Genomic DNA, 72,089 nt, shown 5'->3' with positions numbered 1-72,089 from the left:
ACCAGTTGTGACCTGAGATTTCATCTACCCTTCACAGTTAGGCTCCTAATCTACACTCATTACCATTCCTTCCTGACCTCACGCCTCACTTCTCAACCCTTTACAATCTGGATTTTGACCTAAAAATCTTAGCTAAAATGGATTTTCTCCAAGGTTACCAACCATCACTCAATTGCTTGATCTGATGATCTCCTCTCAGTCTTCATTTTTCTACTTCTCTGTCCCTATCCCCCACCCAACTCTAACCCATACCACCATCCCTTGCTTTTCCTTCTTGGAATCTCTAGCTTCCTTCAAAACCCAGTTCATATGCTTCTTCCTGTATACAGCCTTTCCTGATCCCCTGAACTAGTTAATATTTCTGCCCTTCCACTCCCCTCCAAAAAACTTTATATTTATTTTTCAAAGATCCTATATACAGTTTTATGTGTATATTTTGTCTCCAGTGGAAGAATAGAATTCTTTGAGAGCAGAGATTATTTCCTATCTGTCTTTGTATCCCCACCAACCTGCTCAGTGCCTGGCACATAGCAGGTGCTTAATAAACTCTCACTGATTGTTTGACCTCTCTTCAGCTTTTAATATTATTAACCACTCTCTCCTCTTGAATGCATTTCCTTTTCTAGAAGTATCTTTTTATGACACTTTTTTTTTTCCTGGCTCTCCTACCTATTTCACCATTCCTTCTCAGACTCCTTTGCTGAACTGTCATTCCCATCTTCCTCCCTGTGCATATTCAATGATTCTGTCCTGACCCATCTTTTCTCTTCTCTCATTACACTTTCCCTTTTCATTATCTCATCAGTTTCCATGGGTTTGGGGATGATACAGGAATAATGAGACTCCAGAGTGTCAAACTGATCTTGAGTTCACCAACACCCACACAAACCTCACTCTCTAAAGTGAGTTTACATGGGGCTTATTTATACTTAAACCATAAAGATGGGAAAAGGCTTCGGGTGGAAAAAAAAATTGAGAGGGGATGTTGCAAGAGTTGGCTGATTAGATAAGATACCTTGGCCTGGAAGACTCAGCTGATTTCTGAAATCAAGGAACCTTTGAAATCTCCTTGAACAGATGTTATCACACAGGATGTTCTTGTAAACAGGTGAGGAACCTGGCAAAGAGGTCCTTTAATTGGTGAGCTTAATATAAGATGGAGAGAGTTGTGATCAGTTTGTGGCTGTGCCTCATTTTCCGTGACTGTAAAAATGGGGGGAGTGCTGGACTTACTGACCTATATTGTCCCTTCCATGCCTAATTTATAATGGTATGAGCCTTTTTCTCCAAGATCTCAAGATCTCATCCAGTCTTCATTTCTTTCCAGAACTCTACCACAACACCAATTGTTTGACAGACATCTCTACCTGGATGCTTTGTAGGCATCTCTATTTCAACATGCCCAAAACAGAACTCTTTCCCCTTTCCCCTCAACCAATCCCATCCTCCCATTTTCTCTATTTCTGTCAATGACAACACCATTCTTCCAGCCACTAAGAGTCACAGTCTTTAATTCATTTTTAAATCTTTACTTTCTTCATTTCTGCCTCATATTGTACTCTGTTGTCAAGTCTTGTCAATTTGACCTCCACAAGGCTTCCTGCATCCATCCCTTCTTCAATCGCATGGCCACTGATCCACATCATCTTTTACCTCTACTACTGTAAGAGCTTCCTGAGTGGTCTCCTTCTTTCAAGTCCCTCTAATCCCCAATGCATCATCTATACAACTGTCAAATTGATATTCCTCAACCACAGATTGGACCACCATTACTCTGCCACTCACAAAGCTTCACCACCTCTCTGTTACTTCTAGAACAAAACAAAGATTTCTCTGTCAGGTACTTAAAAATCTTTCCAATCTACCACCAGCTAATCTTTCCAGACTTTTTTCATATCACTTCCACACTGTGCTCTGTGCTCCAGCCCAACAGGCCTACATTCTATTCTCTATATCCAACTCCAACCTCCACAACCTTCATAGACTCTCTTTCTATGCCTCTGACTTCCTAAGGAGCCATTCCACTTTTAGACAGATCTAATTGCTATGGGGTTTTCCCTGAATAAAGCATCAATCTGCCACTTCTCCCCATTCCTTCTCCCTCTGCCCTCCAAAGTCCACACCATGGAGCTTAATGTACTTGAAGACTGCTAGTATATATGATCCTCCTGAGACTTCCCCTTTCTAGGTTATACGTTCTACATGCTGTCTGGCCAGAGATGTCACTATTCTCCTAGTGATTAGTACTTGGAGGGCAGATCATGGTGTTAATTTGGAAAAGTGGTCAGAAAAACCAAGTCTTTAATCAGGAAAGGGATAGATCCAATAATCAGCCACTACACAGAGCCCAGGGCCAGAAACTTCACAGGCCTATACTCTGGGGACTCTGGGAATGTATCACTGAGAGGAGCACTGCACTAGATTGATACTCTGAAGCACCATAGAATTTGAGGAATTTATATACCTCCTGGAGAGCTGGGAAGAGGGAAGAATGATTGATTGGCTTTACAAATGGTTACAAAGAAATAAAAGTCCAAGAGAGGATTATTAGAGAGAGACTGATGCTGTACAATGGATACAAAAGGGAAAGATCCAACCTAAGGGTTGAGCTACTGGGAAAAAGACTCTGATACAATGGGACAAAAGGATACTTAACATTAGATTAGGTAGACTAGCTCCACTAAACTGGGCTCATCAACTACTTTAACTGTCTAATAAAAACTAACAGTTTGAAACCCATGAGTCTGAGAACTCTCATGTGACAAGGGCAAAACTTGGGGTCTCCAGATTTCAAGTTGACAATAGCATAACATGGTTCCCAAAGAATAAAAATTGTAGATGACACAAAGGAAATAAATAGCTTACAAAGGCTGGAACATATTACCTATTATGAGCACAAGAGCTAATGTCCAAAAATGATATGAAACTTAAAAAGAGGAGCAACTAGGTTGGTCAGTGGATAGTGCCAGGTATGGAGACAGGACATCCAGGCTTCAAATTTGGCCTCAGACATTTCCTTGCTGTGTGACTCTGGGCAAGTCACTTAAGCCCAATTTGATTAGCCCTTAGTGCTTCTGTCTTGGAACAGAAGTTAAGGGTTAAAAGGTTAAAAGAAGTTAAGAGTTAAAAAAAAAAAACTCAAATAGAGAGCCACTAAACCACATATAAACATGCCTGCTGGTGGTATGTTGATTTAGAAAAGCATATTAATTAACAGCATCCATATTCGATTGTATTTTTATTTATTTCACAGTTTCCTTTTAAGCTGGTTTTGCTATACTCAAAGGTGTTGCAGTTCTCGTTTTGTCAGCACTTATACTAAAATGCAAATGGGGCAAGGCTGCAATGCATATGGAGGGAAGAAGAGAGAAGGTCACAGAGATAATGAAACCTCAGAGCAGCAGTTCTTAACTTGAAACAACTGAAACCCCATGGAGAGATTTCAGGGAATTTGTGAACTCTGATAGGAAAAAAAATTACATCTTTATTTCAGTATAATTGGTTTCATTTGAATGAATGAATGAATGAATGATTCATTAAGAACTTAGTACTGTATGGGCAAAGCACAGTGCTATGCTCTAGACACAAACAGAAAAAGCAACCTGCTCTTAAGGATCTCCCATTCTAATTCCTTCTGATTCGACTTGTTTTATTTTACACATTTAAAAACCTTTTCTGAGGAGGGGTCCCCAAGGTTCACCAGACTTTCAAGGGAGTCCATTACCAAACAAGGTTAAGAACCCCCTGACCTAGAGGGAGGCCCCCAATCTCATGAGTAGATCCTCTCTGGTCAAGGAGGATAGGAAGTTCTATATTTGGTTTTGTTGAACTGATACCCTACAGGTGCACACACATGCCTGCCCAGGCATATAGAATCTATATCTATATACATACATATAATGTCTATATAGTATGTATAAGTAATGTAGTTATAATATTATTTATCAATTGTGTGCCTCTGACTACCTATCTATAAATGAAAACGGGAAGAATCCACTGGTCATTTCCTGAAACACCAAAATTAAACACTGGGGAGTAACCAGTGGATTCTTGCTATTTTCATTGGTAGATAAGATAGACCGGCAGGCAGACAAACAAAATAGACAGATCGATTGATCCACAATTTAAATTATACAGTATTTGTTAAATCTACATCATGTTACAAAATATATGTATTTATGCACATATATGTGCATGCATGTACAATGTTACATCATACCGGTGGCATTATGCACATCTACGCTTTATTGTACCTTAATATATGTCATGTATAGGGCGCTTCAGCTCCCTAGTGCGGAAGCGCTTCTCCTACACCTCTTCCCGAGGAAAGAGCCGGGCGTGAGGCCCGGCGCGTCCCTCTTATCCCGCCCAATAGGAACCCGCGCTGCTCGGCTGAAGCCAATCCGCAGTAGATGCCGCGCCCCGCCCACCCAGTCTCGCGCCCGCGCTCCTTTTCACGACAGTCGGGCAGCGTCGCTTTGCGACAGCGGCTATTGGTTGGCTGTCCTTCTTGTGGTCACTAGTCACTCGTTGTTCATCGCCAGTAAAGGCGGCGGCTGCGAGCCGAGGGCCGAGCGGACGACACGCGGCCTCTAGGCTGGGATGAGCTGCGGCTTCGCAGACTCAGGGCAGCGCCGGCCGAGCCATGGTAAGCGGCCTCGGGGTCTAATTCGAACCCAAGCCCTCTGGGGCCGTGAGCTGGGGAGAATCTCTCGTCCCTGCTGTGGGGGAGGGGCGGACGTAGGGAAAAACTTGTCTGAAGTCCCGTGGGCCCGGAGGGGGATTGACATTCGAAGCCAACTCCCCCGTCTTCTAGGGGAGGACGTCCAGCTCGACCCTGAGTTTTACAGCCCCCTACTGGGGACCTAGATTGAAGCTCAGGCCGGCCTGAGTTCGAATACTGCTGCAGATCTTAGCAAGTGTTTGGCCTCAGGGTCTCTGAAAAACGGGATGACGACAGCCAAACCCTGAAGACGTTCGCTGCCCCATCCCTTCTCTCCCCCTCAGTTGTCCCATCTGTAAAATAGGCTTGGACCACTTCAGAGGAGTCAGGCCACCCAAATCGGATTAAAATGTATTCGGGAATCACTAGAAAAAATAAATGGTCCTGGGGACCATTTTCACCCCTGTAATCTACAGCCACCAGGACAAAGCTGTGACTATGACAGGACCAGGTGTTGTGTCTGGAAGATGCCTTGTTGCAACCTCTGCTTGAGGGATAGTATAGAGGCTTCATAGATGAGCCTCATTCCCCTTGTTCTAGATCTGCCTCATATGAATACAGTGTGTGCATAATCTCGTGGTGTGTGCATGTACACGCACACGTGTATCACACAGTTACATCGTCATTACACATGTGTCATCACACACTACACATGTGTGCATTGTTTATGTACATGCATATGTGTATGTCTTGCCTCTGTGTGCACATGGTATGTGTGTGTATATATATATATATATATATATATATATATATATATACATGTGTCTGTATGCATGTTTAACCAGTTTGGGCTCCAAATTAAGGAGGCCCTAATAGTTGCAGGTGGGAAGGGAAGGAAGGGTTGCTGTGCACTGGGGATCTTTGAGCCAAGGCTTGCTGACCACCCATCAGAATGTGGTCAAGGGAATTCTGCCTTGACTTCATGGCCTCTCCAGTTCCTTTCAGCTCTGGAATTCTCTGATTCTTCCTTAACTTAGGTATCTCAATTCTTTCCCCTCTGCCTGCATCTTTTTTTTTTAATGGTCACAAGTCCAGAGTCCTCACTGTGGCAAGAGTAGGAGGAGCTTGTGTAGATGGAAGCCTTTTGTGCTTTGGCCTTTCAGTTAAAAGGGATTTTTCCAATGGTAAATATAAGTCCTTATTGAAAAAGCCTAGGTACAGGCTCAGAGATGGAAGGTCCTTGCTTCAAATCTGGCCTCAGACACTTCCTGGCTGTGTGTGACCCTGGGCAAGTCACTTAATCCCAACTGTCTATCCCTTACTGTTGTTCTGCCTTGGAACCAATATATGGTATTAATTCTTAGATGGAAGGTAAGAGCTTAAAAATAGATAAAAGTCCAGGGAGTGGACAAACTTTGAAGTATTAAAGGACCAAAGATTTAAAGTTTGGAAAGTCATTAGGGCAATTTTAGATATGTTTATGGCATCATAAAGTTGGAAAGCATCATGTTTTTACCTTTTTTTAATTTTAATTAATTTTACCAGTGAAATGAAAACCAAAAATTATAAAGAAGGGGAGGAGGAAGGATGGAAGAAGTAACTCTTTTTTTTCCCTTCTCTAGGCCAGCACAGTGGTAGCAGTTGGACTGACAATTGCTGCTGCAGGATTTGCAGGTTTGTAGATGATGGAAAAGTGGAAAAGTAGAAGGAGCATGGGGAACCAGGGACTTTGTTTTTATGTAAAGTGCTGTTCACTTTTTTGTTTGGTTTAAGGCCGATATGTTATACAAGCAATGAAGCATATGGAACCTCAAGTAAAACAAGCTATTCGAAGTCTGCCAAAAACTGTAAGATTTATTTTATGCCTTTGCTGCTTTTTCATTAAATGATAATTGTTGGGGTGGGGGAACAGGTCCTAGATAATTGTTTGGCTCCTTTAGTTCACAACTTTAGCTTTTCTTCACCCCTACCAAGAGAGGGCCTAGGTTCCCAATGTGATCTCATGCCATCAGCTAGACCAGACAAGGTGATGTCAGTGCCAAACTACATGTACAGTACCTGAGTGCAGTTGAGCTAGAACTGGGGGGGGGTCTTTGAACTTTAATGGGGGTGGGTGGGAAATTACCTCCTCATTTCAACAGAATTGATTTCCTTTGTGATTCTGTGTATTTGATGCCTTTAAAAACATGATTCTGAGGGTTGAGTAGATTTCATCAGACTGCCAGAGGGGTCCAGGACCACATAAAAAGTTAATAACCCCTGATCTAGAAGGATACCTAAAAGGTAGGTAGACACCAGCTGAAAGGATGCCATTGGATTTTAATCTTAGCAGATTCTGTCATCTCTCTTTCCTTGCTTTCATCTCCAAAAAGTTTGGTAGCCCAAGCATAGGGAATTGGGGTCAGAGGAGATGGCCCAGAACTCTTGTGCTTCCAGCTGTCAGTTAAGTGGTCATTCTTTTACCTTTGGTCTATCTCCACCCCTCATGTGATTTAAACCATGTAAATCACGTGCAAATAAAGGTCCCTGGTTCTGAACTCTTAAATTCCAAAACACTGTCCATTGTAACACCATGGGTTACTGGCTTCAGAAAGGCAATTCTAACTGGAATATAAAGGTTCCTTTTCTTTCTAGAAATGGAAAGTGTCACTGTTTTTGTCTCTACAGAATCTGTCAGGACAGTAATATATTCCTGTGAGCGTATTTTACAAAGAACCTTTGGGATACAACTTTACTAGCTATCTCTGGACTCAGTTTTCCTCATCTGTAAAATGAGGAAGTTGAACTAGATGTCCTCTGAGGTCCATCTCAGTTCCACGTCTATCTTCTGTTATCCTTTCTGATGGAATCCATACTCCTCCCTCAGGAATCTGACCTATGTACAGAGTCAGCAGTGGGGAACATGCTTCACTACACATCTGCCTTCCAAAAGGCTTATCTTAGAAGGCATGTGCTCTAAGTTACCACCCCAGGACATCAAGAAAACATGGTACCTCCTTCTGTGGGATTCACCGTCATCCCCCAAATCTGACTTCCAGAGTTACAAGGGACACTTTTAGAGAAAAAGTCTAGACATAATCTCACCTGTAGAGTCCCCTCTGGTGTTTCTGAAAAGCGACCCTCTATCCTTCGAGGTATCTAATGACAGAGAATTCACTACTTCCTTGGGCCTTCATCAGTTCTCACCTCAACTCTTTTGTCAAGAATCTTCTTATAAGAGTAAACTTATAAAGGGACCAAGAGTTTTTTTACTTTTTCTCCCAGCCTTAGATCTCCCTGCTGTCCAAGCAACTCACCACTCAGATGCCAAAGTGATCCTAGTTAAGCCCCTATAGAAGTGTTAGCAGCTCCTGTCACCTCTGGGAAAATGCTTAGAGCGCTGCATCATTTGGCTGCAGCTTCTCTGCATCCCAGCCAGTCAGAGCTCCTTGCTCTTCCATTTTATACACATTGTCTATCCTTCCTTTGGGCTCAGAACTCTGACTCTACCTCTGCCACTTGACTCACCACCAGCTCCCTTCACAGCTCCAAGTACCAACCAGTTCACAAAGCTCTTTCTGAGGCCATCAGGAAGAGCCATCCCAAAATTATTCTTTACACTGTATCTGCCTGCTGGTGTGTAAGCTGCTTCCAGGTATCAGCTGTTGTCCGTCATGTAAGCCCATAAGGCTATAGACACTTAATAATGGTTGGTTGAGTTGGATTTCAATCTAAATGCAGGGCTTGACATTTTTCCTATGTAAATTTATCTTTGATTTGTCCCAGCATTCTAACCTGTTAAAACCTTCTCCGATCCCATTGTCTCAGATTCCATGACATCAAACATCAAGAAGTTGCTGATTTAAAATGCTGACCAAAACCTTGGAACACACTATTAGAGGCTTTCCTAAACCAGACTGATTATCAGCCAATTGTAAATGGTCATTGAGACATTTTCAAACCTGCCTATCTATCCCATATCTTGACTTCTTTCACAAGTTATCATCAGCCTTACTTGTTTGTAATGAATCCAGTGGCTACATTTACTGATGTCTTCACCGTCATTGATTTCATGTTTCTTCTATTCTACCAGGGATGGATGGTCCCCTGTATTAGTATATAAGTTTCAAAATCTACTCGAATTGTATTTTTTTGCCTGTTCCTAGCCCTGTGTTCTTCTCTGTAGTTGCCAAAAGATCAATGGTCAAGCAGTTATTCTTCGTTATTTAACAGCCCTGGGATGTCACGTGTCCAGGCCAGTTGACTTTACAGAATCTCAGAAAGAATTTGTAAAGTGAGTGTTAGACCGATACACCAGAAGCCACCCAATCCACCTGGTACCTGCATTAGGGAAATCTGTGGTCACCTCTGAAGGGCTCCTGTTCCCCTGGGTGTGAAGATACTCTTTTCAATAATAACAAAAAAATCTATAATTTTCATTGTTTAGTTATAGATCTGCTGCCTGGGCTAAGCAGAACAACCTTCTAAGTAATAACAACTAATGAGTCCCTCTCCCGCCCCACCCTCCCTAAGCCTCATTATCAGGCCACACATCACATGTCTTTATAGATGGTCCATATGGCATGACCTCCAGACCCTTCCCTGTGCTGGCTGCCCTGCTGTCGACACACTTGAGCTTGTCAAGGTCTTTTTGAAAGTGTAGCACATGGAAATGAATGTGCAGAAAACAGACTGAGCAGCTCTGAATGCAATGGATAAGTACATCTCTTGTTCCAGACACCAATCCTCTCTTAAGGCAGCTGATGGTTGCATTCATTTTAGGGCAGCCAGCCTTGCCACACTGTTTGGCAATCAGTTCATATTCCTTGAATTCTTAATTTGCACTTTAGTTCCCTCTCAAGTATTTTTGTTCCTTTACCACCTAAAGGTCATCTTTCTTGCGAGAGAAAATGGGAGTTAAGGAGTATTCCTTTCTGTTAAAATTAATGGATCAGCATGAAGCTGCAGTTCTACCACTTCCCAGTTCTTGCATTTGTGGAGTTTGTTGGGCTCAGCACATTTGAGTCTAGCATTCATGACACTCTTACAGGTCCCAGCAAATTTTGGATTCCTGCCCTTCTGCTTCCATTTTTGGAACATCTTTTTAAAGCCTTATTTCACTAGAATTTCTTCTTCAGTCATATTCCCAATTCAGTACATCTCCCTTTACTTCTTCCTTGGGATCCTTTATAATTCCAGCAGCAGCATTTCTTGTCTTACTAAGTAACACTTAAAGGAATCCCACTTAAATTCATGTTTCTATGAAACAAGAATAAGGTGCTTAAATGAAATCTTTGCTAACTATTCTTTTTTGAAGATTCATTTGAAGACTTTCTACAAAGTTATTCTCCCCTCTTTATAGACCATTAATTTTTCTTATTAATGCCTTTCCCATTTCAGGCCTTCAGTGGAGGCTATTACAGAGGTGGGTTTGAACCCAAAATGACAAAACGAGAAGCAGCTTTAATACTAGGAATAAGGTAAGTTATATAATTGTCTCTCTTAAAAGTTGCTGTGGTGCGCTGGGTACATAAATGAATGGAACTTCCACCATTAAGAAGGAGATATAGGAGTGTGTCCCACATGATTGCTGTAACTTGTATAGCTTGGGAAAGTCAGGTCCATCTCTCTACTAAGATGTGGTTATCACCACCCTGACCTTTGTATCCATATGGTTCCTTCCTTTATACATCTTTAAAATAAGTACCGCCCCTGCCAAGGGGCAGAATGGGAGGGAATATTTGTTTGGAAGTCAGTGAGTCCCATATTTACATAGCTGCTTCCAGATTCTCAGAACAGAATGGGTCCAGAGAATATAGGAAGCAACATAATTCAAACAACTTTTGTCAGTGAACTCAGGATATTTGAGCCCTAGATTAGCCTTCTTTATTAACAACTTTGCAATAAAGTTTAGTACAATCTTGGGATAAATGTTTTTAAAACCTAAAATACTTTTTTTTTGGTGGGGGAGGGGAGGTGTCATTCTCCATAACTAACAATATCTTGATAATGAATGAAGGGCTGAAAGTGTCAGACGCAGGCTTTGGAAAGCATTATGGCATGGTAGACAGAATGCTGCATTTAGTGTAGAGGACCTGGTCAAATCCCAGCTATCATTTAGAATCCGTTTCTTTGGCCAATCTTTTTACATCACTGGAACTTGGTTTTCTCATCTGTAAGGTGGGGTGGGGTGGGGTAGGAGGGATCCTTCACATCTCTAAATCTTTGATCCTGTGATCTATCTATATCTTGATGTTTTCCATCTTAACATGTTTACATGTGGTCCCAGGCCTATGACAAATTAGTAATTCTGATGTGACTTTTCCTAAAAGGATTGGAACATAGTTAATAGACTTTTTTTGAAATACAATTAGATTACATCTATGACAATCCCGCGGATTCACTTGTTATTCTTATATCATAAAGAAGTTGCTTGAGTTGCAAAATTAAACAATGTCGATAACTAAAATTTAGAATAATGGGGTAGAACATTTTCATTTTGAGCAAATCTTAATGTCAGTGGAACTATTTTAAGTATTTCCCATTCTTTGTCTTGATGAAAATTTTCCCGAAAGGCATTTTTAAAGTCTTTATAAAATAGAAAAATGCCCTTTTTTCACATCAGTGAAGTGATCTTGGTCTTGGCAGATATCAGTTGAATGACATAACTAAGAACTTTGCCTTTTTTAGAATTCATTTGTTTTAAATAGTTCTCCTTTGTGTTCACTAGCCAATTTCTTTATTAGGAAGTTTTCTACTGTGCCAACTTCCTTTCACTTCCAGCTATTGAAATATTAAGCAATTTTTATGATAACATAAATAATGCCAAAACACTTCACTTGTTTTTTGTTTTTGTTTTTAAATCCTTACCTTCCGTCTTAGAATCAATACTGTGTATTGGCTCCAAGGCAGAAAAATGGTAAGGGCTAGAGAATAGGGGTTAAGTGACTTGCCCAGGGTCACACAGCTAGGAAATGTCTGAGGCCAGATTTGAACCCAGGACCTCCCATCTCTGGACCTGGCTCTCAATCCACTGAACCACTTGGCTGCCCCCTCCACTTGTTTTTAACAGTGAAGCGACATCACTTTTCTGACTAAGGAATTATTTATTTTCCATATTCAAAAGACTCCTTTTGTTTGTTGACTTTGAAATAAATGAATATTTTGCTTGATTAACTTGAAGTTTTACTCATATTTTAGTGAATCCTAGCAATGCAACTTACAAAGGACCTTATACTATTCAGTGACACACTGCAGACTCTCAGTATCTTGGTCATTTCTGTAAATATAGTATTTGTTGTGGCATGTATTCATCAGGATTTCTTAAGAGACTGCCCCAAATTTGGGCCAATAGTTTTGCGCAAAGTCAATGATTTTTCTTTATTAGCCCTACAGCCAATAGAGGGAAAATTAGGGATGCTCATCGACGAATCATGCTTTTAAACCACCCAGACAAGGGTAAGTAATCATTATACTCCTTAATATAAACCTTACTGTTACTGGTTATCTTTAAACTAGAAAATAGAACAGCAGAATTCACTCTCTAGTCTTGGTTTTTCCAAGAGAAGAAACTTTAAGTTAGTTATATGTTTCAGGTAAAATGCCATGTGTTCAGTAATAATTTTTTTTTCAAAGTACTTAAGGAAAATGTCTGATCAGAATTGAAAATGCCCCCAACTAAGCATTTCTTAAAAATTGGTAAATGACTATCAGTGAGAGGCTTCATTGATGTTTTAAAAAGTAGTGTCAGTCAGTTTACTATCATTCAACCTCACCATTAAGACTTGAAAAAGGAGCCAGTGTCCTTTTTTTTTTTTTAAGTGGCCCCTTTGTACCTCTTTGGCCACATCCAACACTTTGTGCTGCCTGCTTGCCTGTCTCATGCTTTCTGAGTGCTCTCAGGTGGATGTAGGTAGATGTCCAGGGACCTCACTTCTCAGGTTTTCTGGGTTGTTTGGTCATTTTCCCTATTTCAGGGAATAGTTTTATCCCTGGAATATCTACCTTCTTAGGTTGCAACACTACAGAAGCATATGCACAAAAATTCCTTCCCTTTCTTCTCAGGCTTTTGGTTGTTCAAAATGATCCTTGGGGAAAATTAGACTTGTGAAAAATGAACTCCTTGATGGTCCTAAGCATCACTTGATGCTCTGGGCTCTAATATCAGGCATCCGAGGTTGTTAGTTGTTCCAATTCATCTGTGACAGAAATAGACCCACCACCCAGGACCCTTGACTATGAGCACTCGACCTTGGTATTCATTTTACTGTACCCAAGGAAGCAGCTCGTTTGTGGACTAGTTATTGTAGGCATTATTTTTAAATAGTTCCATAAAATGTAAATGTAAATATAAATATATATATATATATATATTTGTTTACTGCCTCAGGGAAGGAAAGGAGAAAGAATTTGAAACTCAAAAGGAATATTAAGAATTCTTTTTACATGTAATTGGAGAAAAATAAAATTGTATTTTAAAAAATGGTTACAATTTTGATGACAAGAAAATATTCCAATGTATGATAATTCAATAGGTAGATTCAAAAGGAAAAATTTGTTATGTCAAATGTGACTTTCAAATAATTTTTTTATAAGTAAAGGAACATAACTAGAATATTAAAGTGAATGAAATGTTCATGGGTTTTGTTACATGTATCTGATATAATAATACCTCACTTATCCATCTGCCTCAGCTGTTTGAAACACAGCTAAGAATATGCTAGTAGCATGCAAGGATCACAAAGAGGCATCTCATCCCTGGGAGAGACTCTCAGAAGGATTCCTTACTTTTCTTTTTGGCTGATCACTTTAGGCACAGTACTAACCACTGGTTATCTAGTTTCCTAAAGCACAGCACATTCAGAGCCCCAAGAGTAAGCATTGACTCTTAAGAGATAGAGGATAACGTAAAAAGCAGACCCAGGTACTCAGAAAGTCAAGGAGTCTGAGACCTTTCTGTGTGGAGGCAAGAAGCTGCCCAGATCAATTGCTCATTACAGCAATCATGTTTACAGCATCTAATAGTTGTTAATGTTTGTAATGATGACCAAGTCATTGAGAAAACCTTTAAATTATGTTCCACAGATTACATTTTCCACAACACATTTGTAATATTTTAGAAAGCTTTCCATCCAACTTGTTCAAGTATACGTGTTCGAGTTTAAAGGGGCAAAAGTTCTTTTATCTTGAACATTCACTTCTATGGAAAGTCTTATTCTTTGGTAATGCCAGCTAAAAGGAATGTTATTTATAATTTTTTAAATAATTATTTCATGTTGCCTATGTTACTTGGTAGCAAAAGAAAAAAAATATGTTCGCTAGTCAAGTAGGACATTTCTTCTCCCAACCTCCATTACTATTCCTTTTCTTTTTTCTTATAGGAGGATCTCCTTATATAGCAGCCAAAATCAATGAAGCTAAAGATTTATTAGAAAGTCAAACTAAGAAATAAGATTAACACACTGATCATTTCAAATTTATATATATATATGCACATATATATATATATATCAATTACTTTATGTATAGGAATCCTAATGTTTTATAATAAATAACTTCATAAAAGTTTTATAATAAATAATTTCTTTACTGGTTGCTGTAGTTGGTATTATTATTATTATTTTTTCCTTTTCATTAATTTTGATGCTATTTTGTAATTATTAGATTACAAGTGTTATTGTCTTACAAATTATGAATATTTTTCCTAATGGGAATTGATTAAAACCTGAAACATGATTCTTTAGTTAGAATACCTATATTTAGAATCCAACAGAAACAAGTCATTACTCCTGTGACCTAACAAATGGGTGTACTCTTGTCTGTAGTATTTTTATACCATATTGACTCCACCAAGATTCAAATAATTTTACAGTCTTATAAAATAGATAATGCTCATAGATGAAAAAAATAACAATTTAACAAATTATTTAAGAGAAAGGTATCAATAGAGATCTTGTCTTACTGTGGCATTTTTTTTTCATTAAGTACACTGCCATAACTTTATAAACTTTTGTCTTTGGAGTTTTTAAAACAGTTTCTGTAACATGCTTTTATCTTTTTTTTAAAAAATAGGTCTTATTTCATATATTTGTTTAGTCATATAAAGTTCATTCGTGTGTCAAATTTACAAGTTTTCCAGTGATCCATAAGAGCTTAAACCATAGGGAGGAGAAAACAAAAACAAAATTCAGGCCTTTGGAGCCATAAAATCTGTCAGTATTTCCTACTGGGACTTGTGAGTTCTAATGCTTCTGATCTCATCATTATAAAGATTCCCTCCAGTGATCAAGACCCCAACATGTCCATGGCTGCCCATCCTGTGCAGCTCTGACATGTAGTTCAGCAGATATTGCTAATGTGTGAAAAGCTCCTGGCGAACCATAAGATGCCCCACCGATTCTAATTATTGTATCTGTTTACTATGTGCTTTCTGCTCCCTGTGCGAGGTTGTCAACAAAACAAGCTCTTGACAAGCTGTCTCAGTCTGTTAGCATTCTAGCCTCCAGAAACCAGTGCTTTTCATGCATTTGGACATAGACTTGGGCAAATCCATTCAAGTTTCAATAGCAACATGTTTTCTGGTATATATCTGTTCAGGAGCTTAAATACAGTAGTTGTCTTTGACTTTTTAACATTTAAGCTTGATTGGGAGAAGAGTTTATTAAAGCAGATTGTATAGTATGAAGAGGAACAATACTTGTAGAAAATCCAGGCGGTAGCTAGGTGGCTCAGTGGCCTGAGAGCCAGGCCTAGAGATGGGAAATCCTGGATTCAGATGTGGCCTCAAATACTTCGCAGCTGTGTGACCCCAGGCAAGTCATTTAGCTCATATTTCCTAGCCTTATTACTCTTCTTTGTTAGAATTAATACACAATATTCTAAGATGGAAGGTAAAGTTTAAAAAATCCAGAAAAGGCCATTCTTGTTTGCCCATTTTGAATTATGGGTGTGTCTGATCTGAGAACTCATAATACTTTAAATGAAGACAATTTAGGAAGATGAGGAAACCTCTAGGCTTTCTGCCTTGCTTTTATGTTCAATTTGTACTCTGAATTAGTTTGGAGGAGTGTTACCCTAAAATCATCCTTAATGTTGGGGAAAACCAAAAAGTTGTCTTTGTTTCTACCTTTTCTTCAGGTCTAGACTGACAATAACTGATGTTGTTTCTGTGAACAAGCAACTGGATATCAGGTGAAAATACCCAAACTGGAATTTTAAGATTTGCAGAGCAACTATGTAGCACAGTAGATAGAGCACCAGATCTGGAATTGAGAGAAATTGGATTCAAATCTGGTCAGTGACATTTCCTAGCTATATAATCTTGGGCAAGTCACTTAACCCCAATTGCCTAGCCCTTTCTGCTCTTCTGTCTTAAAATTGATATTAAGGCAGAATGTAAAGATTTTTTAAAAAGATTAAGAAAGGCCAAAAGCAAAATTCAGAAAATCCACAATAGATCCAAATTAAGGACTGTACCCAGATCTTTCACTTTACAGTTCATACAGGCATGTCTGCTTCTTAACAGAAGCAGAAGCAAGCTTAAGATAAAGATAAAGGCCAAGGATTTCTTTAGTACATGTTAAAGTCTCTTCTAAACCTTCATCTTCTGCAAGCAACCTTTATCTTCTGAGACTAGAGAGCCTGCATCTATCCACTGAGAGTAGTAAAATTAGGAGAAGCCCTCAATTCCAGGCCCTGCTCCACAGTACCACCTAAGTGATCTTGAGCATATTTCCTCATTGTAAAAGATGGGGGTTGGACTAGATAAACTCTTAAGGTCCATTCCATTCAACAAAGATGTGGGGTGGGGGTGGGGGGAGACCTGAGCCAGAAACAGAAACATAAATTACCTGCCATTTAATAGGACTGTTGCCCAAAACAGTTTCTGACTTTAGTGAATCAGCAGTCATTGAGCATCTCTACCTTCAGATATGTTGCCATCAGAGACTTAAATACAGTAATGCAGTTACTCAGCAAATCCTTCTGAGGAGTAGGGAAATAAGGGGAAGAGGGTGGTGACCTCAGCCATTGAGAAGGTTCTTGGAAGTAGGTGAAAAGCAAGAAGAGCTTCTCCAAAACCTACTGTCAGGTGCCCAATAGAAAATGAACATTACCGAGGATCCAAACTTCATTGTCTGACTTTTACTGACAGCAGATTCTAGCTGCCGCTAGCAGACTAACAAGCGACTACTCAGCTAGGAAGGGACAACTGTCTGGGGGCCCTCTGTGCTTACCTGCCCCCTCGGTAACCAGTGAAGCCATTTGAAGCTGTCTTACAACACAACAGAAACTGGTTGATGCTCACCTTGACCACAGGTTATTAAGAAAAAGCTACATTCTGGGCAGTATCTATTGACATCTCCAGAGAAAGCCCACTCTGTTTCAGTGTCTCATTGTGGCCTGGAGGTGACCCAGAGCTCATAAAAGACTATGTCAGCAGCCATAAGCTCTGACAAGAACTATCAATGAACAAGCACTTTAAAAAAGCCTACTATAAGCTGAATACGGGAACGAAAATGAAAGTGCTCTCATTGAGGTTGCATTGGGGGGTTGGGAGGATGAATGGATAGAAAGAAAGAATATGAATAAAAATATATAAGATGAAATATGGAAAAGGCACCAGCAAAGGGGTGATCAACAAAGTCTAATGTAGAAGACGCTGGTGTTTGAGCCAAGCTCTGAAAGGCACTAAAGCATCCAAGGCTTGGAGAGGGAGTGTGTTGCAGACAAGCAGGTACAATGGCCCAGAGATGCATCGGGAAACAGCAAGAAAGGACTATCATGCCTGAAGCCAAGTCATGTACAGGATTGGAAAATTGGGACTATGTTGTAAAGGGCTTTAGACCAAACAGGATTTTGTATTTGGCCTTACAGATTATAGGGAGCTAATGGAGTTATTGAGTAGGGGAGTGACATAGTCAAACTTTGCTTTAGAAAAATCACTTAGCAGCTATGTGGAGAACCAGTTTGCCTGCTGTTTGGCAAGACCCCATTTGAGAATTGCTGAGACTTTGCACTAGGGTGGTGGCCATTTGAGTGAGGAGAAGGGGCAGATGACAGAGATACGTAGGCAGAATAGACAGAGCTGGAAGCCTAGAGGTGGAGTGTATCTCTGTTTTATACAAGCAGCAGTTCAGCCAAGTTGGAGATGCCAGTTCAAAATGAATTTGGCCACAAAGGGATGGATTTTTCAGCCGTCACAAATAATGAAGATCAGAGCCTAAGTAAGGCACCCCAAGTTTGTGATCTCTACTGGTTGAGAACTTTTTAAAGGGTTAATAAACCTTTTGTACTGTTGATACTACAAAGGGCACAGCTTAAATTATTTGAAAGAAAAGGAATCTTAAGAGCTGACCCATGTTTGATGTGTACTTTTAAACAGCAGGAAACATGATATATTTCACTAGCCACAGTAACAGAATTTTTCTCTAGTTTGTCCATGAACCTGTAATCTTAACATTGCCCTTTCTGGTTCTGAAAGCTGTGGTGTTCAGATGAAATTATCTGATACACATTAATAATAAAATTTCAAGGTAAAATCCAGAATGTGAGGATATAGAAAGAATGGAGCTTTTTACAAGGGGGAAGAGGGGGCAGGGAATGAAGGAGTGAGATCTGGCCAAAAGAGAATCTATAAATTCAGGGTAAGCAAAACAAAAATACCTAATGGATGCTATAGTAGGTTCTTGGTTACCCAAGGAATCCTAGGCTGAGGGTAACCTTGGATACCAGGAACTTCAGATAACCTGAGCCCAGTTGTCCCTGCCTCTTGTTGCCAGGGCTACAGAATCCAGGCTGGCTGGGGAGTGCTGTGCACCTGCCTAGGGTCGGTTACCCTAGCAACAGGACATAGGAAACCAGGACTGGAGGCTCACATTATCCATTAGTCCTAACCCCAGGGCTTGAGCCCTAGTGTGTGAAGGGCTATAGGGAACATGTTAACAATTTGGCCCCTGCTGCCCCCATAGCCTTCACTCTAGATTCAATGATAAGGAACCCTAATGTATCTAGTGGCCATGACATCTGCCTTAAAATTTCCAAATATCTCTTAAACTGCATCTCAGTGGTGAGTTATTTGGAGAACTAAAGCACAATGTTCAAACAATCCCCTTCTAAGGATTTCAGTAGCCGACATTAGAGCACTTTGCATATGTCGTCTCCTCTGACGAGCCTAGCAGTTGAGCTATTAAAGGTACTATTTAGTGAAGACAATAGGTGTTTTTTTAATTGAACATAGAACTCCCAGTGAATCCGCTCCCTCTACCAATGCAGAACAGCATTTGTTCTGTGATTTCTAGTCCTACAGAGTTGCTTGGGAAACTGAAAGGTTAATGATAGGATACAAATTACTAAGTCCAATGATAGCCACGTGTGCAACAAGGCTATTTCTGATGTAGGTAGAAGGGAAAAAGCAGATTTTTGCAAACAATAATCTGTAGCAGACCACATAAAAAGGATAGGAAATACAGGAGCTTACTACACTTACTGTTTGTGAACCACTAAAAAAAAGCATTTGATTACAAAATGCCAACTTAAAGGTTTTCCTCCAACATAGTGTCTTTCATTGTTCCTTGAAAGATGTAAAAGAGAGAACTTTATCTCCCCCTGATTATTGTCAAGCAAGTAAGAAAATGGAGATATGGGCTCATCAAACATAATTACTGCCATTACAGAGGGTGTCTAGCCCAGAGACCAAATGGAAAAGGCATTCCCTAGCTGATGAAATCCTCCAGATGTTCTTCTTTGTCAGTGACATTGTACTGATTGCATTAAGCCCTGGAACACTGTAGAGCCTCCTAAATGAGTACCAGAATTACTAGAAAGAGTTTGGCCTAACTCTCAATATAGGAAAAACCGAGTGAATGAAAAAAGCCAGTCACTGTCCAGACTGCACCAGACAATTCATGAAAACCTTCCAACTATACATACATATATACATACACGTATGTATATATATGTATATATAATATGCACATATACATTTATATCTATATGTGTTGTAGGTAGATAGATGGAGGAGAGGGAGGGAGAGAGAGTCATCTCATGTAAAATAGTGACTTCGGCATAGAATTGAACAGGTCAGGCTGGTTTGCCATTGGGGCATTGGGCTGTGTTTTTAATGAGCCAATTCCCTGAAAAAGCTTTTTTTTTTTTTTTTAAATATCGTTATTCTTCTGGTGATACAATACAGCCATGCATCACAGTTCCCTGAAACCATAGAAATGAAATTGCGAGTTATTTGAAGAAAACATAAGCATGAGCAGGCTGCACATATTAAAAATGAGGAATTGTATAAAAGAAGGAGCATAAATGATGGAATTAGATGTTTGGGGTAAAGGAGAAGAGATGAACTGAGTATGTAGCCAGAGTGATGAATAATCTTATGATTTAGAGGCTGAGAGGAAGGCTTGAGCACAATGGTTGGACCCTCATGAGAGTCCTATGGGAAGAAAAGGCTGTCATCTGCACCTTAGGAGGTGGTACCCACATTGCTGACAGTCAGTATTGTGGTTGCTAGGTGGCACAGTGGATCAAGTGCCAGGCCTAAAGCCAGAAACACTCATCTTTTTTTTTTTTTTTAAACCCTTAACTTCTGTGTATTGACTTATAGGTGGAAGATTGGTAAGGGTAGGCAATGGGGGTCAAGTGACTTGCCCAGGGTCACACAGCTGGGAAGTGTCTGAGGCCGGATTTGAACCTAGGACCTCCTGTCTCTAGGCCTGGCTCTCAATCCACTGAGCTACCCAGCTGCCCCCAGAAACACTCATCTTCCTGAGTTCAAATCTGATCTGAGACACTTACAAATTGTGTGACCCTGGGCAAGTCACTTAACCCCATTTGTCTCATTTATAAAGTGAGCTGGAGAAGGAAATGGCAAAATACATCAGTATCTTTGCCAAGAAAACCTCAAATGGGGTCACAAAGAGTCAGACATGACTGATGTGACTGAATAGCAACCAATCAATCAAAAGTAAATTTTGATTCACTTCCCAAACCACAGAAAAGCCTTGATTACCGTCCCTCAACACACACACACACACACACACACACACACACACACAGAGTGAGCAAAACAGCAGTGATTGTAACCTCCACAGTGAAACCTCACACTTCCACTATTATGTTTGTTTTTTAAAAACAGATGTTTTAACTTTAATAAGTAAGTCCAATTGGTTTTTTATCTCTTTTCCTGCTACTTAGAATTTTGTTGATTTACAGGTTAGTCAATGTAGGCATGGAGGAATTAAATAGCTCGCTCATGTAGCAAATCCAATAAGTGTTGGAAATGGGATTCAAACTCAGATGCTTCCTGACTCTAGGTCCAATCCTCTTGTCTATACTTTGCCAGCTCTTGAATGGGATGGTTTATAAAGAACCTCAGAATAAGAAATTCAGTCCTATTTTATGCAAAGTATTGTGCCAGGTACAGAAAACAGGAAACTTACTGTTCAAAAAATGAAAAATGATTAAAAAATTCATGAATAAGGATTGATGCAAGGCTTTTTTATTTCAAGATAAAAAGGTAGGAGTCCAGAAAACAAAAGATCCTGAAGGGCCTTATTATCAAAAAGGAAAAGTGACTCTCATTTTGATAAAATGGCTATGGCAAGAGCATTTACTCATATCAATTGATACTATCAAATAAATTGGTATTTTACTACCATCAATTGTGGTTGAACTCATGAAAAAGGTACAGCCAATTGTTAAATTCTCAGTGTGTGTACTTATACCTCAGAAATCAGAAAACGTATATGTATATATATATATTTAAGAGAGTCAATGTTAAGCATTTACCAGCACCCTACTGGATATAGAAAAGCTTTGTATACATGGCTTTTTGTTTTTGTTTTTGTTTTTGTTTTAATAGCGGAGTTCTTCATAGTAATACAACTGAGAGGTAGAAAAAATGTAAGACTGCATGGTCTCTATTATTTGGTGATTACAAAAAACACTTGATTTGCAAATCATGTTTTCCCTAAAGAAGTGTCTCCCTTCTTTGTTTGAAGCATGTGAAGATTATACAAGATTGCAAGACAGATCCAATCCATGAAAAAAGTGTTCAATGATCTACTGAGTCACACCATCAAGGTATACCATAAAGGTACACTCTAAAATAATGAGACCCAGGATCCCTAAAACTGCTTGCCACTGTAACAGAGCAACTCTTATAGCCAATCCAAATATTAAAAGGATTCTTTGTAGAATCACTTAGAGGTACTACAGATGCACTCATTGGTATTGATTGCATCGAAACCTGGAATCATACAAGGCCTCTTAAAGGAAATTCATAGCCACTCAAAGGATAGAGGCAGCTGGGTGGTCCAGTGGATAGAGAACCAGGTTTAGAGTCAAGATGATCTGGGTGCAAATCTGGCCTCAAACACTTTCTAGCTGTGTGACTCTGAGCCTAGCCCTTACTGCTCTTCTGCCTTAGAACCAATACACAATATTGATTCTAAAACAGAAGGTAAAGGTTTAAGAGAAAAAAAGAGATCATGGGAAACTTTAGAGAGAGCAAGATTAGTTGAATGTTTTGTAACTCTATCCTTGCAATACTTTCCTAGTCAATATCCTTCCATAAAAGCTAAAAGCTGACCAAACAAAAAACTCTCACTGATCCCACACTTTACCTTTTCCAAAGAGGCAGAGTCAGTATATCTCTTGATGCTGCCATATTGGTGTGAAACATAAAAGGCCATCAATCAGAAGTGTCTCTAAGGAAAGATGTCTGATGTATGTTAAGAGGCTGCAGGTAGATTAACAAGGTTGATTTGCTTCAGAAAACTGATATAAAATGTCAAAGACATGTTGGGACAAAAAAGGAGGGTCTTAATAGAGGCAGAACTAAAATCATGGTCCAGGTTCTTTTTGCTATATTCTACAGCTGCCTAATTTATTGAAAGAAGTTGAAAACAACTATGTACAAACAAGATAGAGATGAGATCAACTGGGAATAATCTCAGAGGGAAAATACTGAGATGAAGGAGGAATAGGTGGAACTTCAAGGAAGTCAACAATTGGTGGTGAAGGAGAGATTGAGTGCTTTGTTTGAGGAACAGCTAGGAGGCTGGTGTCACTGAATCTCAGAGAATGTGGAGAGGAGTAAGGTGTAAGAATGCAAAGGTAGGAAGGGGCCAGGTTAGAAAGGGCAGCATTTTGTATTTGATTCTGGAAACAAAAGGGAGTCATTTTTTAATTACTAGGGGGTGATAATGGTCAGATCTACACTTTAGGAATATTGGCTGACCATTTTTTGTTGATTGTTTTGTGAGAGTATATTTTTTATTCACTGTTTTAATGCCTATATATTAGGTAAAGGTATTTCATTTTATCAATTACAGGTAATAAATTTCCACATAAGTTTTCTGAATAGTTATATGATCCAAATTGTCTTCCTACTTTTCATCCCTCCCCCCTCCCAGACCTGGCAAGCAATTCAATCTGTATTATGTATTATCATGCAAGACATATTTGCATATTTTTAATTTTTAAAAGAGAATAATCATATAAAACTAAAACCTCAGAATAAAAACCCAAATAAACTACAGTGAAAAACTATGCTTTGATCTGTATTCCCACTCCAATAGTTCTTTCTCTGGAGGTGGATAGCATTCTTTGTCATAAGTCGCTCAAATTTGTCCTAGATCATTATATTACTGAGAGTAGCTAAGATTTTCACAGTTGATCATTCCACAATATTGCTGTTACAATTTACAATCAGTGCTCTTTTGGTTCTGCTTATTTCACTCTGCATCAGTTCATGAAGGTCTTTCCAGCTCATTCTGAAATCATTCTGTTCATTCCTTACAGCACAATAGTATTCCATCACCATCAAATACCATAATTTGTTCAGCTATTCCCCAATTGATGAACATCCCTTTAATTTCTAATTCTTTGACACCACAAAAAGAGTTTATGTCTATCTATTGGGGAGAATTATTGTGTATTCCTATGTCTGGGATCTGGATTAGAGATACCATCTAGTCTGCTGCTTTTTGCATTTTCTTTGTCCTTTGGGAATCCCAAGGAATATCTTCATTTTTAAAAGAATTTGGTTACTAAATAAAGGGGAGAAGGGTTCTTTTCTTGTGTATATGACCTGCCCACCTGTGAGATTGGGGAGGGATGGATAGGCTGATGGACCACCTTCTAATTTAGCTGTCATCAATTAAAAATGTCTTGGGATGGTCAAGAGAGAGGCTGAATCATGAGCTCCTGAAAATCTACTTATTAAACTGTCGGACCCAGCTCAGGTCAACCCTGGTTGCGAGACAGCCATGGTGACCTGTGTCACTTTATTGTTATGATGCTGACCTAGCCGATAAACAAGTTTATTGATTATATTCTTATCCAATAATCAATCTTTCAATATAATTTTAATCATGACAATTCAGTTAGTACATAAAGATGATGCAGAGGTTTACATCCATCTTTCTAAGCATGGCTACCTGTTTGTGGAGGTTTCTCTGAACTCGTGCTGTCACATACTTTGAAACTTATTTTTTGGAAACAAAATGTATAGTCTCAACTTCTCTCTCTGTCACTGAGCTTTTGGTCACAAAGATAGAGGGTAAAATTTGCCCCTAGATAAAACTGCGATCTTCTAAATTCATCATTCCACATTTAGAAAATAAAGCATGACATTGTAGAGTAGGGGTTCAATGTACTCCAAGTGCTACCTAGAAACCAACTGAGGGGGACACCCTTGTGGGCTCAGCATTCTTATTGCTTGACATAGGTCAGAGCTGACATGACAAAGATCAGTTTTCTCGAAGCCAGCTAGCTCCTGGCTGGATCTCCAGCCCGTTTCACCTTTCATTTCTGCCAGCAGTTCAGCAAAGCCACGTACACTCATGCCTGTAAGTCCTATCCAGTGCTGTTCTGTTGTCATCTTCCTTAAGTAGAATCCCAGGATCCTCATGTTGGAGATCATGGCCCATATATAGGTTCTGACACTACTAATCATGTATCCCTTGGGAAAAGGAATCAGTTCCTTCAAATGAACGGGAATGATGAATTTCAGTGAGATCTGAAATCCTACTTTCCAGAACCTGTGACTTCATGTGCCTGGGCAGCTCTTCTGTAAGAAACTTCTCTTCATCTCTCATTGTTATGCATACCTATGGCCAGTGACATTGGCTTCCTTGCTTTTCCTCCAACAAGACACTTCCTTGCCTAACTCCAGGCATCTTCCCATTCTGTCCCCCATGCCAGGAATTCTCTCCTCCTAATCTCATGCTTCTGGCTTATCTGGCTTATCTTCAGATCTTGGCTAAAGTCTGCTCGCTCTCTCTCTCTCTCTCTCTCTCTCTCTCTCTCTCTCTCTCTCTCTCNCTAAAGTCTGCTCTCTCTCTCTCTCTCTCTCTCTCTCTCTCTCTCTCTCTCTCTCTCTCAAAAGCCTTTTCTTCCTGCTTTGAGATTATCTCCAATTTTTCTTGTATGTATCTTGTTTGTAGCTAGTTGTTTGCATGTTTCCATTAGACTGTAGGCTCCTTGAGAACAGGAGGGCAGAGCTTTTTTTGTTTTGCTTTTTTGCCTTGTAGTACCTGGCACTGAACCTGATGTTTAATACAATTTTGAAGAACGTTAAATGTAGGAAAGAGACAATAAGTATTTTTTTTTTTTTTGCCTTTCTTTGTATAGCCAGCTTTTAGTCCAGTGCCTGGCACATAGCACATATTTGATAAATATTAAATTAACTTGATTAAGAAGTAAACAGTCTTCAAGAGTTGTTGTCCATGGCCAAAAAATCCATGCCTTTGTAGCCATTTCTCTGAATTGGTCAATGGGTCAATAAACATTGTGCCAGTGAAGGCTCTCCTTAATGAAGGGCCTTTCCTTGGATGATAAACAAAGTCTGTCATTGACGGAGTTTATCATACTCAAGTATTCTTCAGCTTGGTTGTATTTGCCAGAGATTAAGCTAACAGGCATGGCCAAGCACCCAGGGCCACCTCTAGGGTGAGGATTTGGGACAAAAGTTGATTGGAAGCAGAAATTCTTACGAGGAAATAAAATAATTGTGTTCTCATAGGGGAAAGAACCCTGGGTAATGAAGAAAGAACATTTTCACCTCTCATCCACTTTCCTTGACCTCTGCCTCACATTGTTCACTCTTGGCGAGCCTCACTTCTCTGCCTGTTGAAATCCTACTTCCGCTGGGCAATGCCTTCTAGCCATCTTAGCCCCATGGGACCTTTTCCCTCCTCATATCTCCTTCCCACCTCTGCATCTGCATCTGCAGATCAGTCAGACCTAACTCTGCCTCTTATGTACTAAACTCAAACCAACAAATATTTAAGCATTAGCCATGGCTAGACCCCCAACAGATGGCCACCTTAGATGTCTCATTATTGTGTGGTGACCCTAAGCTCTAAAAGCCATATTATAGTGGACTAGGAACCTTGGCACAATCTACACCCAAAATGGAAAGGTTCAGGCCTATTCATCGATAGCAAGACATCACCAGGTTGCTTGGTCTGAAGGTTGGGGATTTTTTTGTTTTACCTCAACTCTTCAATCTAATCAATTATGGAGCATAATCAAGTCACTGAATTATCTGAGGTATGTTGTTTGGGAATTTCCAGGGACTCCTAGCTTCTGGATCAAATGAATACAAACTCCTGTTTGACATTTGTAAGCCTTCACAGACTGGCTCCAGCCTATCATTGCACATTTAATGAACATTACCCTTCACAGTGTGTGGTCCAGCCAAACTAGCCTCTTGCTGTTTTGGTAAACAATGTTCCATTTCCTACCCAGTGTCTTGAACAGGTCCTACCCCCAGCCTTGTCTGAATCGCATTGTTCTTTTGCCTCCATCTCGTAGAATCTCTAACTTTCAGAATAATTTTCTTCCCATACTCCTTTGCAGCTATTTGTAGGAATCTTATATTTATTCATTTGTATATATGTTGGTTTTTCCAGAAGAGTATAAGCATCTTGAGGGCAGAGCTTTTTTTGTTTTGCTTTTTTGCCTTGTAGTACCTGGCACTGAAGCTGATGTTTAATACAATTTTGAAGAACGTTAAATGTAGGAAAGAGACAATGAGTCCTCCACCTTAAGTATTTTCTGGAGACAACTTACACAAATAGCCCAAAGAGCTCTTTGCCTGAAAATGATTTTCCTTTAAATTTTCCTAGAGGGGTCAGCTGGGTGGTTCAGTGGATTGAGTCAGGCCTAGAGACAGGAGGTCCTAATTTCAAATCTGACCTCTGACACTTCCTAGCTGGGTGACCCTGAGCAAGTCACTTGACTCCCATTGCCTAGCCCTTACTGCTCTTCTGCCTTGGAGCCAATACACTGTACTGATTCTAAGATGGAAGGGAAGGGTTTAAATTTTTTTTCCCTAGAGCACTTTGGCTCATTTCTCTGAAATCATCAAATAATGAACCTTATTTCTGTACTTCACATCCCTATTGGAACTCCAGGGTCACAGAGGATAGGGACTGATGGGTGTGTATTCCCGCCGTCAGACCCCATAGGAGAGGTGTAGAAGACAGAGAAGTCTTACTTTACTGGCTAGGAATGGGTTGTGGTGGAAGGCTCAGAAATAACCCCATGAAAGAAATGGCTTTTCAGATGGATGTAAAAATATGGGTAAAGACTGTGGTGGGATGGAACATTCCAGGAGAGATCAAAGCATGATTGAATGCACAGAACTAGAAAAACAGAGTATGTTGGGAGAATGTCAAGTGTTGGGTTTGGTTGGAGCACAGGGCAGAAGAGATACAGCTATAAAGAAGGGCTGCTGGGGAAGACCTTCCAAGAGCTCCGGAGGACAAGGAGTGTTTTGTTTTTGTCTTCGGTTCCTCGGCTCTCAGCACGGTACCTGGTGCTTAATAAATGCTTGACCACTGCAAGAGTCACAACTGCACTTTAAAATGCTCCAAATCACAACAATTCTGAGGTTTCACTTCACACTTTGCAAATTGACCAAAAAAAAAAAAAAAAAAAGACAACGGCCCATGTTGGAGAGGTTATGGGAAGATAAGCTCACGAATACATCGTTGCATATTTATGCAAATTAAGTGCCCCAAATGTCCATCCTCCTTGAACCAGACTCCATGACTGGGCTCAGCAAGGTGGATGTCCCCATCTACTCCAAAATATTGATAGCCTTATTTTTGGGGTGGCCAACTGGAAACAAAGTGCCTATCAATTGGGGCGCATGAATGTTGGAGAGAAGCAGCAAGAGATTAATATGAATGAGACAGTGAAGTAAGCAGAGGCCCCAAACCCCCCAAACTATACTATGAATAGTGTAATGTAAATGGAAAGAATGTTACCAAAAAATCAAAAGTAGATGTAACAAAATTATAAAGATGAAGCGGGACCTGAATAAAGAGGCATGAGACGCCCCCAACCTACTCCTTAGTGGAGGCGAGAGATGCACAAGTGCTACATATTGCCCAGGTTTTCACTTTTATTTTAAAATAATCTTTAAAGACTTTACTTTGTCTTAGTAAGAATCGGTTCTAAGGCAGGAGAGGGGTAAGGGCTGAGCATTTGTGGTTAAGTGACTTGCCCAGGGTCACACAGCTAAATGGAAGCCAGATCTGATCTCAGGACACCCATCTCCAAGTCTGGCTCTCAAGCCACCGGGCCACCTAGCTGTCCCCATTCATGAATGTTCAATGGTTGTTCCCCATGCCTGGAATGCTCTTAATCTGCACCTTAGCCTCCTGGCTTCCAGGATTCCAAGACTTAGCTTAAATCCCACATTCTGCCAGAGGCTTCTCTGGATCTCCATATCTCACCTCCCTCACTCCCCAGTCTCTTCTGTCTGAGATAATAGCTAGAATTTATACAGTGCATTAAAGTGTGGCAAAGTGCTTTACAAATCTCATTTTATCCTCCCAACTCAGAGGTGTCTGGGATGCAGAAAGTGCCTAATTAATGCTTCACTCAGGAGGCAATGGGGAGCCATCCACAGCTTTTGAGGGGACAGGATGGACAGCACATTCAGGATGGCGGAGTCCTGGGTACTTCAAGACTGAAATGGATGTGATGTGAGCGAGTCCAACACACTCCCCAACAGGCATCCCCAGTGTTGCCTGGGATATAGTAGTCACTTTGTTCTTTGGCTGGACAAGAGCTCAAATTTTGCTTAAAGCCCTCCCAATAGTAGTCGTGTTGGTGCTCTCCAGTCATCTTGTCCAACTCCCCCGGAAGGAATACGCTCCTGTAGTACCCATTAGGCCCCAAGACCTCGAGTGAGGAGGAGCCCAGCACCTGTGATGCAGTCCATCCCACCTGGGTCCCTGGGTTCATGGGTAGATTTTCCTTCCAAGGAACCCAAGAGTTCCTCCATGTAACTCCCCAAACTCCTCTGTATCTCCTAGTTCTACCCCCCCCCCCCCGAAGTCTTCTCTTTTCCAGGTCAAACCTATGCGGTTTGATGTGGTCTTCAGTTCCTTCCAAGTCACAATTCCAAAACCATGCCCAGGTGTGGCGTGACCAGGGAATGCTTTAGGAACGAGAGATGCTGTGCGGGTCTGAGGACCTACGATTATAATGGGAAAGGAAAGGTGGCAGCAGTCATATCGCAGTTGGGTCCTACAGGATGAGAACTATTTTGCTGGAAGCCTAGCAAGATCCCACACCTGGGTGAGATAATAGTGTCAGCTGAGGAGGAGAGGATGGGGTTGTGGAGCTAGAACAAAAAGCTGTTTTCCAGAGCACGCATTTTTTTTGAGGAATATTGAGTTTTGAGGTTTCAGGGGAGAATGGTAAATTGGCAATACCAAAAGCTAAAGCTGGCTTTGCAAGCATGAGTATTGGAAATGATGGTTACAGAGAAGCAGGAAAAGAATTGGATGATTGAGCAAGTCAAGACAAAAATATACACAATGGATAGAATAACAATTACCAAACCCCTGAACACTTAAGTGTTGCAAAAATCGCCAAGAACAAGGAAAAGACATGAAAAAATACCTCCCCTTGCTCCTGTGCAGAGACTGATGAGTGATCCAGAGATAAGGAACACTGCTTATGTGGTCACATTTTACGATGTCCTGTTTTGATGTTGTTTTGACTTTTTTCCTTTAAAAAAGTTCCACTGTATGAAAAGAACACTTGGAAGTATGGGAATGGTCGAGAATCCCCGAGAGCACTGGTGAGGTATCAGGAATATCTACTTTGGGGTGTGACAGACCAGAAAATCTCTTCTGGGAAATAGGGAGAAGAGAATTTCAGAGTCAGTTTCAAGGATGACAAGTCCTATGAAAAAGATTCAAAATTAAAAAAAAAAAAAAAAAAACAGATTTGGGTAATTTATCCAAACAATCTTAGCGGTGGTGAGTGGAGAAGCCACAATAATGCATGGGTGTAAGGAACGAGGAATTGGAGGTAAACTTAAGAGTAAGCTTATTAACATGATCAACAGAGAGAAATATGGCAAAACAGAACTCGACTTCACCATGAGTGGAGCAGAAACAAGAAAACTAGAGAAAATGACAATCTAGGAGGAAGCAGCACCAGCAGCAAACCAATTGAAGTTGTCTGCTGCAGAAATTAAATTATGACCAAGCTTAGTCCCCAAGAATGCAGAAGTGGTAGTACTATGTACAGCTAACTGTGTGCATGTAAGCCTTTTCTAATACTTTTTTTCAAAAAAAATATTTACTAAAAAGGGGTGGCTTTCAGTGAGGGAAAGACAACAGCATTATACCAAGAAATGCGAAATTTATTTTCATAGTTTGGCAGTGAATCAGATGCTAAATGAATGCCAAATAAATCATTTACACTAAACACTGTGTTCCTGTAACTGTGTCATAATTCAAAATTTTCTATTTATATATTATTCCTACTTGTCCTATATATAACTTATCCTTTGCATGTGTTTGCATTTTATCACCTCCATTAGATTATAGGGCAGGGACTTTCCTTCTTTCAGTACCTACACCCCTTATCTGTGCCTGGCACTTATCTTTTGATTTTTAGGACTTGGGAAACCTCATACAGTTCTAGGTGGAGGACAATTAGAGAAAAAAAACAAGATAAAAAATGAGGCAAACTCCAGAATGCTATGAAGATATGAACTCAAGATGCTAGTGTCTTGGCAGACATCTTTTCTACAATCAAGGAAAAGGAAATGTGAAGACAGATTTTGAGAGGGCATAGTTAATGTCGTGACCTAGAAAGTGGGATAGGTTCCCCATTCTCTAAGGGGCTGGGAGGTCAAGAATGGGACCAAGGGACTTGGGAAAGTTAGTGTCAAACAAAAAGAATGATCAAGAAGCACCAGATGAAAATAATTGTCTCAATAACAACACTCCTATTCTCCAAAACAAGAGAACACATGGGAGTTGCACAGTGAGGGGGTAACACAAGGTGAGTAGTAGTAGGTGAAAGCCAAGAAAGGCCACAAAGATAAGTTGATTTTGCTGATGAAGGGTTCTAGCTGGTATGGCTTATAGTCATTCAGTGATTATCAGGATTAAATGCATCCCCCTAGGTTTCCAGGACCTGTATAGGAACCTAATCCAATAGACCAGAGAGGTTGTAGAATCAGTAAGTTTCAAGCAGCAAAACTAGAATTTGAACTTAAATTTTCCAAAACCAATGCCCTTTTGCTTTGAAACAAATTTTACAGGAGTGAATGGGAGAAATGGAAACTACTGACCCTCCTAAATATTTTATAGGTGTTGACAGCTTCCCAAGAAGCAGCATGGAGTTGAGACAACTCCCAGGGATCCAGTCCCACCTCTTAATACCTTGGCTTTGTGACCAGGGAAGGCAATTATATTTTCAACGCCTCAGGCACTTTACCATGTAGATGTCTTCTGACAAAATGAAAGCTCAGGACAAAAAGCACAAAACCCACTTAAGGCAGACTCCCCCCATTCCCCAGGACTCTCCATCTCTATGTATTTTCATTGGAGGGCCCTCTTCCAGAAACTTTCCTTCCCTCTGCCTCCTGGCAAGAAGCCCTTCCCAGCATGCTAATCTAACTTAGAGGCATCTCCAATTTATCATGTGTGTTGTTTACATGGCGTCTCTCCCATTGAGCAAGGGGATGTTTGTATGTCTTTCGGGGGAGGTGGCTGCATCAATAACTGAAGTGTGAATGCCTTGGTGATCTCAAAAATAGCAACAGATACTTGGTTGATGTAGAAATTGTCCAAGTCCCACCACCTATGGTTGATAATTAACAAATCCTGCCATTTGCTCCACAGGGAGCCACTGCAGCAAGGACCATTATTTATGTCCTAAGCACATTTTTTTTAGTACCCAACCAAACTGAAGTGTGGATGATAGATGTCCAGATTGATTCTAGTTTAGGGGTTGTAAATAACCAACCACTGGAGCAAAGACAGTGTGTCCCCTTATTTGCTAGAAACAAGGGATATGGGTGACATTTGATGTAGTATATGAAGGCCCTAGTTCGGTTACTAGTCAACACCAAAACCTGAATTATTCCATTTCAGAACAAGTGAAAAGCTGGGTCAAGAACTTGTACAAAGGAGTGGTAGCCAACCCACTGCCTCCCCACACCCATAATGCTTTTAAATGACCACTCTCTCCAAAATATGAAACCAAGGAAATGCAGTCCCTTTTTGCACCATAACAATTTTCATTAGTTTGACTTTCAAAGTTCAGTATTTTAGCTTTGATTTTACTGAGTGCTACTTCAAAGCTTATCAAGCTTTTTTTCAGACTGCTATCTGTAGACGAAACATTTCTTTAGATCTAAAGTTTGACCAACCTAGTTAATTTTTCATAAATTAATAGATTTTAAAGCCTTCTTATAATTTCCTACATTTGAATTTTCATGTTAGATACAACCTCCCGGCCCCCCCACATTTATTCCTAGGCCTGATACCCAGTCAATAGGATAGAAGTAACCTTGGGTAACTCCATTTTAAACCAAAGGGAAGTTTAATACAGGTTTATGAATCTTCCTGTCCCCCCCGTATATGGTAACATTTCAGAGTTTACTTAGTTTTCTGTATGTATTTCATATTGCATATTTTAAAACATTCTTTGAAGATTCACTTTATCAAACTGACAGAAGTGCTCCATGATTTAAAAAAAAAGTCTGAGAACATATTGGGGCACAGAAGGTGAAGCTTCCTGTGTAATGAGGTAACACAGGCAGTGTGAGTTAAACTAAGTTCTGAAGACTCCCGATCCAGTCAGTATGCTTTGCCTGTAAACCATGCTGACTAACATCATTGAGAACTAGGGATGCTTTAGTAATTATTTCTTTCTATACCTACAACTCATTTTAATAGATGACTTATAACTGGGGGTGGGTAGGGAGTGGTGGAGGAGGGAGGCAAGGAAAATGACAAAAGTAAAATGCAATTTTGTTCCTTTTCCCACTTTGCCATTTGGTGGGAAAACCTAAAAGATGGTTTCGTTTTATCCACAACAGTGAATAATCTTCCCTCCCCTTTATCAACCCCACAAAACCACATGTAGTTAATACTGGATGGTAATAAAGGGTCTTGCAATGGTAGTGCAAATTTACTCAAATCTTTTAACTGTAGACAAATTTTACCTTTTTTTTTTTAACCCTTCAGTAGTTTTGGCTTTACATATGTAATTGAAGCTTCTAAAGCCCAGTTTTAAGTGTTAACTGATAAGGTATTTTTTAAACTTTTTTTCAAACAATGACCAAAAAAAAAAAAAAAAAAAAAAGGTGCAAAAACCACATACTATATAGATGGTAGGAGATCCCAGAGGCCTGTATTTTATAAGGTGAGCCTTGAGCAGTTCACAATAAACAGCAAAGCCCTGTCAAATCCTTTTGTTTCTACCTTTGCAGCAGCTAGGTTCAGTGGGCACCCCTTAAATACACCAGGACTGGCCACACACCTCAGCCAATTCCAAGACAGAGAAGGCCCACCCCATAAAAGGGTAATCTGACAAGGTTTTAGAAAAGACAGATGCCAAAGTGATTAAGTGGCTGAAGGGCCAGGAAGATTTCATTCCTTTAGACTAATCTAATATAAAAATATTTGGAAACTGAAACACTAGTCAAATTTCTTTTTCACAATCATTAAAGTACATAGCAGTTAGGTAGAGAGAGAACCTAAAACATTTAAGTTCCTAAGATGGTCCAAGTTTGATTAGCTAAGAATATTTCTTACTTAAAGATAACTAATTCAAATATCTATGTGAAGAGATCATTGATTAAAGCATTCAGATGTCTACTGGTCTAACTGGTTATCTCCATAATAGAGGATGATGAAGAAAAAAGTTACTGATTTACAGACAGGTAACTTCCCAGTGGCCTCAAGAATATCTGCTTTGCTTGGTATATCAAGTACAAACTTACTTAAAAGTGAGATCTTTATCCCCTATTAGGAGCCCTGGGGTGGGGGTTGGGGGGAGGGCAAATGCCCCAAATCAGAACAAGCCCAACAAAAATTATTAGTTTTCCAACTTAACCTAAAGGAAATGAAAACAGAATTTCTTCCATTAGGTCTGCAAAATGAGTCTGCTGGATTGCAATGCTACTCCCAACATATAACTTATTTTCAGGAGATTGGAAAAGAATATGAGGGAAAAGAAAGTCACAATTGCAAAAGAAACAGAAGGTCTTTATGGTTATGTCATACTCAAATCTTCAGATTTGCTCTTAGGAATAAAATTTTCAAATCAACTGTTCATACTATACACTATCTTAAGGGTATTTATCATTTTTAAATTCAAGAGAGAAAAATCTCATTTATCAATCATATCCATAATCATCCTAAAAGGTATTATATTTTAAATATTTTAAATCATATTTATAAATTAGATTTTATGATTAGCAAAGGGAAGCTTCTCTAGACCTATCAGTATCTTTTAACTTTGAACAACTGGGGTAGAAAGTAAAAGTTAAAATCCAGCAAATGGAAGATCAAAGTTTATTTTTTACTACCTGCATACAAAAACATATTGCACATCAAACAACCAAAACAAAAATAAAAATACTCTACTAAGGACTAACATATGTAGTTTATACAGAATAAACCTTCTGGAAATTGATCTTTTCAGTAGTTCAGGTTATGTCTGAATGGACATGACTAATTCAGCTTAGTGTTTTAACTAAAGCTATGTTTGATTTTTAAATACTGTACAGTTTAATAAATAAACCAAACAAAGCCTCAATGTAGAACAGTCACTGCCAATATCACCCAGTGTCCCTGCAGTTTGAGAATTTAACAAATGTATTCCAGTGGTCTGCAGCTTTTTTTCCTCTACATACAGCATTTAAAAAACATGTATTAAAACAGACCAGTTTCCAGACTAAACTAATGGAGAAATTACAATTCAGTGCAAAATATTTTAGACTGCATTTCGTTCTAGTTTTCCTCAGGTGAAGAAGTGGTTGCATATTATTAAAAATGTAACAAAAGCAGCTAATGCTTTCATAAAGAATATTACGTTAGGGATCCCCCCTCCCCCCATCTCTGCCATATTTCGAAAACAAAATAACATTTCCTATAGCCAGCAATTCTTTTTAATGTTACATATACTATCTCAAGGCACATCTGATGATATATTTATAACACAGTAGGTGTCAAAGAATGTTTTAACATATGATTTCTTCAGGATCCCTCCCCTTTCTGTATTCCAAATGGAGGAACTGAAAGTGCGGTGTCAAGACTGGCGATCCATATCCTATCTTTGGCAAGCTGTACGAGCACTATTGTAAAATGTAATGTAAAAGAACTGTAAACTAGCAACTCCCGTTTATGACACGCCATTGAGCACAGCAGCTTCCTCAGGAGAATTCTCTTCTTCTTTCAAGATGCCAGATTTCTCTTCTTCGGGGCCATGCTGCAGTTTGGGCGTGTCGTCGCCAGACGCACTTGTGGGGCCATTGACGGCCTTTTCTGAAGGCGCATGCTCTTCAATCACGTCTTTTGCCTGCCAAAGGGAGACAACTTTTTCAACTTCATTATAAATGTAATTTAGGGCTGAGGAGAAAAAGGGCTAGTGAAAATGTTCTAGTGACTAGGAAAAGCATGGAAGAACTTCACTTCCCTCTCCCAAATGGCATCAAGCTTAACGATGAAAACCAAAAGACACTTCTATACCTCTCACTGTTCAGACACTGTGCTCCTCAAGTGCCTGGTACTCACTTCCTCATATCCCATTTTACTTAAAAGACATTGAAGGTCTCATCATTCAGGAGACCTGGGCGCAAGGACCCCTTTCTGCCCAACTCAGGCCACCCCACCCCAGCCTGACCCCTACTGGGGCAGACACATCTGTTGAAACCCTGAACAGTCCAAGGAGACCTCAATGCAGCACGGGTGTGAAGGCATTTTACTCTTTCAGGAGATAAGAAGTCAAGCGTCCATAACTCATATCCATAGAACATCCTTCAAGGCCCCATTTCTCTTATGACTAAGAAGAATTATATCACAATGTATATACAGTAAGGAACTCACTGTTAAAAGGAATCACCTTTTGTTAAGTGGATAATCTTCCTCTCATTCATCTGTTTTGTAAATCCAAATTGTGTTCAAATTTGCTTAATGCAGGGTACACATGTATTTAAGATCTGAAACCTAAGATTTCAAGATTCCTAAGATTCATTATTTGAGAATGAGTTACATGGAAATAATTTGAAGCATAGATCATTAGAGCTGGAAGGGAATTTAGAGATCACCTAGTCCAATGCCCTCACAAGTGAGGAAACTGAGGCCCAGAGAGATCAAGTCACTTGTCCCAAGTAACACCATTAATCAGTGATGCAACTGCCCCATGAGGCTCATGCTCCTGAATACCATCAGTTCAGTGCCAGACTCCAATATGTTGCCTCCCCTTCTCATATAACTTATTTCCCAAATTCAGGTGGGATGATTTATTCCCAAGAATTTTTTTTGTAACTTTGAAGTTGACAAATAATAAAGAAAATCAAGTTTGAACTTGATGACAAACACAGTGCTTCAATGTAATTTTTTGCACTTCCTTTAATGCACACCTAATAAATCATAGTTACCTGGTATCAAGCACATTAGCAAAGAATCCTTTCTCAAAGGAAAGGAATTTCTATATGCTTAAATTATTAATGTAAGTAAGCTCCACGAGGGCACAGAATGTGTCTGTCACACTTGGATTTGTAATCTCAGTGCCCAGCACCCAGTAGATGCTGAATCAATGCCTACTGTTTGTAAGTATCACACAATGCGAATTACAGAGGAAAGGGGGGGCTACAGATTTAATTCTGCTTACCATTTCTTTCTTGTTTTTAGTCAAAGTTTCCCTTGGCAAGTTTCTTTGTCTGCTCTGAGACTCAGCTCGGGATATATAATCTGCAACTGTGACTGTTAGAGATGAGAGAGAAAAATTACAGGTACTGAAATATAACAGAACATTCCAAAATGTTCTGGATTTAAAGGGCAGTTCCACTACTGAAGGAAGACTAGTAACAGGTTTCCCATTTTTCTATGACTTAAGTATAATGGATAGTATGCCAAAATTAATGAAGTGTGAATTTGTTATCTGTTAGAGCTTATGGCTGGTGAGTGGAAGAGAACGTGGGCAAGTCATTCTTTGCCAAGCACTCAGCCATGGTTTTCTAGCTACTGATGGCAGATAAGCGAAGTGTTGAGGAATAAGGATTGTGGTATAAAACTGACCCCCACACCCCCAGATCCTACAGTGAAGAAGGAAAAATAGTTGACATAAGCAATGTAAAAGAAGTAGAAACTGCCAACCTTTCTTTGGACACCCCAATCTCCCAACTAATTTCACCTGCTGAGCAGAATTTTAAAATTAATAAGCTACTAATTCACCTCCTACACCCTACAGCAAAATCAAAAAACAAAGTCCTAGGAATACTAAATTGATGAATTTTTTAAAAGAGACATTTTTAAAAGCTGAGAAACTCGATTCAAGTTTAAGGAATAAATTACACAGCTAAATCCTGCACAATGTGTTTGCAAATTTACACTTGTCAAAAATAGTGATGCAGGAACAATATTCTTATAAGTGGAGATATTTAATCAGAAAACTCAAATTATAACAGATATGCAAGTTTGTTTTTTTAAAAGGCTTTTTAAAAAGCACAAACAACATTTGCATATTTTACCACTCAGTGCCAACATATTGCATCCAAATCAGGGAATATAGGTACACCAATAAAAAGCATCACAAGGAATTACGCAATAAGCAGTTGCAGGGCAACATGCTAATAAATGGGCCAACACTGGCCTATGGACACATCCCTGAAGACAGAGGAGAGTACAAAAGGGAATCCTGGAATCACTCTCCTGGCCCTGCCACCTGAGGCTGGCTTGGGGATGATGAGACTAAAAAGTGCCAGCAACATACAACACACTTCAACCCCAAGAGGAGCAAACCTGAACATCTGAGGAGGTCCTGTGGCCAGAGAAAAACCTAGAATAATACCATGATGCTCTGATATGTTCAAAATAACTGAAACAACTCCACGGGCAATTGTTTACTACCTATGATTGTTGACATCAGGGTGTAACACTGTTATTCAAGAGGAAGTGTGGATAAACTTCTGTGTATGTGTAGGAAACTAGAAACCAAAGTAGAAAGAATTATATGTATGGGGGCTGTTGACTACAACGACAAGTAACGTTGCATAAAAATTATGAGATAATCCTCTTGAAAGCTACAAAATAGGGGACATTTGTCGATCTCAGGTAACAGACATCTGTCCCTAGTGATACTGTTTTAAGGAGATTGAGTGGGAATCTTAGAACTACTGATTTCAGAGAAAAGCAACTTGCCCAGTCACGGAGCTAGGATGTGTTCAAAGTAAAACCCTTAAATCTTATGATATATCAGCTTCCTCTATAAATTATACCACAATGCCTATTTAAAAACACTAATTGAAAAAGCTTCCCAATTGCAAGGAAAACTCCAAATAGTTATTTCATTTTCACAAAATCTAAATGTGACTGCTTCAATGTAAATACTAACTTTAATCCAATAATTTCAAGTATTCCCCTCCCCATTATGAGTTAGTTACATTATTTGGTTCCAAGCTCTGAAATAGTAATGTACAAATTAAAGGTCCAGTAATTGGTTTACTATTTCAGACCCCAGAATTTTTCCTCACAAATACTTGCAAAATAAAGATTTCCATTTGAAAGCACCTCCTGCTTTTTACATTGCAAATGTGCCGACCCTCAGCACAACTAAAAAGGAGAATCAAGTGTCTTACAATATGTATTTATTGCCTTTTCAGTTAAAATAAAATGCTTTGTATTCCTTGGAAGGCTCTGTGCGTATGTGTGTATGTGTACTCTCTCACACGCATCCCTTTACAACTGGCACCATCAATTTCAAAATGGTCCTCAGCATTACTTTGCCATGTTTCTGGGTAAAACTAATCAGCTTTCTGGAGTTTTCATACTGACTTAATTCTCATGAGAGTAAAAGAGCAGCTACTCTGATTTTACTACGCCGAACAGGAAGTTTTAGGAGTTGTTTTTTTCTACAAATGTTGGACAGGGCATAGATTAAGTTCAGATATTAGAATTAGAGAAAGAGCCAGGTACTTTTTCTATTCACCATTCAAGGCAGGTAGGAGGCAAGCAGTTTGTCTAAGAAGCTCAATATATTGGATTGGGTCTATTCAAAAACAGCTAAAGTCTAGTTTTCCATAGCCTAAGAACCAGCCATTAGTATTTCCTTAAAACAATCTAACTGCTTGGTCAATTTTAATTTCAAAAATGAGCCTGAAGCACAATTTGGAGAGACCTTCAGAATAGGACTTATTCCTTTGTCCAATCTTTTGCCTAATTTAAAATCCATGCTGAAGGATGATGAAATAGGGAATGAGTGAGGGGGTGGAATATACAAAACGGTTGCATTTTGTTGTAAAAAATGTATACAAATTGCAACGGTCTTATTTTTTAATTGGACCTGTGATTTCATGAATGACAGAAGCTACAGAGGGGGAACTCACAGTACCTTCTTTAAAATGTCAGACTCCTAAGAGGACTATCTGAGTCACAGTCAATATACCTTGGAGGCAGGATTAGAACCCAATTTTCCCAGGCTGATTCAATTTCATTAAACCAAGTTGGCTCTTGTAAAATATATCTTAGAATATTTAAAATATGTGTTAGAAAGTCAAATGCCAATAGATGTGTTCTGATTTACTGTTATTGTACCAGCAAGAAATGCTTTTCTTCCAATGCTGGCCCCTGTGCCTAGAATCCAAGGCCCTATGTTCCCCTTCCTTTCATTTTGCCTTCACTTGTAGGTGCCTGAGAACAAGGTAGGGCCCAGAAGTAAGGGCAGGCCCTGAAGAGTGTGGAAAGAGGCAAGCTGGACCAAAGGGGCAAAGCGGATAACAAAGTACCTAGATCAATGATCACAGACTTGAAACAAAGTGAGGGTGGAAATATGTCTTTCCAAATTTGGGAGCCACTATAGAAGAATGGAGGACCTTGGAATACCCTGTGATTGATAAAATGGATTTGCTGTAGGAGTGTAGTGTCCAATTCCCTTTCAAAACCCAATGCATCACAAAATTAAAGCTATCAAAAGGACCATACTACACATAAAACTTTTGACTTCATGAAATGCATAGGTCCTTTTTTGATTTTTCAACTAGTTTTAAAAGCTTTACCAGTTGTGCCATGGATTTTTATGCCCACAATATTTAGATTAAATACTAAGGGTATTGGCATATTCAGGATTTATTTGGTTGGGGAGAACCACGAAAAGCTGTGTTATGAAAAAAATTCAAAAATTGCTCAATTTAAAAGGGTTTATTTCTGGCTTACACAATTTCTTCACTGGAACTATACATGTGATTTCTCTGAACATAAGAAATAGAAATGTGCTCAAAACAACAGACAGAGCAAATAATTTCCTTTAAAGTACAAATCATGATCATTTCTTTTAAAATAAGTTAGCATTCTTTAAATTAGGTTAAGTATTATTAATTTTAAAAAGGTTAGTAAGTATAAAGGGAATCACACACACCATAATAACATAACATGCATTTGCCTTGTTAGAAAAAAGGGACACTTCATATTTGTTTGTTTGTTTTAAAAATCATTGTAATGGCCCATAAAAATGAGGTGTTGGATCCAGGTCCAATAATCAGGCACCACCATGCAAGCTGCCCACACGTCAGTCCATCTCAATCACAATCTAGAACACACTCCAGGGGACCAGAGCAGACTTCCTTCCATGTCAAATGTGAAGAGTCTGACAATTATGCCAAAATTGGAGGAGGGAAAGGGAAATGGAGTGGGGAGGGTGAGATATTCTTCTTATAAAATTTATTTGTATAGGGCTGGGACATGGAGGAGAACAAGACAAAATATTAGTTCAATTAGACAGGTTATTAAACACTTATTGTGTCTTATTAGTCGAGTCAACAATTTATGCAATGCAAATCTTCAATGTATATGCACACACATGTGTACAGTTAAGTAGAAAATAGATATTTTTTAAAAGCAGACATGACATTTTTTCATGCTTGTGACCTGATGTTATCAACAGGTCCACACTCAAGTTACCTGGCTGTCTATCTTCTGCCTGACCCCTGAAGCGACGCCTGCGGCTACGATTGCGTCGCTGGGGTTTTTTTTCACTATCATCTGCAATTGCAAAGTTTACCATGAACTATTCTGACAATAAAAAGTCTTTCCTTCAAAGATTTAAGGGGGAAAGAGAAATTGTTTAAACACACACCAATGATAAACAACATACAGTACTTTCATGAAATACACTGCTATACCTTAAACACTCTACAAAGAGATGATAAGTTGAATATAATCTACAGATTAGGGGATGTACAACATTAAAGAATCACATACATTCCTCAAAACTACTGAGGAGGTATAAGGCCATGTCATCTAGGGGATTATGGGCAGGGACAGTTTCTATAATTCTGACATTTTAGCCTGCTCTTACAAGCACACATGTAAATATGGACAGAGATCTATACACCTCCACCAGTGAGGCATTGAGAGAAATATGAGCTCATGTTCCAATTCTGACATTTTGCTCTCTAATTTGGGATGGTGTCTGGGGAAGGCATCTTATCAGGGCAATGAGGGCTGGGGGTGCCTTATATTGCTTTAATACTTCATTGATTTAACAGCAGCCCTGATAGGCACTCAAGTCATCCCACCCACATTGACAGAGCCAGGGGATTTGGCTATAAAACACTTACCAATACTGCTTACAATGTGTTCTCAACTACAATTCAACTAGTAAGTCACATTTAAAACTTCACAGATGATCTATGTACCTAAGTGTTTTACATACCTAGACCATTTTCATTAACAGAAGCAGTGTCTGACTCTGTCATTCCGTCCATGAGGACAGCATCATCATCAGTCCTCCGTCTACGAGACCGCCGGCGGCGGTTAGTGCTGTGATGGGACTCACTGGCATCGGTGTCTGCAGTCTGATCGGATTCTGTGTTATCAAGCAGGCTGTATGGATTGCTGTCTGGGTCCTTAAGCACTACATTTTTGGGGGGGGAAAAATGCCCCAGTTAGGACTTTTATCTTCTATGCCACAAATTTCACTAAAGACCAAATATTTGAAAATAAAAGATAAAGTTTATGCTATCAAGTGTTTTTCCAGGTCCAGAATCTGAAACATGTCAATTCCATTGTTTTCTCTAGAGTTCAAGTAATACCACTGTATGACTCAAAGAAAGTTTCCCTTTGACAATTACAGGTAGATGGCTGCTTCTTCACCCTGTTTTTAACAGTCAAATCCTGGGTAATCAGGAACAACTTACTCCATATTTGATGACCATGGTTGACATTACTCTCAAAAGAAAGCAACTGCAACAACTCCACGAAGAAACAAAACAAAGTCTGACGTTTTAGTAGACTTATTCACTAAAGATTAGATAGTCTGGGAAAAATTTATTGCTGTTTTAATTTTTAAGCTATAGCATATAAACTACAAAGTTGATTCAAACAATCACTATAACTATAGTGAAGAAAACTGATAAAATAATTGGACTTTCTACGGCCTTTTAAAGTTTTTAAAGCTACTTACATACAATTAAGGATTGCCTCACAGCAACCCTGCAAAGTCGTTACTTTAGGTATTATTTATATTTCTTTTTTAGAGATGAGAAAAAGGAGAAGCTCGATTAAAGTGACTTGGTTATTCGGTTTTGTCTTGAGGATGAGATTCAAATTTAGGTATTTCCTAATTCCATGTACAACATTCATGTGATGCTGTCACTTCAGTGAACTAAATAACACACGAAGTAGATTATAAGACATTCAGCATACGCATGTGCACACAAAAAACACCACATTTTCTTATAGGAACTACGGAGCATACCAACATAACACTGAGTGACCAAAGAATTCTGCTAAGGACATTCATGGAGGGTAACAAAGATATAATGGGGGGTTGGGGGGTGCGGGGGCATGGCGCACACATGCATGCACCACAGGTGATGCTTAATAGTTCTGAATTATTATCTTTTTAAATAAACTTCAAAGTGGTATCTATGACCTTTCCTTGTGATAAGAGCATATAATAGAATGAAAAAATTTCAAGTGAGGCCTTTTGGCCTAAGTTGAAATGAGACATGTAAGAGTGGACTATAGTGTTAAATGGAAAATTATGACCTGACTTATTCATTCAGTATGTAAATAATTAAATCTTGGGCTCATATCATTCATTTCAACATAAAAGTTGTGAGTCTCACACACCCATTAATTAACTTAGTGTATACACTAGTCTGCTAAATGGAGATCTTTCTTAGGCACACTGTGAACATCCCCTGTGTCTGCTGAACATATCCCTTGTGTAGCCCTCACCTTTTATTTATAACAGAAGCAGTAGTTAATATACCTAGAGGTTTGTGCCAGCTCTCAGTTTTCAAAAGAAATGGCCCCAACATGGCCGAGCATATTACCAGAACTAATTGACGACTTTCCACCGCGTGGTCCCCCACGCCCACGACCCCCTGAAACGCTTCGGCCTCTCCCTCCAGGGCGTCTCCGGCTGTCCCGCTGGTGTCTGCTCTCACGGTCATCTTCTCCGGCCAGTGACCAATCGCTCAGCTCATCTTTACGCTCGGACTCTGTTTCAGAGGGGTTAGACAGTTCGGAGTTTGTGCCTGAAGTGAAAAAGAACATAAACCAATTGGATTGAGACAATGTACACTTTAAGTCAATATTTGCTTAGATGTCAATAACTACCTCAAAACAAAATATAATGATGTTAACTGCTCAACATATTGAAATAGCAAAATACTCTTGACAAATAAAGAAGCCATTATCAGCAATTCTAAAAAACTATTTTTCAGGCAAATCTGATACCAAAAGTCGTAATATGTGCAAAGTGCCACATTGCTAGAATATAAGATTTATGAATTTTATTGTTAGATATGAAATGTTCCCAAAGATGTAGTGTATCATAATTATTAAGAATTTAAGTTGCCTTTATGGATAATAGGAATGCTAGGAATAATAAGCCAAATTGATGGCTACTAATAGGTATCATTTATGACTTTCAGTAAAGTTTATAAGTGGAAACATAAAGTTAATGCCATTATTTACCATACATTTCAGATTTCTATGAAATTTTAATGTTTTCTACATGACCAGTCTTCTTTCCAATTTCCATGCCTTCCCCAAAGTCCTCTCTATTTAAAAAGATGCCCTGTCCTTCACGTATATAAATCTTACCCGTTCTTCACAGTTCAGGTCTATCTGTTCCTGCCCCAGCTCACCACTCTCCACAATTCAAGGATAAGACTGTCTAAAAATCTAAAAGTTAGTGCTTAAATGTGTATTGTCTTTTGATACCTTGGGTTTATTTTATGGACTAGAAATCCTGTCCCCTAAAATATACCATAGGTTCCATGAGGGTATCAATCTATACATCTTCAAAATTGCAGATGCTCCCAAATGTAAAATGCCACAAACTCACTGATGTGGGCCATAGTTAGAGTTTCCATGAGCTTCCTATGTTTTCCAGGCATCTCCTCTGAACAACCCAAGCCTCTCCAGCCACATAAAAATGGACAACTTATAAATACTGAGGTTGCTTAGCAACTACTCCCAATTATGCATCTATTACATAAAAGGTTTAACCATTTTAATAGCTTTTGTAAAGAACCAAGAAAATCTCTTCCTTTCCTACCTCTCCCCTTTGTTAACATGACTCTAAAAACATCCTTTTCACGAGCTGCTCAGTATTTGATTTGACCGCTATAACTCAGAAGTGACAAAGAGAAGGTGGCAAATTCTAAGTATACCAAAAGAAAAAATGTGAGATTACATTCAATTAAGATTAAAAGGTCTCAATGCTCCAAGGTAAAGAGCTCTATAACCTGAGAACTTTTATCAGAAGGTCTTGTGGTTGGCCAAGATAACAATGACTATAACCTGAGGAGAAGCTGAGGCGATCTTCAATACAATGGAAACAAGCCTTTGTTTTTGCTTTTAATACAAGACCAACTACGACATGGAGGCCAAAGGGACTCTATCCAGTGTTCAAAGATGTCCAGGAAAAAACCTTTCTAAATCAAGAGTGACATTTGTAGTAGGGTCTAGGAAACATCAACATCCACAAGAGGAACAGCAGTTATTGGTTCCTGAATTAAAGAAGGCTTCTTGTGGGAAAACCAGAAACTACAGTAGAAGAAAAGAGATTGGATGTATGAGAAAAGTAATACCAGGTCAAAAACTGGGTAGGTCTATGGGCAGAAATGTAGTAGCTAGAAGGAAGTCAAAACAACAAACTTAAAACCTCATTTAGCCAACTAAAGTAACTGAAAAGCCTCTTAGCTTTACACTTAAAATTCTTTTAACTAGTTTCATCTCTTCTTCCTTCTTTCTCTACTAAAACCACTTCAAATTCCTTCTTGCATTCAAAAAAAAAAAAATCCCAAATAGAAAGACTAATGTCTCTGAACTTCACATAGGCTAATTTAATTTTTTTGTTTTGTTTTGTTTTTTAAATTTGACTACCTGAATTCAAAATGCTTTTTCTCAACTAGGTTAAGGATAGCATTGATCTTTGCTAAGCCTGATATGCAAGTGGGTAGATGTGAATATATAAACTGTAAGAGGGAGATTTAAGGTATTTATAGATATATAATTAAAGTGTGGCCGCCAGGAATCAACAATTCAGACTGATTCCGTAATTAAAATAGACCGAGTCAGGATCAGGTTTAAGGTAGTTTACTTAAACTACCTTAAAGGTAAAAGGTAGGGAAATAGAGAGGGAGAGGCTAGTCCAGGCCTGCAGAGGCCTGGACGGAGAGAGAAGGTTAAAAGGCTAAATAAATGAGGCTACAAGCCACAAGGCCTAGCAATCAGGCTAGAGCCTACTTAAAGGTAGAGTTTGGAAACACCAAGGTTGGCCCAAGAAGTCAGCCTAACTTACCCACGTGACCATTCAGAGTAGAAGCTGCCTAAGGTCTCACCCGAGATCCTTCAGCTCCAAGTTCAAAGCAAGAACTCCCTCAGCAGGAAGTAACCAACATACTTGAAGATAAAGTGTCTTTCATCACTTCCCGTGGGTCCACCCCTAATTCAAGAGGACAAATGGCAGCTTATACACTGATTTGGACTGCCCAAAGGGCAGTCCCTAGTTCTTGATTTGTTACTTATTGTCACGTGTGGGTAACTCATCTCCCCTCCCCACTAAGGGAGGTGGGGATGACATCATCTCTATGCCTAGTGTAAGTAGAGTTTTGACTATGAATGGACTAGAGCTAATTCTATTTACAAGGCATGAATGATCAGTTTTGATTGTTGTGAATTTGGTACCATGAAGAGATGTGGGAGACAGAAAAAAAAACTTTCATGACAGAGGAAGAGGTGCAAAGACAAGAGGACATATATGATTCATGAAATTTTATATATACACAAACACAAATTAAATTTGATCAATGTCTTAGCTATCTGAACTTGCTTTTTAAAAATCTTATTTTCAAGGGAAAAGGGATGAAAAGGGAGTTGGAAGGTCTATTGAATATGAAGCAAAACATTTTTTCAAATATTTTCTGTTAAAAAATCATGATTTCAAAATTCAATGATTGTTTTTGAAGTGATTTAGATGTAAGACTGCCACCTACTGAAAATTCCAAACAACTTTCTAGTTTTAGTGGTTTTCCAAAATTATTCCATGTTTCTTGGTTAACACTGGCAAAATCCTTTTCTTCAAATCACAGTACTATTTATTCACTTCTAAAAGATAAATGAATACTAACATATACACATGAATAAAGTTTGTAGGTGTGTGTATTTATGGAGGCATAAGGGTTTGGGGAGGAGGGTATCAGCAAATCCTTATGTCTAAGTGGACCCTGGAGTGGGCTTTGATAGCTACTGGGTATTTGAATGGGTAAAGGTGGGCTGGGAGTCCATTTAAGGCACATGGGAAAGTAGGGAAGGAAACAATAGTCTGGACATTAACATGGAGAAAGGTTGGCTCTTTGTAGATAAGGAATGGCAAAAGCAAGTCTTTTGATCAGTATGTGAATGATGCTGACAGCAATAAGGAACAACCTGTTTGGAAAGGGGCAGGGTTTTATTATTCGACCCAACAAATAAATTTGTATTTTAAGGTAGCCTTCTTTACAGGTGTTGAACTCAAATAGAAAGAGAGTCACTGAAGTCTACCCAAGGACTGCTGAAGGCCACATATGGATTTATTAACATTATTTTCCAAAATATTTCTGAATTAAATTTTATCTGGCTAGGGCCTGCAAGAATTCTTCTGCATTAGGGAGTGATGTGGCCAGGATGGGGTTTTCAGAAAAGTACTCAGGCAGCTCTGCAGAGGTTGAAATGAGGGGAGATACTTGAGACTAAGATTTAACAGCCCAGTGAGAGATGATGAAGCCCCAAACTCAGGTGATCAATGACAGAGACTAGGTTTCACTTCAAATTTGTTTAAATTTCAGAAACAATTAAAAGGGAAAGAAATAAGTGATTGCAGAGATGAGAAAAGCATTTATTCATAAAAGGGGGGAAAAGAACACCCTCAACTCATAACATAACTATGCCTTTTATCTTTCCATTTTAATTTCAATCTAGGGTTTAAAATTGGGAGCTGCACAAAAGCTTTCCATTAGATAGCAACATATCATTATGAAAGGGATGTTGGTATATCAGGAAAATGCTTGACTCAAAATACAAGTAAATTAACTTTTTTCAATTTAATTAAATTAACCAAAATGTTCAAGGCAGACTTATGACCAGATTTTGCCATCATACTCAACGAAATGGCCAATAAAAGTACTGTTCATCACTGAAATTTTTGCATGGGGGGGCAGAATACACTTAAAATACTCTCCTATATCCCATTGTCTATTAGCAGAAAAAAATACTTAGATGAACTGTTTGAATTTAAGTCTCTGAAATTTTTTTCCCACAAGACAGTGCCATTTATTTTGTATTCTCAAGAGAGTAGCTACCAAAAACAGTGTTCTTTTACTGTGACTGATAAAAAAAAAGTGCCCAAATACAGAAATGAAAACTGTCTGGTTTTTTGTTTTCCTTTTGAGGAAATTTTCCTCCAAATGTGGTTTTTTATCTTTTTGTCTATGCTTGACTATTTTGTATTGTTTATTCCTATAACTGCCTTAAATCCACTTGAAGAATGTATAGTACAAATCCTAAAAAATTCTAAACTAAACAAAAAAATAAAAATTAAGCCAAATTACCTTTGTAACATAAATTATAACCACAAAAATTCTTTTAAAATCCACCTTTGTAACCTCTGAGTATCTCTCAGGAAGGAGAGCTTGAGTATGACACAAGACTCTGTGGCTCCTAAGCAGAAAAAGCATGAAGAGGGCATGCATCTAGTGATGGCTGGCTAGTGTGCTAGGCCTGGGAAACAAGAAAATATGGGCTGGCAATGCCTGGCCTCTTCCCATAAACAGACATCACAAAGACATGAAAAATTCAGCAAAGAAACAGAAGGAATGAAAGACCATAGTGGGGATCAGAAAGGGCAGAAACAGACATCACTGCCCACAGTTCTACTGCCTGGAATCCCCCCAAGCTCCAGGCAGAAAACACCTCTGTGTGAGGGTCAAAGGTCTTCCAGGTCAGGGACCACAAGTAAATCCATTATATGGTAATATACTTTGGCCTCTATCAATGTCTACAGAAGTAACCAATCCACAAAGATGACTTTCTAATAAAAATCCTGATTCTTCCATTTCTTTTAATAGCCCGTTGCTTATTTTTATCTGTCACTGAATTGAACCTGTCTAGCTAGTTGTTCATATTCACTCTACATATAAGATCAAGTGGCAAATAACTGGATTGGAAAATTAGTTTAAGGAGAGGAATAATTAGGCTTTCCCTACAAATATTGAAAGTTCAAGTTCAAAGAAATATGCAACGTATACAGGTACTTCTATCCCAAAAAACAAAACTTCATTACATCAATAAATAAGAATCATTGTTTTTACCATAACCAGATGTATAATTAGGGCCCCGACGACCTCTGCCTCTTCCACTATAAGACCTAGAACCTTGTACAGAAGAAACGGTACTCTCATCAGTGGCATAGCCTTTCTCTTTTTCAGGCCCTCTGGTGGAAGAGGGTCTGAAACCCATACCGATCTGCCGGAGCTGCTCATCAATTTGAAGTCTCTCCATTCTTAGCTGCTCTACTTCCTGTAATAAAAAAATGAAGACTCATTAGTCATCTATCTTTCAGAGCCTGGACAATTATTCCATTTTCCCCTCCTGAGAGAACCTGTGGTACCACAGTACATTCAATCAACAAAATACATTAGATCTTATAGTCATGCTATGATGAACTGGATCAGCCTAAGAGTTTCTTTAATATTGTTACTATATGAACGAAATTGTCAATACTTTTAACCGCTCAGATTTAAAATTATTAAGTTATCAATAATGAACTTCTAATTAATTATCTCAGAGTATCTTTACAATGCTTATGAACATGATATACACGTAATGAGACCATTTAAAAACTAGAGTAAAAACTCTGAATTATGTTTAAATCTTTTAAAAGCTATATACTCAATTTTGAAGTTACCCAAAGAGTCTATTCAACTACATTTAAAAAAGCTCTCACCACCTTATGTCTGAGAACACTGTGTGTTAGTTCTATAGCATAGAACAGTAAGGGCTAGGCAATGAAATGTAAGTGACTTGCCCTGGGTCACATGGCTAGGAAATATCTTGAGACCAGATTTGAACCCATGATACCTCCCCTCCCTCTCTACACTTGGCTATCAATCCACTGAGTCACCAAGCTCTCCCTCTACTCAGGTACTTCATCATCTGTTAGTTAGAGGTCATGTCTATAAATTTAACAGACATTTTACAAACAATGCCACTCTGACTCGGAGAGCTCCAAAATGTCCAGTTCATGCTGAACTTCTCAGAAGCCTCTGTATTCTATGGATTTTCACCATGATACATATGCACTATTTTAATTCTCAGTCATGTAGAGAAAGGAGAATATATTGGTAGCTAATACAAAGGCTAGATGATAAAAACTAAGTTTATCCTTTTCCTTGGTTCTCTCAGCTTAGCAGGCCTAGTTTCCCTATAACCAGGAAAGCAAATTCAAAGGCAAATTAATGAACTTTAATGAAAGGCAAAATAATGAACTGAGCAACTCTATGGAATAAAGTGCCTGATCCCAAAATGAGATTTTAGCAACTTCGAAATAGGTACCCTATCAAAGACTACAGTTAAATCAAAATTAAAAATAAAATCATGTACACGCTAAAAAGAAAGGTACTGATTCATGCAAGGATATTTGTGTTCTTTACACCTTACTCTTTATGTTGCAACTCATAAAATAGCACGTGATCATTTACCATGACTGCCAAGAAAGAGTTGGTGTTGACTTCTCAAAATAAATTCTTAATTAGGAGCTGAATTTTTATTTAATACTCAACCTGTGCCACCCCCTCCCCCTTTTCCCCCCAAAGTTCACCAAAACAGAGTTGCTATTTATATTTAAACTACATACCTTTAGGTAAGCAATATGATATTCTAGAAGAACTTGCACATTTCCAATGCTTTCTTTAGTGCCAACAAATACAAATGGGACCATTCCCTAGAAGGGGGATGAAAGGAGTGCGTGGAAAAGTAAAAAGAATCTTCATTATAAAAATTCCAAATTGAAGTTATATATAGCAATATTCAAATAAAATCTAAAACACATTAACCATTCAAACTGTTAATGCCATATGGGGAAAGGTATTCCAAAGGGTGTTCTACATACAGTTTGTACATGCTTACATGTCTTTAGATTGACTCTTATTATAGAGCATAAGTTCTTTGAAGAAAGATGGTTTTCACTGCCTATCATATGAACATTTAATAAATACTTAATAAAAAATTCACCTTTTTCCATATAATGATGACATTAAAAAATCAACAAAAACAATTGAAAAAATATAAAATGCTTAGTTCCTCCATTAAGTTTCTTAAAAATTATATTTTAATACCATCTATATAAATTGAACTGAAGGCTGGAAAACTTTTCCCTACTCCCCTAGAAGCAACAATACATGGAACTACATATCTCAAGTGTCAAAAGTAAACTAGTTATCTAGCCCAATTTCAACCTCTACAGGTTGACAGCATGTTCTCTAACGGCCTTCTTGAAAAATTCTCAGTCAACTTGACTACAGTGAGATAAAGAGTTTGGACCAATACAAACAGAAGGACACCGTGTAATGTATGAAATTCAGGTTGAGCTCAATCTGTAACACAAACACAGACACTATGGCATACAGTAAATAAATATAATGAGTAAAAGTATTTTTCTATTAACCACCCACATTTCTACAATAAAAAAAAAACATAGCAGGACCCCAATAATGCAAATTTACATCACTGGGGACCGAAGTACCTCTAAGGAGATAGAGAAGAAAAATAAAGGATATGTTCAACATATAGTTATTTTGGCTATCCATGCTCTTTTCTTTTGTTGAATGGATGGGGTAAAGAAATGGCCTTTTTTAGCTGATCTTTCTGATCTAATTGGAACTAAGGCATCAAATTTGAAAGATAGAGGGTGACATGCATTATCCTCCAATAATGGCAAAATTACAATGTGTTATGGACATTTTAATAGCTATTTTTATTTATGTAAATAGTCATCTTAATAATAAAAATGTCATCTTTAGTTTATAATATTACAAACCAAATAACTAAAATTTTTACCTAAATCCTATAAAAGCTAAAATAACTGTTCATCTCAAAAGAATCACAGAGGCAATCATTGAGCAATTTAACTCACCAGTAGCCAATCACTATTTATAGAGCAATGACTATATGTTAGGCACTGCACTTCATGTTGTCTTTTATATTTAAAAAAGGACAAATACATTCATTGCCCGCAGGGAGCTTACAATCTAGTTGAGGAGATAAGACATGATCAGGTAAAATACAAGATGTAAATAATAATTTAATGCAGTTACATAAGCAATGTTACTAAGTGTTTAATAGGAGGACAAATGAAAAGACAATAGCTATAGGAGTCAAAACATAGAGGTTCATTAAAGAAAGCAGGAATTGTGAAGGACATAGGGTAGTGGACCAGCCAGGAAAAAACTAGAGGTATGTGAGGTTAATGTGTTTATTAAGTGCAGAGTATGAGATTCAAGGGAGTTAAATTTAAGGAGTATGGGCTTGGGCTTGTTCTGAGGAAACGGTATGAAAAGGAGAAAAGATAAACTGAATGAAGATAAGCAAAGATGTCACTGGCTTCCTGGGATGTGTATTATCCACTCCAGAAGAGTAATTGTAGATTTGCTGAAGGGGGATGATGATGGGGTAGACAGATAATGAGAAAGAGCAAAGATAAACTGGAGGTCACTAATATATTAGCATCAACAACTGGGGAAAGCAGGGAGGTGTTTAGAGAATAAAATTGCATTTGAAATTAGCAGAATATATTATAGCAGGCAATTGGAAATAAAGGATAGATGTTCTGGAAATAAGTGAAAATTTAGGACAGTAAACTACAGAAAAGAGAGGTGTAACCACAGGAGGTACATGAGGTCTCCAAGGGAATATTTATGTATATTACTAAAGGAAGAGGGGGAGAGGGAAGAAGTCCCTGAAAAGCAAAAAGGCATTATGCAAAAGCAATGTTCAAAGTGAGACAGACCAAGAAGTATTCCCAAGTTGAGGTTCAGAGAGGTAAATAAAGGCCACTGGCTCAAGGTCACAAAGGTCATTAAGCAGCAGAGAACCAGAACAAAGTCAAGTTATCTGTTGTTTTGCCAACAAAATATTTTTATTGACAGGTAAATAAATTTTTCTAATACTGTATTAGAAATTTTTAATGAAAAAATTAACAATTCATGTCACTAGGGCAGATTTAGCTCTCTAAACCTAAACCAACACCCAATTTTCCAAGAACCCATCATTCTTTTGTTATTCTAAAATATTCCACCACTCTTCATGTTCCATCACTGTTCAGTTTAAGCAATACCTAAAAAGACGTATAGACACTCAAGAATAGGAAAATTTGTTGAAAAACAATATATGCCAGCTAGAATAATTGAAAAATTTTAGAATTACACATCAATATATGTTTAAGAAAAGGGTATTAAAGTGAAGGTTCAAAAAAGGAAATGGTTTAAAAATCAACTTACATCTTCTCTTGGTAGTTTGTTTTCATTGTCTCCTTCAATTCTCACCCTAACTACTCCAGATTTGTCCACAATCTCTTGAATCACCTTGCCATTTTTCCCAATAACTTTCCCTTTAATGAAAAAACAAGAATATAAGTTATCAAAATGCCATATTTTTTCTTTTCGCCAGCAAACGAACATATGATTATTAACTCTAATTTTATGAGACAAACTAACCCATACCATTGTCAATTCACCAAGTCAGAAGATTAACCAATGGAAAAAGAGGCAGCCCCAAAATTTATCCTCTTTGGAAAGGACATGGCCTATACACTACTGTTCCTATGTAGAAGTCAACTATGAGACTATACGGACATTCCTTAAAAGTCACGTCTGGAGCAGATCTCTGCTCTATTTAAAATAAAAATTCTTATGCACTTAACATTTTCATAAAGCTTAAACATATATTTGGAAGCTCAGCAAATGACAGAATAGATCCAGCTAACAATCTGAAGGATGTATATTCATTTTACTTTTATTTTGAAAACACTTAAGATTTTATCAGATGTGTAGAATTCCAGGTAGGTGTGGGAAAAGGCCTACATCACCCTGATTTGGGAATTTAAATGATTTTGTACACACATCTAGCAGGTGAGAAGTCAAGAGAAACCAGGTCTTCCTGACAATTATGGTTTACAACAACACACATATAAATATATAAACAATATTGGTCGGATTATTAGTAAATCATATTTCTATTTCCAAGGTATTGGTAAATCTTATGCCAATCCTACATTAATGAAACCTTGCTTTTCAAAAATTATGCAACTGGAAGTTAATTCTGCTCAAATTAGATAAAACTGGAATCTTCAACAAGTGTCTGTTGTCTATGAATAATCTTAGCTGAAATCATACTCATTACCCAAGAGGGCTGTCCCTGTCAGAAGGAATACCCACACCAATGGTTCACTGCTATCCTTCAGTACATCCAAGTGTTCTATAGCTCACAAGTCTTAATCCAGGAAGGTAGCATTCTACTTAATGGAATATTAAGGAACTTAAAAGCAAAATTTATCTGCTAATTATTCTTCCTTATGAGTAAATTGGCTGGTATTAGAACATATAAATACATTATAATGAATTAATATCCTGTGACTTTTTTCATTTTCACATTATAGTTCAGTCATTTGTTAAGAACTGACTGTGAAAAAAGCACTATTCACAGTACTGTGGGGAAAATATAAAAAAAGTACAACTGTCTCTTGAAGTAGCTCAAAATCTAGTTTGCTAACTAAAAATATTCCTATGAAAAAATGGAAGATCACTTAGCATCTTCTCAACTCACAGTGATGGCTCTATAGTTTACAAAAGCACTTTTCCTCACAACAACCCTGTGAGGTAGGTTGGGTACTGATCCCCCCTCCCCACATTGGCCATTTAGAGGATAAAAATGTGGCTCCAAAATGTTAAAAGGACTTGCTCTAAGTCACACCACTATGTCAAAGAAATGGAACTAACTTAAGCCAGGATTCCTGTCACATAGGCCAGTGGGCTTTCCATTATACCATCCTCTAGAAAATCAAGTCCAAGATTAGGAACAGTTTAGTAAATCTATGAAAAGTATAGAATACAGAGTCTATGAAACCTATTTTCCCACCGACTTAAACATTAATAAATCACATTCATTCCCTCAAACACTATCCAATAACAACCTGGACCTGTGTTGCATTTTTGGTAAAGAAGCTGTAAAACCACATTTTTTGCCACATCATGCAGGGAAGGGTGGACCCAACACAAAAGAGTAACTAACAGGGCAGTGGCAGCACCAAGCCAGCTTGCAGCCAAGCAGTGGAAAGGACCCACCTCCGGCTTTGTCCCCACCAATAGTCAAGTAAGGCAACATCAATTCAAGAGTTAGCAGCAGCAGCCAGGCACTGAATCAAAAGGGAGAAATGCTGATGGCGGCAGCTCCTCTCAGCAGTCCCAATAGAACCATCAGCAGGTTAATCCAACGGCAGCCTTTTCTTTGCCAATTCTGTGGAGTACTACCAGGGATTCTTTGGCTCCAAGACGCAGGCAACTTATTGAGAAAGCAAGCCCCTCTTTTGCAAGTCTCCCAGACCCATCTTATTCCCCAACTATAAGGTCTGTGACCCCCGCCCCCATGTGAGCTATAGCAGCAGTAGGTGAACTCAAATCACCATTTTGGGGGCCAGTGGCAGGGACCTACCTGCAAGTTTTAATCAGCCCCACCACAGACTGAATGTGTACCTTAATTGATCAATTCCATAGGTATAAATTCCACAGAGCAGACTGACAAAGTGAAGCATACCTGCAGTACAAATTGAGCATAAGTGCTGGGGGGGACAAAGAGTGGAGAGGTGAACTGGATGGGGGGAAATGGGGAAACATGAGATTGTCAGGGAAACTGATGTCCTAGAAGGTTTGAGCTATGGCTTTTCAAACATCATGGTCTTGTTTTCTTGGAGGTCATTGTCAGGAATGTAAAAGGTCCATTTCTTATCTCACTCCTGTCTCTCTCTGATGTGACAAAAATATTCTGAATTTAAAGAAAATTATATTCAAAGGAAAATGGGCAAGGGCAGTGCTACATGCATGCCATAGAAAAGTTTCTTCTATAAGCAGTCTCAAGGCCACACTGCCCTGGGGGAAGCTGCTGCTAACTGTTCTCCAGTCTTGCCCAGGATCATGCGAGCAACACAGAACAATCCATGCCAACTGGGTGGAGTAGAGACTTAAAAAAATAAAGAGATAGGCACTCAAAAATGCTGATTAATCAACCAAAGCAACAGATTGTCCTCATTACCAATTTCCCAAATTTTCAGGAATTCTCAGGTGTTTTTCAACACTGGAAACCCTAGCCAGAGACCATTAAAAGGGCAATACAGAATTTTATAACAGCAAGATACCTTAGAAGAGGTCCCTATAAAGATGAGGTATTTGAGGCTAAGATATTTTTTAAAAAGTCAACTAATTCATGCTATACAGAAATGAGGCCCATCATCAAAAACAGTCTCTCAAACAAACCACCAGAGAAATAAAAGGGTGTAAACATCAAGTTTTGGGTCTTTATGTTGTATTTTACCTCTCAACTTTCATTACAGAATAACTAGGTAGTTTTAATTTTAAAACAACCAGTTGGATCTATCATCAATAATACATGAATTCCTTGCTCATTTTTTAAAAAATTGTAAAATTTTATAATATAAGTTATGAAACTGAAAATGTCCACCAGATATTTGGTTATAAAATGACAAAACAAAAATATTCCAGTTTTTAAAAATATATATACCACTGATTATAAGAATTTTGCTATAGCAACCACAGAATAATAGCTTTTGAACTGGAGAGACCTATGGTCTGGTAGTAAAGTCTCCTCCTTTTGCTGATTAAAAAAAAAAAAAAAAACACAGAAAATCAGAAGTGAAATACTTAACTTAAAGCCATGCAACAGTCAAAGAACTGAAGCCACTTTCTGACTCCAAATTCAATGCCCTTTTAACTGCTGTCTTCAGGTTTCTAAGATTTTAAATTTAAACTGAGAAGGGCTACATTAGGCCCCATTAAAAAACACTACTCAAAATTTTATAGTTTCTTTGTTATTTATTTATATTTTAATTATTTAAATTTCTATTATTCAATGTATTGTTAATGTCCTCCAAATAATTTTAAGTCAAGTAAGCAAAAACGGGAGATCTATTATGAAGGGGAAAGTAACTGGAGCACAAAGAACAGTTGCAACCTTAATAAAGTTTGTGTTGCTATCAATCTAATCCTTTCTCAATTTCTAAACCAATGTTGTAATCCAAAGGCTCCTCAAAGAAATCAAAGTTGCTCCAATGATATCAAATGAGAGCTTGGAGATTTTCCCCCTGAATACTACACTCAGACAATAATTTATCCCTCCTGATCACCAATTCCCAAGTCTTCTCGGTCTCTCCCTCTTCTAAGTTAAACTAAGGAACAAATATAGTTTCATAAATTAAAAATAAAACTCTACAATTTGGGGGGAGAGCAAAGGAATAATATGGGCTCAGCAAAATGAAATCCTGCAACTTTGAGGGGCATGTTATTACATTAGTAACACGAACCAATCCTGAAGGGATGAGCTGAGAACAGGTGGGAAGTAGTAGTTCATTTCCAATTATCGACTTCTGTAGTGTTTCACACACAGTACAAAAAACAAAAATACTTTTCCTTTCTTTTTCACCTTAGTTAGCAACAATTAGGGATAAAGTAGCCAGATATAAAATTCAATTCTAAAGATTTTAAAATGTTCACTACAGATGTAAACACAAAAGTATAGTTATAATCAGCGCAAGTCTAAGTAGAGGAGTATCATTATCACTTAACAATATTGTCAACCACATTATCTAAAGTGCTTTTTATAAATTAGGATTTAGTAGTATTACATACCAACTAGATTTCTAGGAACTTGAATAAAATCCTCCACAAATTCCAAGAAACCTCTAGCCTTTTTAACAGCATCAGCACTCTAGGGAAGGGAAAAGAAAAAACAAAAATAACATAATATTAGAGTTATCTGGTCACTCCTGAAATGTCATGTTAATAAAAAGGCATGTTCTAAGCAGTCTAATGATGTTCCCTGCTAAAACGTCAGCTGTCTTAAGCATGGCAGACCCAATGGGGTTGTGGTAAAGCACTAACTGATATTCTAAGAGAATAAAAGAAAAATATATATATTCCACATAACTGTTACAGGGATCTAAGAATCAAAGAATTTTAGTGCTAGACCTGACATGGATATCATCTAATCCAAGACCTTAATTTGGGGAACCGAGCTTTAAAGATTTCATCTACACCTTTCTTCCAATAAATGTTCTTCCTCCTGTTAAGTTTTCCTAGGAGAAAACATTCCTAAACCAGTATTGCAAATATTCATTAAAATGAAGAAAGCCTAAGTGGCACTGACACTATAAAGTGCCTAAATTAAAACATTTTAAGCCAAAGTATACTTTAATAATTACATATCTATATGATAACTACCTACAGCTGGTTAATAAAACATTTCCAGACAGGTCCTGCGCTACAATGAATAATTTAGAAAGATAATTCCAATGATGTAAAAAATAATATGTCATAGGTTGCCATAAATCTCTTCTAAGGATACACATATTACATATGCAGTAAAAGTTGTATTTCAAGTTACATAAGTATAAAAGTTCATCTCCCAAAACCCCAATGCTTAAAAACTGTATCCTATTAATAATACACAGCTTACTCACTCTCCTTTCCCAACACCAACTTTAAAAATTCTCCCCAGGACTAGAACAAAATGATAAAGTCTTACTTGGTTTAAAATGACCAGTGAGTCATTTATTTAGCCAATAAGGTTTTTAAAAAGCTATGGTCAATTGGGTGTAATACTTTAAATATAATCCTCATGGAAAAGCCATCTAATTTTACCTCTCCATAGATCCTAAATGTTCCAGTATCCTCATCCAGTTCAATTGCTGTGACTCCTGGAACTTTTCTGGCTTGCTGGATATTACTACCATGGGTTCCTATCGCAAGACCCATTAAATCTTCTCTCACAATAAATTCTTCATGAAATGCTGCTGCCAGTTGTTTTGTACACTAGGGAAACAGATGAAATTATGTACTGAAGAGCATTACAATAAAAAGTCAAAAAATTACATTTAGTAATTCCCAAGGTAATCCTTTAATTAGCAAAAGTAGTAGTTTCTCCTAATCTGTCACATAGAACCTTCAATATATCAAATAGGTTGCTAGAAAGTTTGATTATATTAGTAGAGCTCACCGTACATTTCACCATAGAAACATATTACATACAGTAACTGTTAGATGGGTCACCCAAATGTTCCAGCTATGGTATGGATAAAATTGATTTAAATGTGTTAGTCTGACACATATTTAAGATAATGGATTAACACATATTTTAGCAACAGAGAAATCAAGAAGCAGTAACAAGAAAAAGAAGAAACTGTTTCACTTTATAAAATCAACTGAACAACTTTGAGGCTGTATTACAACAGAAAAATACAGAAAACTAAAACTGAAAGAAAAGCCTGATTCCCAAATGTCCTTCATATACTCAGCATAGTTATCCTTTAGACCAGTGGGATCAAGTTCAAATGGGCATACTGATGTAGAAAACATTTTTGTTTTATTTTCATTTATTTTGTTAAAAACACTTTCCAATTATCTTAATCCAATTAGGGCTTTGATAGGCAGAATTTTTACTACTTCTTCCCCTAGATTGACCACCCAGACAACGAAGCACCCAAAGTCAAACAAACAATAATTTATAATACTGAAGTAACTGAATATTAAAACCTCCTTACTTCTAAATGTTTGGTAGCTTCTTCATTTCTTGACATAAGCATCAGTTTGGTACGAATACTTCGCAAATGCATATCACTTAAGATATTGACCCTCTTCACAGTTGCTTCACTGGCAGACTATAAAATAAAAATGTTCAAGTGGGAAATGTTATGTTTCTGAGAAAGTTGACATGTGAATATATTTGCAAACAAGGGCTTCATCTATTTTTCTTTTATTAAGCTTTTACTATATACCTGATTACCTAAGCACTGGGTATACAAATAAAGAAAAAAGAAAGGAAACTCAAAGTCAGTTTTGCTCTAAAGTTGCTCTTTACCTCTTAGGGGAAGATGATGTACACAAAGACATGTACAAAATATTAAAATCTGTGTTTCCATCATTAGGGAGGTACTCATGGATTCCTTCAATGTCATAAGTGAGAAAGAGGTCTGGGTGAATCAGTAGGGCTTTTGGGAGGCCTAAGAGAGTCCCTAAGAATGAAAACAGCTGAGAGGTTAAGCTTCATCTGTGCATCACTGCAGCAACAGCACCCCCCTCCATCAATGAGATGCTCCAAGAACTATATAAATACCATAATCTAGATCTGTCCATCCTAGTCATAACACATCATTTCTACCTTTCAATGTTTTAAAGTCATTTATGTTGGAGAAATTTGTTCTGCATCATATCTTACCAATATCATTAACTGTGTGGTTTCAGCATGGTAAAAAATCCGACATGCTCCCACGGCTTTTTTAAAGTCTTTATGTGCATTTTCATTAGCACACCTAGAAATTAATTGATATAGTTTTATTAGTAGGTAATAACTGCAGAAATACTGATGAAAAAGCAAACCACTATGAATATGATTCAAAATATTATGTTAATAAATTCCTCACCACAATAATTCTGCTCCATAGAAATCTTTTCTCTGGAAAGGACTTTAAATGGGCATTTAGAGAAAGGGGATTGATGCAGCAACAGTCATTTCAAACACTTTCAGTGACCAAACAGTAATCAGAATTACTTACGCCTCCCTTAAGTCCTCAGGAACATCCACTGTGCACTTAAAGAAGGTGTTTTTTTTGACAGTTTTGTTTTGATTGACAGGTCGAAGTCGTTCAAAGGTGACAATTTCATTGTAAGTGGCATCACAAGCAGCATATTCAATGACATAAAACTGGAAGAAAAGAAGATAGACTAAAATATTCTTCTCTGAAGAGAAAAAGCACAAATGTTCTAGTAATAGTTAGATTTATGTGCATTTGTATATGTATGACCCTAAGTGAGACTAAATTGCTTTTGCCAAAGAGTCAAGTACCTGGCATTTGTATTCCTTAGTGGACTTCCTTGTGCTAGTTCTAATTCTTATATTCCCCAAACTTGTGCCATTTCATATTTACTAATGATATGTTCTAGCTATTTCGCAGTAGATGTGGGTGCTATTAACGACTGTCATATTATATTAATGAATTTATAGGTAAGAGTAATACACATAGCAATCAGCATTTATGTGTGTAGTACCTTAAGATGTCAGACATTACCCTTTTTTGTGATCTTGTCTCTTTTTCAGGCCCAGAAAAGGATAAGGGACCTACAGTCACAACAATAGGGAGCAGAGGGAAGATGTAATCTAATACCTCACTGTTTTGCAATATGATCAACATTTTTATTTATATTAGAGTAGCTTCATTATACAGTTGTTTGAAACTCTTTTCTCTCTTTAAACTGCATGTAAAAAAAAAATCACCCTCTAAACTGGCATTTTTAGCCATTTGGAGTTAAGAGTAATTCTTAAAGAGTCCTTTATTTTTAAACCAAAAAAATCTCACCATTTAATTTCAGAGTTGTAAGTTTATAGAAACAGAAACTTTAAGACTTAAATATCAGTCACGGGGCCAAAATGAAGTAAGGAATTGAGAATGGAAGGCCAGAAAACTGAAAACCAGACACCTTCCTACTTCCTTCTAAAAACAGCCCTACATATTTTTATTAAATATGATCAACTTAAATCCCAATCAAACAAAAGTCAGCACTGATGTGTGAAGGTATGCCAAACCCTGAATATCCCAATAACTCTATGGTATGAAATATAGGTATTACCAGAAAACTGAGATTTAGAAAAATCAATGACTTGCCCAAGATTACAAAACTTTTAGGGGTCAGAAATAGAATCCAAAAAGTTAGTTTTCTTCTATATTCAACAGTGAGAATCTTTCCACAACCCTGACAATGTAATGATGTTAACTATAAAAGGTTAAATTTAACATGGATTTTCAAATGTATAGGTTTCTGTAAAGTACTCATACAATTAGAAACCTCAAATTCAAGATGTTTTAGATCCATGATATTGCAAGCAACTCAATGCTTTTGGATATGAAAAGAACTCCAATTTCAGTTTACCTATATATACAATGAGGGAATGCCACCAAATCATGTAAGAAATTCCTATGATCCAGCTAAGTTTTGAAAAAAGGTGGTAGCAGTGGTCTAAGTACAAAGAAGGAAGGAGTCTACCAGGTAGGGACTAATTCCTATCCAAACAAGATATGATTCTATAATACCCTCCCCTCCCCAAAAAGCCACTCACCCTTACATAATAAACAATATAGCCAGCATTTATGTTACACCTACTTATGCACTGAGCATTATCTCATTTGATCCTTACAACAACCCTGGGAGAGAGATGCTATTATAATGATCCCCCCCATTTTACATTTTAGGAAATGGAAAACATTTCAAGGGACTTGGCTCAAGACCACACAGGTGGTTAAGTGTCCAAGGGCTGAATTTCAACTCAAGTCTTCTTGACTTTAGGCCCATCCATCCACAATACCACCAAGATGCAAAATCCTGCCAACTCAAGTTTAAATCAAAGAAAGAGCAATGTTGCTAGGGAATTGTAGCTTTAAATTCTGATACTATATCTTGAGTGACAATTGATTTCCATGCTGCTTTCCCTCTCTGTGATCATGGAGTATCACCCAGGCCTCTGTCTGACCCCAGGGCAGGCTCAGAGATCTTGTCATGCAGCAGCTGCTTCCTCTCTGGCCTGCATGAAGCATGCCAGGAGCCTGTGTGCAGGTACTTTGAACCTTCCCCAACCTGCAGCCTATGCCCCAATCATTCAGGAAATAATTTCTGGGCACCTGATAGCCAAAGCCACCTCCTTTCTTCCCCTGATTGACAGGGGGAAAAGCTCCCCCCTCTAGCTAAAGGTCTTTCACCCAGAAAGGCCTGAACAGAAGAGAAGATTAAGAGAGGTGATCCAACTGAGTAGCAAGCAGTCTGCCCTGGCTATGTACAAAAGGTGGGAGAACAAAGGTTTACCTCTCTGTAGCCCAGAAAAACAGTTCACATTCTACTACCTCTGCCCATCTCTCAGGTGAGAGGGAAGCCGGCAGATTTTACCAAAGGTGACTATGGAATAATACAGTCCCTACAAAGCCCTTGGAACGTCCCTGGGGAAGCCTAGACCAAACAAACCACGATAGGAAGACTGAGCCTGGCCAGTGCTGCTTCTTGAGTCCACTGACAAGCCACTACCAGTCATAGATAACCAAATGGCTCAGCATGGATACGGATGCCGGGCCTAAAGCAGGTCCTACTTCACATAGCCTCTTATGAGTAGCAGGGCCTCAGCAATGTTGGCCTTCTAACAAAGTCCCTGTTATCGCTGTCCCCAGGATGCTCTCACCCACCTTACATCTATTAGCCCCAGATCTAACTTTCACCCAAGTAGTTCTTCAAGAGTAGAGGCTGATGTTGGTTACACACTAGCCCACTACTTTCAACTAGTCAAGAGCTCTTCTTGAGAAACAGGACACCAAAGATGATTGAGCAGTGGACACCTACTAAATGGAACACTCTCTAGAGGTGGATATTTGGTATCAGGTAGATTCAGATTTCCACCATCTAAACAAATGAAATATCTACTTTTTACTGCCCCCCCTCCCATAAGTAAAGCCATTCTTTAAAATTTAAAATTAAAAAAAAAGAAAACACACCACAGGATTTCCTGAACAAAGAATTTTGAAATCAAGAAAGATATTTAAAGAGTTCTAGTATTTTCAGCAGTAATCCTTTTCCTAAACAATCACTTTTAAAGCTGAAGATTGTTTCTGAATTATTCTTCTCCATCACTAGATGAGAAAAAAATTCATCCTACTATGGTTTTTTAAAAGAAACTTACTTCTCCTTTCATCATCCGAACTTTTGCAAGCCACCATCCACATGGTTCTTGGTCATTTGCTCTTGAATAAACCTAAGAGGATATATTTATAAAACTTACAATCAGATCATGAATTATCCAAATTACCATCCTGAATTGACATGTCTCCTAGACATTTAGGTTTTTATTACTAAATTAAGATTGCATTTAACAAAGATGAGATTTCTCAGCTTATATCTCAAATTCCTGGTTGTTAGTGTGTGCATAATTACTGTTCAAAATCTTACCAAGCAAGCTTCTACCCAATCTAAAACAACCAACTTGTTTCAGTTTTGTCAACTGATTTTGTTTTTTTTGATGTTTTTTGATGCTGTTCAGTAATTTCAGTTATATCCAACTCTTCCTGATCCCATTTTAGGTTTTTTTTCAGGCAGATACTGGAATGGTTTGCCATGTCCTTTTCCAGATTATTTTACCATTGGGGACACAGACAGGGTTAAATGGACACAGCTATTAAGTCCCTGAAAGCAAATTTGATCCTAAGCCTTCATGACCCAGGCCCAGTACTTGCATGAACTGTGCAATCTAGCTGCCTTATTATTACTATGAATCAAATGTTTTCAAAGTTGATGAATCTTTCATGAAAGCTCACTTTTTAAACCTTTACCTTCCATCTTAGAATGAATACCGTGTATTGGTTACAAGGCAGAAGAACAATAAGGGCTAGGCAATGGGGGTTAAGTGACTTGCCCAGGGTCACACAGCTAGGACATCTGAGGCCAGATTTGAACCTAGGACCTCCCATCTGTAGGTCTGGCTCTCAATCTATTTATTATACTTTTAAAACAGATTATTTTATTAATTACTATCAAAAATTCTACCTTTCAAAATACCATTGCTTTTTTTCCCCAGGAAAGAAGGGAGGGAGAAAATTGGGAGTAAGGAAGAAACCGTAATTTCCTTGATCAAGGATATCTGACCAGTGTAAATAAGCACCAAAAGCAGCTTTTTCCTTTCACCATGGTAACTTTTAGTCTGTCCAGATGAAAAAGTTATATTCATTTTTTTTTACTGATAAGAGAATGTAGACAAACATAACTAAGGCCATAACCAGATCTATAACTTCTCTATAAAAAATACTCATTTGAAAAGAATTAATTTTTCTCTGAACCATTAAAGACCAAAAAAATTTTAAAGTGAATGAGCCTCTGAAGAGTTAACTTTGTCTTTTAAAACTCAAATTTCAGTTTCATGACTAGGATGGTTATTTCACAATCATTGTCTAACATAGCAAAATATGCTTAACATTCCACTTGGGGAGAAAACTTTGGTTTTAGTAATATGTCATTCTAACAAAAAAATTTTCATGTTTTCAAATCATTAACATTTCTTTAATGACTAAATTAAGTGCTATTTTCCATTCAAATTTATTTTAGAATAGTTGTTGCCATTTTCCATAACCACTTTTTGAAAAAATATGTCACTAAATTGAACTGGTACATATTGATCCTATTACAAAATATCAGGACAATACATCTGACACCTTTGGTTTAAAGACTGGGGAAATAGGAGGAGTGTCAGGTCAGGAAAGACTTTTCTATCAAGTGATTTAGGGTAATTATCAGATGAAGACAGAGGAGAGGTCTTGAAAATTTAGTAAATAGAATTAGAGCTCACCAATCAGCAGGTAAAAACAAGAATCCTAAAGAGGGGGAGTGGCTCAAGAGATTGACAGCTTTAGGAAAATGATTAAAGGACCATGTTAAATGACAATTATTTCATAAATCAAAATTGTTAAGTGAACTTTTATCCAAGCTCTATTAACTATATTTTAATCTTATTGTGGAATTTTGTATGAGAAAATAACAAACTGCATGGTAATGGCTTATGTAACTACCACTTTAAAAAATCCTCACCGTCTGCCTAAGAATCAATATTGTATATTGATTCCAAGGCAGAAGAACAATAAGGGCTAGGCAACGGGGGTTAAGTGCCTTGCCCAGGGTCTCTAGGCCTGGCTCTCAATCTACTGAGCCACCTAGTTGACCCCATAACTATCACTTTTTACAGCTTAGGACAAGTGACTGAATTATGCTCTAAAGAAAAGAGTCCTCATTTTTTCTAAGACCAGTTCCCATATCATTTCTCTCCTCTTTTCCTATTTATTCACCTTTTCATTATATTTTCATTATAATTTTGTCCCCCCAAAGTATACTAATCTGTTTGGGAGATAGAGGAGGATTGTGGGATAAGTCTATGTTACAAATTCAGATCCTCCACTTCCTCCTATTTAAGTTCTGTTTACATTTTTATCTCCTGTCCTTTCTACCCTTTCTTAATAACCCCAAACTTTTTTTTAACCCTGTAGATAAATCTATTTAAAAAAAACTCTCTAAACATGGTTAATTAATTGTTATCTCTTATGCTTTTCTTAAAAGTTGTAATTTCCTGTGTTTCTCTTTAGGATTGAAGTGTTCTGTGGGAGGGAACTGGAAGAAGAAGGAACAACAACAAAAGATACAATGGGAATATAATAGAAAAAGTAAGTGATGAGAGACTGGATGTGAATGTTACAGAGGCTGTCAGCCTCAACTGGTCTGTAGCTGAACTTTTTCTTATTCTTTGTTTCAGAGTATATAGAGGGGAAAATATACAGGAAATAAAGATAAATCTTTTTAAAAAGTACAAAAAAGGTACAAAAATTATGAATTGGTTAAAATTTCAGGTAAGGAATCATAAGTTAACCACAAGCAACTTTCACCCATATGAAATTCATTCTTTAGTAGCTTTTTTTTTTGACATAGGGACAAGAAACTTTCAGCTTTCACAAGCTATTTCTATCTGGCCAGGGCTTTTCATGATTTCCAAGAACAATGATAGGAAATAATTATGGGCACACAATACAAATATAGAATAGCAAGAAGTCTCTCCAGTCCCTCTTCCCCTTTCTCTTTTCTCTGGTCCTTTTATCCTTGCCCTAGCCTCCCAGCTCTCAATTTCTTGCTTTTCTTTGAAATAGCTACTAACATGGAATTTGAGGGGTTTTTGTTTTAAGTTCCCCATGTCTTCTGGGTGAACATATTGGTAGGCCTGGCTTCTTTTCCAGTGAACAAGCCATTTTTTGACTTCGAAAAGGTAGAGGAAAAAATACCTATTCCAGAATGGCTAGACAATGCATCCAACCTCCACAATTGAACTGCTACTTTCAATCATTTTAAAAGTCAGTAGCAGTAAAAGTTCAAGGAATAACTTATCCCACAGAATAGACTTCTTTCAAATAAAACAGAAATTTAAATAGATACCAATGTCCATAAGATAAACATAAAAGTGCTTACCTCTACTTCATCTCCTTCACTAATTTCTTTTTTTATATCAGGAGGAGGAGGTAATCTTACTTCATTAAATGGAACTTGGCGTTCAGGCTGCCAGCTAAAAATTAAAGATATTTTAGTCAATGCTTTTATCAAATCATCTCGCAAAAAACATATATTATCATATTTTTATAATTAACTTTAATAATCAATCAAAACTGAAAAAAATGTTCTAGATCAGTGATAGGCAAACTTTTTAAAGAGGGGGCCATAGGAAAGAAAATGTTCATCTGTCAGTCTGTTTCTAAGGCAACTCTTTCGAAGTTTCATGGTATTGTATCCTACTCAATGTATTCTTCAGATAAGGAATAATGCCCAGGGGCCAGACAGAACATTTCAGGGGGCCTGCATTGGGGCTGAAGTTTGCCCATCAGTGCTCTAGATAACAGTGAGGTACCAAAATAGAAAAAAATGTAAGATCCAAAGCATTGCATGTATAGAAGCTTACCAAAAAGATTTATAATCACAAACTCAACTATAATTTGTTAGAAACATGACACTCAATTTATAATTTAGATATGTATGCACTGTTATAAAACCCGTTTACTTCGAAAAATTACATAACCATGTACATTTGCTATAAGGGCTTTGTCCTCTTGTTTGGGAGGAATACATGGAAGAAAAGAAAATAATTGTTTCATAAAAATTCTGAATCATGTTTCATAGAGTATATTGTAAACTATCAAAATTGCTCCAGACAACTCGGAAACTGAATTTTAGTAGCTGAACACTGTACTGCCAGATACCAACTTGCATTGATGCTTAGATTTAAAAAACAAAAAACCAGAAAACCTGCACTTTCTTTTTCAGTGAGTGCTCTTTTCTACCCTTCTCCCTACCTCTATTTGCTTCTATAGCTTAAAAGTAGTAACTTTTGGGCAGACTTGCTCAAAGTGGACAGCCTATTAATTTGTTCCACCCCATCCTGACTATGTTTCCCATTTTTCTGTTTCCATGTCATTGATGGTTGGTTATAAAAGGACCTCACTCATACATGACAATCTCAGAATGTGTGCATGGTTGCTTTTTAAAAAGAGGTCTTAATTAAAGTGTACTGAAGCATATTTGGACTAAATCCACTTTTTAAAAAAGGGAGATTTAGTGCCTTTGACCTTTATTCCACAACAGTGATTCCCAAAGTGGGCGCCACTGCCCCCTCATGGGTGCTGCAGTGATGGGGGGAAGGGGGGTGATGGCCACAGGCGCATTTGGGGGCAGTGAATAACTGTAATGGGGCGGTGATAGTATGTGACAGGAGGCGCTAAGTAACATTTTTTCTGGAAAGGGGGCAGCAGGCCAAAAAAGTTTGGGAACCATTGGTCCACAACCTGTTATAGCATTACAATCCTCCTGCCATTGTACCTCCCAAGTTTCAAGCTTTGTCCAATTCACTTAGAAACTAATTTTTCTTTTCTATTTCTATTTTTATGCCTGTTTTTGTGCATACCTGTGGGGAGGTTATGTTTATAATAGACTGAGGAAAGGCAATTGAATGGAATCTTTTAAAACTCAAAACTTAGAAATAAAGTCCCAACAAACAAATAACGCATTAACAAAAAGGTCATACGTTCAAAGGTTAATAATAAGAAAAGCTTACTTATTTTCAAAAACAACTGTCAGGGAATCCTCATGAACATCTTTGATAAATCCCTATTAAAAAAAAAATCACATATTCCAAGTCAGTTAAATGTTAGATATAAAAACATTTTTAAAACAACTAAGATTTCCATGGGAAAAATCTACCCACAAAAGTATTGATATCTTTACTAAAATGATCAGGTCATTAGATCTATTCCATTTCCCTCTGTAAGTATCATGTTTGCACTAAAAAAATTTTTTTTAATTCCTTAAGTTGAAATTCAGAGGCCAAACTGGATACTATGTTAAAGCTAGGAACTTAAAAAGGTGAGTGGGAAAGAAAGGGGAGACTGCAAAATCAAGTTGTCACCTATCGGTTTATTAGGAAGGAAAAGCCAAGCCAGTCTCCAGGTTATCCCCAAGTAAACAGTTTGGAATGGTTATAGTACATTCTGCATAAGATGTTTTTTATAGTTAAAGCACCATATTCTTAAAATAACCATGGGGGAGGGGGGGCACTTTGTTCATCTGACATCCTTTAGTTCTATCCTGTTGTTAAAAAGTCTAATCCTCCCAACAAATATTTTAAGATGACTGACAAGTACACGGAAAACTGAAAAGCAATTTGTTAGAAATTGGGTATGGACAAACATCTCACACCATATATCGTAATCATCTAAGTATCAATGCAACCAAATATTAATATCAAACCAGAAAAAAATTATTAAAGAACCAAGCCAGGCATTTTTCATAAGCCTAAGGAAAGAATCCATAAGCAAAAAAGGAACTTTTAAGATCTGAAACTGAAAAGCTTCTGCACAGGCAAAAATAAATAAAATTAGGATAAAAAGTGAAACTGATTGTGAGGATGCTATTGGCACTGGAACATATGCAAATTTGTGTGAGATTTAAGAGGTGTAAGATATTTAAGAGACTTTCTTTCCCTAGTGAGACAAATAGGAATGGTTTTCAAAAGGATTACAAACTACAGACAACTACATAAAACATTGTTTCAAGTACTAAGAGAAATACAAAAAGAACCACATTCCCAGGTTCAGTGAGCACCTAGTAAATTGAAAAGAAAGACAAAAGATAAGAATATTTAATGTAGGAGGGATTATATGGTAATATTTACAGTACTCAGTCAGTTAGTCAGTATTTCTCAAGTCACTAGTACAGTGCCTAGCTGATAGTCCCTATCCACAAAGACCTTAAATCTAATAGAGGTATAGAGAAATTGTTATCTTGGCAGCATCTAATCCAAGAGAGGGTAACAGGCTTGTAGAAAATTAAAGAAGAAGGGGGAAAGAAATCACTAGAACACTGATGCACTCACAATCAGTGAAGTTTTGAAGTGTTGATATCATTCTAGAACTCTATTTAAATTTTAAGAAAGTGAAAAAATGTCTATACCCTTTGACACATGCTAAGTATATATCCTAAGGAGATCAAAGACAAAAAGGTCCTCCTACATGTAAAAATGTTATAACAGTACTTTTTGGAGTTGCCCATTCACTTGGGAAATGGATAAGAAAATTTTGGTATACAAATAAAATGGAATATTACTATAAGAAATTATTAATATGAATACAAGGGGAGGGAAGTAGTGGAATGAGAAAAAAAATCTGTATCTAAAAGAGTTTGGTATCATAATGTGTGTGTGTACACATACACAAGTATAGGTATGTGTGTAAAATACACAAAAATCACAAGGCATTACCCAAAGATAAGTGGTCCAAAGATAAAGAATACTGTAAAATAACTGAAAAATGCAACGCAAAAAAAAAAAGAAAGAAAGAAACAGCAAGTCAACAAGTAGAAAAATTTTTCAGTAGCTGTCATGTCTTACTTAATGCATGTTTCTCTTCAAAGTGCTAAACTAGAGGCCGCTAAACTCCTCAGTCCAACATTTAAAAAACTTTCAAGTTACCCCCTATATGAAGTTATTCTATCATCAAATTAAACTATTTAGTGTTCTCCAAACATAATATTCCATTTTCCACATCCCTGGCTGAGTTCATAACATTCCTCTTTTCTCCAATGTGTCTCCAGCTTTGCCCACACATCCACTTCTGACCCATAACTCAAAAGTCAAACACACATACCCTCTTCTAAACTTGTATAGAACAACTTCCTATCGCCCTTGCTGTCTTTTTTTACATTATGGTTTGAAGTCAAGATCTTATTATTCCTATTTCCCCTGGATTAAATTTCTCATAGCACCCTGTTACTGTTTTCTCTAGATTCCCTCACAGGTAGATAAGGGAATAGGTTTTTGAGCTTAAAATGATCTAATCATATGGTCCAGCAAGCATTTATCAACTGTTTACTATGTGTCACAAACTAGGGAAAACAAAAAGCCAAAATAGTTGTCTTCGAAGAGCTTATATTCTATGGGAAAAAGCATGGAGACATATATATTTCTTTACCTTGCATATACACACACACACACACATATTTGTTCTTCATTGTCTCTCATCTAGTCTTTATCATTGACTTGTTTCTCTTTTTAAAACAAACAAAAAATCATCACAAAAAACTAATATCTGAGGATTTTGATAACTTCAGAGCCCTTTGGATTTTTTAACTAAAATTGATGTTTATCTAAATAAAATAAAATCTAAAACATATGAAAAAAAAGGCCTAAATATTTTAAATTTTGTATTAGAGAATAGGCTTATATGAATATATGTACAAAAGCAACTTAAGTCAATAGACTATTAAACTACTGCAACATTGAATTAGTTTATTTGACTAACAATGGCTTTTCAAAATGTAGGCTTAAGACTTTAGACATTTTGGCGTTAAATAACTTTTTGTAATTTTGCTAAAAGTGCCCAAGTAATGAAAAATATCAGTTTTTCAATAATATTTCAACCATGAAAATCTAAAATTATTTTTGACACTAAAGAGTACAGCTCTTAAAGGTTTAGTTTTCTGAAATGTTTTCTCATATAAAACATCAATTTTCTGTGCTTTGCGCCTTTTTTAATATACAGTTATGTTATAAACACTAGAAAAATGAAAGGAAAAATACAAGATAAATTGTGGGAATACAAGATTCAGAAAAGACTTGAACACTAAAGGAAACTAGAGATTTGGAAGCATATTCTGAGGGGAAGGGCCTGGCAGATAGGGAAGCCCTGAAGAGGAGGATGGAATTTCTTTTGTAAGGAACAGAGAAAAATGCCAACTGAGCCAAATCCAAGAACCTATTAAATAAAGTAGATTGGAGCCTGGATTGTGACCAAAGTATTTAAATACCAGGATCCTTCTTCATTGGCTGTATATGGAAAAGAGAGTGATGTGCTTTAGATATCACTGAATATAGGAACAGGAAATGGAAGAGACTTGAGTCCATGTGATGAATTAGAAGACCTATTACGATAGTCCATGAAAAAAGTGAAAAATTACCTGAAACTTGTTTTGAAGGGACGCTAACAAAAGAGAGCCCCAGAGAAGTTA

The 72,089-nt window shown here is 37.8% G+C and overlaps 2 protein-coding genes across 5 annotated transcripts; one reads left to right on the top strand and one right to left on the bottom strand.

The window, feature by feature from the left end:
• The first annotated feature begins 4,520 nt into the window (after nucleotides 1-4,520).
• Nucleotides 4,521-14,233, top strand: DNAJC19 (DnaJ heat shock protein family (Hsp40) member C19). The gene is made up of 6 exons (XM_044670953.1): nucleotides 4,521-4,648; nucleotides 6,286-6,337; nucleotides 6,437-6,510; nucleotides 10,043-10,122; nucleotides 12,030-12,100; nucleotides 14,023-14,233. The coding sequence occupies exons 1-6, from the start codon at nucleotides 4,646-4,648 to the stop codon at nucleotides 14,091-14,093; spliced, it is 351 nt and encodes a 116-aa protein (XP_044526888.1). The 5' UTR covers nucleotides 4,521-4,645; the 3' UTR covers nucleotides 14,094-14,233.
• Nucleotides 14,234-34,480: 20,247 nt separating this feature from the next.
• On the bottom strand, nucleotides 34,481-68,706 carry FXR1 (FMR1 autosomal homolog 1). Of its 4 annotated transcripts, XM_044670951.1 has the most exons (17): nucleotides 68,644-68,706; nucleotides 67,011-67,104; nucleotides 63,697-63,768; nucleotides 60,536-60,684; nucleotides 60,199-60,292; nucleotides 59,525-59,641; nucleotides 58,626-58,796; nucleotides 57,615-57,693; nucleotides 53,199-53,308; nucleotides 50,558-50,644; nucleotides 49,164-49,221; nucleotides 49,014-49,076; nucleotides 43,488-43,691; nucleotides 41,861-42,061; nucleotides 41,107-41,187; nucleotides 36,824-36,915; nucleotides 34,481-35,509 (listed from the first exon to the last, which is right to left on the bottom strand). In XM_044670951.1, exons 3-17 carry the CDS (start codon nucleotides 63,709-63,711, stop codon nucleotides 35,333-35,335), a joined length of 1,698 nt encoding a protein of 565 aa, XP_044526886.1. In that variant the 5' UTR covers nucleotides 63,712-63,768; nucleotides 67,011-67,104; nucleotides 68,644-68,706; the 3' UTR covers nucleotides 34,481-35,332. The 4 variants fall into 4 exon arrangements, with proteins under 4 accessions (XP_044526886.1, XP_044526884.1, XP_044526887.1 ...); XM_044670949.1 differs by having other exon boundaries at nucleotides 49,014-49,221; XM_044670952.1 differs by lacking the exon at nucleotides 41,107-41,187.
• Nucleotides 68,707-72,089: the final 3,383 nt, after the last annotated feature.

Source organism: Gracilinanus agilis, chromosome 3, assembly GCF_016433145.1.
Source record: "Gracilinanus agilis isolate LMUSP501 chromosome 3, AgileGrace, whole genome shotgun sequence".
NCBI classification, from domain to species: Eukaryota; Metazoa; Chordata; class Mammalia; order Didelphimorphia; family Didelphidae; genus Gracilinanus; species Gracilinanus agilis.
This window is presented reverse-complemented; position numbering and strand designations above follow the sequence as displayed.

What these genes read in the sequence shown, in the direction of transcription:
- FXR1 (XM_044670949.1), bottom strand. An exon ending in ATCATATTGCTTACCTAAAG is followed by an intron (nt 49,222 to 50,557) that starts GTATGTAGTTTA and finishes TTTTTATTACAG; the next exon opens with GAAGTAGAGCAGCTAAGAAT. An exon ending in TGTTAATGAAAATGGTCTAG is followed by an intron (nt 41,188 to 41,860) that starts GTATGTAAAACA and finishes TTGCAATTGCAG; the next exon opens with ATGATAGTGAAAAAAAACCC.
- DNAJC19 (XM_044670953.1), top strand. An exon ending in TGCTGCTGCAGGATTTGCAG is followed by an intron (nt 6,338 to 6,436) that starts GTTTGTAGATGA and finishes GTTTGGTTTAAG; the next exon opens with GCCGATATGTTATACAAGCA. An exon ending in TTCGAAGTCTGCCAAAAACT is followed by an intron (nt 6,511 to 10,042) that starts GTAAGATTTATT and finishes TTCCCATTTCAG; the next exon opens with GCCTTCAGTGGAGGCTATTA.